Below are 72,089 nucleotides of genomic sequence, written 5' to 3' on the forward strand. Positions count from 1 at the left end.
TGTGTTTGTTTTATGCCATTTTAGTGAGTTGAACAGACTAGTGGAGCAATCTGGCAAACTCCAGAGCCAGCACGAGGTAAATAATGAGAATGTGTGTGCCTAGGAACAAGGAAAGGCTCAACTTTTCAGCAGTTTTGAGACATGGTATTTCACTGCATCTGATGAAATTATGTACCAAGGCTCTGACCCTAGGCATTAGTACAGGTATCAGAAAAGTCAATTGTGAGCTTTGTTGCTAATCTGAAAAATTAAGAAAAAAACACTAGAGGTTGAATTGAAGATTTTTCCTTTTAAATTAAAAATTTGGGGGTTTTTGTTTGAACTGATTTTTAATTTAACTAAGAAGTAAATAATTTGCTATGTTTTGGTATTATTTAATATTCTTCAACTTATTTTTAAAGTTTGAGGCCAAATATAACCCAAATTTTAAAAATTTTCAAAATGAAAATGGAAAGCTACTACTTAAAAGGAAAAAGAAAATAATAAAAAAGTACTGAAATTTCATTTTTTCCCTCTTCCTTTTCTTTTTCTGAAAATCTGAACACAGAATTGTAAATAGTTTGGCTCCTTAACACTTCCCATTTTCAGTTAATTAATTAATTGATGTAAAAATATGTGCCCACCTTGTGTCTTTATAGTTTACAATTGTACTATGCACCAGGCAGCTGTGTGTATTTCTGTGATACCTTTTATATATGTGGTTTTGTTTGTCTTAAAGCCATTTGTTTGTTTCCTCATTTGCAGAATAGAACACATCAGCTATGTGTTAAGAAAAAAAAAAGGAGCTTAAGCCATCCAGACCATTTTCCCAGTATCAGATTTCTGTAAAATAATTTCTTTGAAGCATGGTTCTTTGGCGGTGCAGGAACCCAAAATTTAGCAGAAGAATCGTGATTAGGTCAAAGAGACTTTTGCTGTCCCTAAGAAAATTCCTCTTGATTTGGCTGGGGCATAAACCTCTGAAAATCACCATTTACATATGCTCAGTTAGAGCACAGTCAGGGGCCTGATTGATAAGATCTTTTTGAGTGTTGTATCACCCATGAAGCTGCTCCAGTACCAAAAGCTTTGGTACCTGCCTGATTAAGAGAAAAAGCTGCCAATCTCCACTGGGCTTCCTATATAGTCTGTGCACAGCTAAATATTCAGGAAGGGAATACTGTCCCTCCAGCTGTGACCCAAATATCCTCTTGGTTAAGAAAATGGACTGTGCTAGTATTAGACTTTCAATTCAGGAATTAGGTAGATACAGCCTCCTGCTGCTCTATTTTACTGATAATTAATGTGAAAAAATGATGAAGTTATCCATGACAAAGCCAGGAAAAGAAGTAGGATTCTGGTATGGCAGGACTCCTCCAAATAATTCCACTGCCTTTCAGCATAAAAATGCTAAATCTCTGTCCTTATCTGTGTTGACTATAACTCCTGAATGTGACTCACTTACCTTTAGTGTTATGTATTTATGAAATAGAACAAATGAAGGCTGCATCACTATACTTAATTCCCATATTTGTTAGACCATCTGTCTTAGACAGATGTTTTGTTATTTAAATAATTTGTAAAATAGGACTTTATTTATCTGTAATCTTTGCGAAGGTGATGCGGTAACACATATCCACTTCTAATGATAATGCAAATTTCAGCTTGGCAGTGCTAATCATCTAGGGTATGTTCAATTCAGAGAGGAATATCAATTTTATATGCTTCTCTGTTAAGGGTAACGGAGTTGGGTGGCTCTGCATTTCATTTGCTTTTCCTTGAAAATAGAACAATGGTATTCAAACAAACAAACCAAAAAAGGACCAAAAACCACATTAGGGCTATAATTTCTATTACTTTCACTTCCTATAAACAACATTTTTTTTTCTCATCTAAATAGTTCTGTTTAAAATGACACGTAGTTCTTTAGATACATACCAGTTCTTCTGAAGTGTTTCTCAGTCAGAGACATTCCAAGCTGGTAAGCGCTGGCATTTAAGGCAAGCTTCTGCTTCTGGATAAGAGGCCTCCTTTGCAGGAATTCAAACACCTGGCTCACTTCTGTCTCCAGACTATGATTTGCCCTTCTGTCCCTTGCAAATTCATTTACAGTGTGATCCTCATAATACTAATGGATTAAAGCATTGATGATGACAGTGTTGTTGCAGATAGATACTGCGGGTCTAAGCAAGTTACTTTGCCATTGCCTGGGACTGGATTTAAAAGGGGATATCAAGAATCTGTCAGGAGGAAAAGCTCAGTCAGAAGGTGAAAAGACAGAGGCACTTTGAAAGACAGGAGGAGGTTCTGCTGCCAATGCTTAAGATGAATAGTATAATGTACTCTAATGACTGAATGTCAAAAAGCAAAGTTACCCTTGATTCATGCTCAATTTAAGATATTCCTGTTAAATAATTGTTTTAACCAAAGACATGTCAAGAACTGTGTTCTTTCTCTGACAGTGACTGCAAAAGAAAGCCTGCAAGAAGAAGGCCAAGAATAGGCATATGCTTGTTCTTCATTGTAGGCTATTTGGACGTTTACTCCAGGGATTTGTGGATTGGGTACTGTATCTGGAAGGCAGCAATATTCCCTAAATTTCCTATTCTGGTAATAGGACAGTACTTGATAGGGCATCTGGGACTTCAGCATTATTTCCAGGATGTGCCTTTTCAACATTTATTTTTTTATTTGAAAACTTATTTTGTAAGGAAATATTTCTGAACTGCTCTTGAGAATTCTAAATTTTAAAACTTCATCTGTTAGAGTTAGAAACTACATTTAGCTTAGGACACAGTCTTGTTTTTACTCTTACTTCCCCTACACATACACCAAAGCAACAATCAAGATGTCAATAGATTTTTTCAAATGTTTATTGAAATAATAAACAGATTCATACCTTTTATATGACTATGAACTAGTTACCAATTAGTATGGCAACACCACTGTGTTAGTGAAAACAATGAAATTCTGTTATCTTTTGCTCAAATCTCACATGTCTGTCTTAGAGATATTTAGAATTGGGGAGAAAAGAGGTAAATAGCTTGAAAAAAGATAAAAAGTTCTTGCTCTCTGTACAGGCATTCTTGTACCTGCTATATTAACAAAAAAGTCTACAAGGTTTACAATAAGCATATAGTAAATGACTGGTTCTTTTTTCTCTTTTCTTCATTTGAGACTGTTGCTTGAATAAAAGTCCACTTAAGGCAGAAAATGCCATTATCACACTGTGCAACAATACACCTTAGTACTATAATTGAGATTAGCTTTCAATCACTACAATTTGTGAATCAGCAATTTTAAAAGGCTTCACCAGTTGCTGATGTGAAAGCAATCTACCCCCTGCTCACAAAATAATGCTTTACTTTGGGAACATAGAAGACAGCACAGCGGTTCTTTAAAAGTTTTAACCATTGAGACAGAACGCACCAAGACAAATATATTTATGAATGAATTTACACCTGCGATGAATTTGATCCTTACTCTTGAGGCTTCGTAAGAAATGTCTTTCTTTGGACTTCAGAATACAAGATAATATATGTATCTAAATAGACTTCATACTTAGATAAAAGAACTTTTTTAATAACGTGGGACTTCTTGATAACATAGGGTCAGGAAATCAGGTGTAAATTACTATGTCTCCTATTGGTCTAGTCCAATTTAAAACAGTTAATAGTACGGCCTATATATTTCAGGACTGACTTCAAAGCAAGTGAAGCCGCGGCCAAATTTGAAGACATGGATTAAAAATGGGGCGGTAAAAGAGCCAGATGTATAACCGATTTATTATTTTCCTAAAATAAGTTTTTAGAGTTTAATTTCAGCCCTAGAACTTGTTCAGTCTTTTCAGTGACGAGTTAGATATTAGTTAAGTTTGCTCCTGAAAAGAGATGTTTGCCTCCCTGTGTCCTGCAAGAGGTCACACCTAACAGATATACTCAGAATAAACATAACATGTGTGTAAAAGATTAGTCTCACTAGGAGATGTAGTGCCCAAAAATGTGTCCAAACTCACATTTTTCCCTTCCAGGCAGTGGTCTAATTACCAGTTTATATATTGTTCTGTGTGTTCATGGGAGAGAGGAAGAGGACACTTTCTATTCTCACCCTACTAAGTTGCTTTGGTTAGCAGAAAAACAGGAAAGACTTACTAGATCAGAAAACATGGAATGAAAAGTTATAATGACCTTTTGTGGTGGTGAAGTGGTGAAGGATGAAGACCTGGACTAAAATTTATTCTGTTATTTCAGTGTCTTCCATATCTTGAATGTATTCTAAATATTTCTCAGTATAAAATGGGAAGGTGTCGTGGTTTAGCCCCAGCCAGCAACTATGCACCACGCAGCCGCTCGCCTATCTCTGATCCCCACACACTTTGAGGTGCTCCAAGCATGACCTCATGCACAACCAATAATGCTTCAAGGTGCACCTGCTGCAACATAGACTTATCCACAGCCACAGACGCTTCGAGATGTACCTTCTCCAGCGTGGACTTATCCTTGTGCCACAATCCCATCAGAGGTATACCTGCTGCAGCACAGACATAACCATGGCCACAGATGCTTCGAGATATACCTGCTCCTGGCATGGGCTTACGCACGGTCACAGACGCTTTAGGGTGTCCTGCTCACATGGACTCACCCACAGGTCACAGTCCCTTCGACTCGAGTTCACAGTGGAGTTCCAGCCTATTCAGTACAGCAGCACAGGAAAAAAAAAAATACCCCGGCCATCTGCCAGCCCAGGCCCAAGGCCATTGCTGTTATCAGAATCTTCCCAGGCACAGCAGAGTCAGACGATCAGCAGTACAGCAGCAGCAAAAGCAAAAAGCAGCCATTAATGAGCACTGGACTCTAATATATGCAGGGAAGGCAAACCCATGGCAAGCACAGGGGCCTGGCAATTAATGGCTAAACAGCAATAACAGCTATAAATTTTATCATCTAGCACGTTCCAATCAAACTTGTCATTATCTCAAACACTTCGTGCCCCACGTTGGGCGCCAAAAAGGACTGTCGTGGTTTAGCCCCAGCCAGCAACTATGCACCACGCAGCCGCTCGCTCACTCCCCCACGGTGGGATGGGGGAGAGAATCGGAAGAGTAAAAGTGAGGAAACTCATGGTTTGAGATAAAGACAGTTTAATAAGTAAAGCAAAAGCCGTGCACGCAAGCAAAGCAAAACAAGGAATTTGTTCACCACTCCCCATGGGCAGGCAGGTGTTCAGCCATCTCCAGGGAAGCAGGGCTCTGTCACGCGTAATGGTTTCTTGGGAAGACAGATGCCATAACTCCGAACGTCCCTCCACCCCTTCCTTCTTCTTCGTCCCAGCTTTATATACTGAGCATGACGTTATATGGTATGGAATATCTCTTTGGCCAGCCTGGGTCAGCTGTCCCGGCTGTGTCCCCTCCCAGCTTCCCGTGCACCCCCAGCCTGCTCGCTGCAGGCCAGCACGAGAAGCTGGACTGTCCTTGAGTACTTAGCAACAACTCAAAACATCAGCACCTTATCAACATTTTCTCATCCCAAATCCAAAACATAGCCTCACACTAGCTTCTATGAAGAAAATTAACTCTACCCTGGCTGAAACCAGGACAGAAGGGAATGCTACCACTTCCTTCTCCCATGTAATGCTGTAAGAAGGAGTAAATCCTTAATTTTTATAGAAATTTCTTATAAACCCATATTGCAGCAATGGAGTTATAGACCTAAAGTGGAGGCCGGCTTCTCTTTGCAGCCTGGAGTTAGATGCCTGAATATCAGATGAGGGTGGTGAGGAGAGGAGGTGGTAGCATGAAACCCCATTTTTATTTTCCCTTTTTTTTACTCTAGGACACACTGTTACCATTCAAGTTATTGCTAATCTCATTCTGAACCATCTAACGCTCTCCATCTGTTGTGTAAAAGGTTTTGATGCCTGATTGGGAGTGATGCATTCGTTCTCCTTTCAGGCCCAGGCAAACAGAATCTGACACTGGAGTGCTCAGGGTCTAACCTTTGGGTATGTGTACAGAGCACAGTGCAATGCGTCTCAGACATGCTGGCAGGGCTCCTGAAAGGTGAATGGCCATATTGCTAGTCCAGACTTGATTTGCTAAAGGTTTGGTAACGCTAGAAGCCCTGCAAGCCACTGATGGAGGCATCACGCCCTGCACTGGAAGGGAGTCTTCAAAACTAACATTGCACCATCTCCAAAAACTCGAGAGTATTTTTAGCTGCCCCCAGAAGCAAAGATTTCTGCTTCTATTTCAGTTTAGGAAAACAGAAGAAGGGGAAATTAAAAAAAAACCCCAAAAAACTCTTGAATCAATTAAAAACTTTTCCTAGTAACTGCTTAGATTCAAACAAAAACTTAAAAATACCAAATAGACAGGCTCACGTAAGTTTCACTTAAAGAAGCATCTGTGAAATAATTTGAATCAATAGCTTCGTAAACTATTTTTGAAAAACTAGAGAAATTCTTAACTACTGTTAGAGTACTTAAAGAGAATATAGACAACCAAGAAAGATCAGTCTGACACATAAAATAATGGAAAGGTAATTTATGAGGTCTGTAAACAAAATAAATAGTGGCTAGATTATAATTAGTGTTAGCCAGAATGGTTTGATATGTTTTCTACCAGCTTTAAAGGTCTGACTGATAAAAGCAAATGTGTTGATCTAATAGATTTGATTTTCTCCAGACATTCAACTTGATACTACATGACAGTAAGGTTCAGAAGTTTGTACATATATATGTAACGAACTGATTAGATGGATTAAAGACTTGACAGATCTTATGATGTAGCTATTGAGGAGGCTGTATAAGACCATATCTTGTAGGTTTCATAGAGCTCAGGGCTTTTTTGTTGTGTGATGTTTGTATCAGTGATCCAGATGATGCTGTACAACCCTGCTGGTGAAGCTTAGAGATAATAGAGATCTGTGGGATAAGATATAGTACAAACCCAGGGAAATCTAAATCACTTGGACAGAGGATCAAATCCAAGAAAAATCTCTTTAATCTAACCAAATGCAAGGTAATGCATCGGGGAAAGTTATTCTAAGAGGATGAGAGAGTCTGTCTTGGGAACTCCAGGAATTTGAATAATTGCCTCAATAAGAGGTCCCAACAAGTCTTAATAGTACACAGTTGAGCACTTGAATGGCATTGCTGTAGAAGACAATGACTCACAATTGCTTGATACCTAGAGAGTGAAAATGTGTATTTTTCTAAGATCTATTATCTGATTCATGTTTTGGAAGAAACTGTTTCCCATATGTTTATAGTTGTTGAGACTTACTCTCATAATTGGAGTGGGGGGATGATGTTCTTAAAATCATTCACCTGAACTGAGGATTTGCATGGAGCCCCGCCACAAATTTGAACTTTTAATGTATGTCTTTAACTCGACAAGACTCATCAAAGCACCAGTCAAAGTAATATCATTACAAAAAAACAAAAAAATCGTGTCACACTCACTCTGATCAAAATAAGGTGTGGACCACATCATTATCCAAGAGTAAGTGTTAACATTTTAAACAGATGGATAGTACCTTACACTGTAATGATTGTGTTTGAGGAGAGAACATCTGGGATGGTGCAAGGAGATGAAGTAACGGAGAATGAGAGTCACAATAATGACTTTGTTTTGTTTATTTTTTAACTTTTTCTAATAAACCTGGATTTTGTTTTTTTGGGGAGGATCTCAGACTCCAGTCTGATTCAGTCTCTTAGGATTATTATCACATGTTGTCTCTGTGTCTAAAAATATAGGAAGAAAAAAAATGACGCAAAGGCCATGTATTAAAAGCTTTGGCAATGTCAAAGATATTGCAAGGACTTTGTTATTACATGTACTCTTTCTTGTGCATAGTCTTATACAACTGCAATTTTTAAGTTTCAGAATTTGACAAGATTTGGGCTGATGTTCAATGAGATGGCAAAATTCATCACTCTGACACACACTGTCAAATCTTTGTTCCAGTGCATGACATTTGAGGATTTCCTGAATTTGAGGGGCTTTGGAAGGGTTCAGGGAGGAGAAGAATGAGGAAGGTTATTATTTTGTAAACTTCTGAGCACGTGACCAATCATACAGATTTCATCAGTTTTAAAGTTCTGAACTCTTCTACATTTAAGTGGGAAATGTGAGGTAGTTTTAAAATGAAGTTTGACAATAATTAGCTTCTCAGAATATGGAAATAAAGGACAGCCAGTGAAACTTGATCTTTTGCAGTTCTCCAGATGGTTACAGTTATATCAATGAGATTGTATTAAAGACAATCATAATAGACACAATAGAGGCATAGATTCTACAATATTTTACCAAGGAATTTATGACAGAAAGAATCTTTTGCATTATCAAGTCCAAGTCCCTGGATAATACAGGCAGCCATAATGTGCAAATTATTTCAGACACCTTACTTAAAAAACCACAATTAAATTCCCGTATTTGCAAGAAAGACCACACATCACTAAAGAAATACTCCTTCATTGTAAGATTTGTTTAGCAGTGATCCATGTTTTATCTGCATAGCTGCAAAATGTTTACACTGGGATTTTCAGTTCATAAATTCTTAGTTTCATGCAAGCTTAATGACAGCCAGTCTTGGCAAAGCTTGCATTTATTATCCATTTTGAAAAATTGGTCATGACAAATGCTAGTTTTTTCTGAGACACCAAGTTTCCCTTCCTTCATTGTCTATTCTCCTGATTGTAGAAATGGTAGGCTTTAATACAGATAAAAAGCTTTAATAATTCAATGTTGATTAATTAAGGGCTGTTTTTTGACACCCATACTCTTACTGAGACGTACCTTATGCCTGAGAGGTCCTATGATTTCAAGGTGTTACTCCCAGAATAAAGTGCTAATCAATAAGAAAAAGGGTGTCAGACCTAAATAATTAACTGTGCTAAGTAGGGAAAATAACTATATGATGCCCTTGGTACTTTACTGTCTTTAAACAAGAGTAAAGACACAAAAGAACATGCAAGGCATGCAAATCTTGAGTGCCTTGTAAAAAATACCCTTCTCTAACTTTACCGGTCATCATCTCCTGAAGTTCAGTGTACTTAACTTATCTAAGATGCTGGTTTCTTCTTATTTGTACCCTTCTTTCTGCTCATTCTTTTTGGTACAGCTCATGTTTTCTGCAGAATTTCTTTCATATGCTTAAACAGGCCCTCCTGTGCATGGAGGAGCTTTCAGCATTAGGACTTTACACCTTTGTTTGGTAAAGCAGAAACACCTGTAGTTGTACAGACTCAGCTGGTATCAACAAGCTCCATGGTTAGTTGGATATTAGCGATTAATGTGAGTGGTGTTTAAAAGAGTGTCATTACATAAAAGTATGTAATACTGTATTTGTGATCCTCCAATTTTTGTGCTCATATAATTACATATCTTTGGTTATTTTGTTAACTTCCTTCTTTCCCTGGCTTCACTCTTTGTTCTGGCTGGCTTTTTTCATCATAATGCTCTTCAAACATCCCTCTGTAATGAGTCTGTACATCTAACTACAATCAATCTTCTGTTAGTTGTTCACCAGACTGAGGATCCCTGATGCAACAGACCGACAAATAAATCCCCTTTTCCTCTGAATGTACAACACTTGAAGGAAACAAAACAGTGATGCTAATTCCTACTGATTTCAAAGACCTCTAATTCCCATTAATTTGTTTGGGACAAACGATTACTTCACCATGTATCTTAAAGGACTATTCTATCAGGTAGTATTGACTGGAGTAGTTGGGCACCTAACTAGATGGTTTACAGAAAGCACTCTTTAACATGATTATTGTTAAGAAGCAAATTTAGATTAGGATTTGTGTATGTGTGATCAGTGTCGTATGTATCCATTTTGGAAGCTTAACATGGTCTATGAGGTTTCCCAGACAGATCAACTTGCTAAGATATCCCTATCTACTGGGAGAAAAGATGTTGTCTTCTTATTTTCGGTATGGAGCAGGTTTTCTATAATTTACCCACTTTTAGCAATGATAATTTGTAGGTGCTGTACCTCTAAAGCACCCCTAGATGTAGGCTAGATCCTGTCCTATCTATCCGTCATACTGCTCATATTTAGGGAGGAGGGAGGAGAAACATTTCTGTGGGAAAATAAATATAGTCGGGAAAAAGGTCCCATTGAATTAAAGAAAATGAGGAAAGAAAAGCAGCTGTTCCAACACTGTTTACATTCTGAAAAGAAAAGCCTTGACAGACAGGGCAGTATAAGATGTATCCTTGATGTGGGCCATGAGCTGATCATATGATCCTATGATCTATTATGTAAATACCCTTGCAATGAAGAGAAGATGGAAAACATGGAAAAGTGCTAATGTAGGACTTCTTAAAAAATAGACCTGTGCTTGTTTAAACAATGTTTCAGCTTCTGCATTGTGCAGAAAACAGCAGTTAGATATCACAGGGACATCAATAAGTACTTAAGATTGATAGGGATAATATTAAAGTTGTAACTTATATCAAATTATTGAGGAGCTACTTTAATGAAGGATGAGAAATCTGAGAAAGACAGTGTCAACTACATTCATATATAATGCTATAAATTACTGCAGAAATTCTCATATGCTGTCCCTCAGCTCTATTACAATGCTCCTTAGAGCTGTTGTACTGTGTATTTAACTTTTTAATAGGTTTTTTGCTTGTGAGAAAAACATAATCACATGACGCCAAATCATGATCTTCCTTTCCATCTCACTCTCCTCTCTGCCGTAATTACATTCCCTTCCTAGCCCTAAGTGGCAGATGGTTTAGGTGGCAGCTAGCCTGGCACAGGTGGCAGCTTGGTCTTTTCATAGAGCGTTCATCAAAAAGGGAAGAAGTACCATCAATCTCTTCATATCAGATTCTTTAGATGACTTCCTTTTTAGCACAGTTGGTAAATCCATGCCCATTTGTATGGGCCTTTGCCAAAACAGCCTTACACTGTTATAAAGTTGGCAAATTCCCCCTTCCTTAAACATGCTTGACATTTTTTTACCACAAACTGGTGGTGAAAGAGAATGCAGTTCTGCTGAGATACCAAATATGCACATTGGGAAGTGATTGTACCCCTGTACTTGGCACTGGTGAGGCTGCACCTTGAATCCTGTGTTCAGTTTTGGGCCCCTCACCACAAAAAGGATGTTGAGGTGCTGGAGTGTGTCCAAAGAAGGGCAACAAACTGGTGAGGGGGCTGGAGCACAAGTCTTATGAGGAGCGGCTGAGGGAACTGGGGTTGTTCAGTCTGGAGAAGAGGAGGCTGAGGGGAGACCTTATCGCTCTCTACAACTACCTGAAAGGGGGTTGTGGTGAGGTGGGTGTTGGTCTCTTCTCCCAAGTAACCAGAGATAGGACGAGAGGAAATGGCTTCAAGTTGTGCCAGGGGAGGTTTAGATTGGATATTAGGAAAAATGTCTTCACTGAGAGAGTGGTCAGGCATTGGAACAGGCTGTCCAGGGAAGTGGTGGAGTTGCCATCTCTGGAAGTGTTCAAAAAATGTGTGGATGTGGTGCTTCAGGACATGGTTTAGGGAACATGGTGGCACTGGATTAATGGTTGGACTTGATGATCCTGAAGGTCCTTTCCAACCTTAGTGATTCTGTGATTCTGTGATACAAAAACATATAAGGAATTTGAATTAAAAACAGAGAAAGTAAATGTAATTCCCATACTGGAAGGAAATTAATTCATCTAGTATCAATTGTGTCCTGATACTGTTATAATAATTCTGATCCCCTCTTCTGTCCTATAATGCCATTAACAATTTTTGTAACTGTTACAAAAAACATTATTTGAGCAATCAGTGTCTATAACTTTATGAAAACATTTTGCCAGACCAAGAATGTTTGTAAGAATTTCTTTGATTTCACTCCAAAAAATTGGTCCATCCTAAGTTCAGAAGATAGTGCAGAATGATTTTTGGATAGAAAATCATACATTCAAAACACAGATTTTCTGCAGAGAATTCTAAACAGAATCTTTTGTTAAAAAATCTTTGATTTGATACAATGTTGGTAGGATTTCTTGCATTTCCTTGTAGAAATTTTAGTGCAGAACTCTATGGTATTCAGAAAACTATATTCCAGAGTATAAGGCAGACTATATTTTCCTCACTCACCCTTAAAATAAAGATGAGATTACTCTCAATGTGGTGCTCAGGTCTTTCTTCTACTCTTTTCAAAAGCAGAGCTATGTCAGATAAGCTAGATCTTACTATAGAGGTCTGTCTCATGTTGTGTGTGACAAATCACTTGTTGATCTCTCAAAAATCAAGATGTTTTGGAACTTGCAACTCCTGAGTAATCAGTAGACTCAAAGCAAGACTGCCTGGAAGAGGAAGCACATTGTTGTTGACATAGGTGCCCAATGATTGCTTTAGTAAAAATCTGCCCCAGGCTTTCCAAGAGGTAATTTAGGAAGGAGCTTTGAAAGAATAAGGTTGAAAACACTAAGAAAATTTAAGGGAAGAAAAGAGAAGATTGAGAATATGACCGTGCTATAAAATAGTGATTGGATCTTTGTGAACCTGAACGAAGGCTACAGAAGTTATCTGAGAAGACAGGCCTATCCTCTGGTGATTACCTTTCCCGGAGCTCCAGATCATAGCTCTACTGCTACAAGAACACAAGCTAGAAAAACAAACCATAGTTTAGACATAGTGTAGCATGAAGGAAAGCTAGGGAAAATGCTGAGTAATTCAGAAGGAAAAGAAAGACACCAGCTGTGCTGAAGTAAATTCCCACTCTCTGAGAAGGGAGAGCAAAAAATTTGTGCCTTTAACTGCCTTTCCAGATCAGCAACAATACAAGGAAAGAACAATGGGATAACTATAGAAACTGTGAGTTAAAATCTTCCTTTCACCAAATTGTGAAGCTGGGATATATAAACAAACAGAAAACATCTCAGAAAGGGATGGCTTCTTGTTTTGATTGGTGGGCTAAGCTAAGCATAAGAAAGGGTAATTAAAGCATATGAGGTACTGACAGCGGAAGGAAGACCACTGATCAGCGAGAAACTAATCAATTTATTTCATTTTGAATGGCCAACCCCCTCAGGATCTCTTAAGGTGCCTGATTATGATGCAAGAGCACAAGCTTATATTTTAAACTGTATTGCATCTGCTCTTACTGGGCACACAAGAATCAGGCTCCCTTTGAAGCCATTGCTGAAGTGCTGTGGTTTCATTCCTTTTAAGGTTCAAAACTTGTGTCATTATAGGTACATCATACTAATAATCAAATGGATTTTTTAAATTCCTTTCCTCCCTTGTGATCAAGGAGTCATACACACATGCCTATGTTAAGCTGGTAAAGAATAGTTTTCGATATTTATCATATCCGTATTTCACTGACTTAGACAAGTGCGTGTATTTTTCATGTCAGTTGGCTACCATAAGTCAGTGCTATAGTGACAATGAGATGTTAAAAAATCATTTGGCTTTCATATTCTGCAGTTTAAAGCTGCAGATGAATAGAGTAAATCATGTATATTTCCTTTAAAATACTCATAATAATCTGTTCTTAAAATATAAAACCAAACTCTTACTTTACCAGCAAGGTGCATGGACACATAATATTTTGCCTGCATCAGCAAAATTAGACATGGATTTTGTAACTCTTATCCTCTAAAACTATCCTTTCTCACTTTGCAGCATGCATTTATCTGTCTGTCTAAAATAGGGAAAAAAGGAGAAAAAAACGCATGTCATAATTTAAGTTCAGTAATCAGTTGACTTTGTATCCTTGTGTTACTGCATCTTTTGCCTCCTTTTTATAACAGTGTCAAGACTTTGCAACAAACTTAACTTTTCATTGCCCACTTTTGCCCAGTTACGGCTAAACTTTCATTTTCCTGCTATGAGTACTTTATTATTATTATTATTATTTCTTTACAAACAGCCTCTTCTGTTGTTTGGGCATACTACACTGATTTCCCATTATTTTCAGAAGTCTCTGTGGCCTATAAACTTGGAGGAACCTATTCCATGGCTTTGAAAAAGCATCTGTTATGTATAATTTGTTTACTGAATATGCCAGGTGGGGTAGCTACCAGATTCTAGAACATAATCCAGCAGAGTAGCATTTCTGTATTTGGGGATTTTGGTCCATTAGTATTGCTTCTCTTTCCAAGATGTGGTAGAAAATTGTTGAAAATTGAGGTGTGCATAGTGTATCAACTGCATGGTAACCATGATGCTAATTTGTCACAACAGAAATTACAAATAATTAAATAAGCTAAGCAGTTCTTAAATTAACAATTAAATAGCTAATGAGTGAGTGTAAATGAGTCAGGTGTTCAGTCTTTGTTTTTGGGCTTTCTTCACCTTTTGGTGGGTTGCATTTACTCACTGCATGAATCTGAGGCTTCTGGAAAAAGGGGAGTGGGACTGTAGGAAAGAAGAAGTTGGAAGAGGAGCAAAAGAGGGAGATCTTTGTCTTGTGAGTCATCTTCCCTAACAATGAAAAGCACTGGAGTCAAGAATGGTACAATACTACATTTTAGTGCTTATGTGAAATAAGTGACAATTGCTGGACAGGGTAATTGATAACATTGTTCCATGTGAACACTGTTAATAATTTAATGGTTGGATTTTCTGCAAAAAATTTATAATGACTACTCCATTCTACAGGGAGATCATTAAAATAGGCATTTTGCATTGATGAAGGCTAAAATAGAGTTCTAAAGAACTTGTCCTCTGGCAGACTAGAAATGGACAGGATCTAACCCCATCAAATTAACGACGATTGAAAGTCAAGGCTATTTATGACCAGGAGGTGTCAGACTAGTAGATAAAAGTCTCCATTTCCTAAGTGCTACTGAATTATTTCTAGTTAGTGTCACAAAGATATGAGATTTTAGCTTGGATCCCAGAGGAAAAAGGACCCTCAGCTGTTCTTGTGTCCTTTGACAACATATTACAAGGAGCAGAGCTGATGAAGTTCACTGTGCAGTTGCACATAATGTAACTCCTCTGTAGCTTAGAGGGGGTTTTACATTTTAAGTTTGTTGAGCTTCACTAACGCCAAAGTTCACTTTAAAATATGCTATAACTTGGCAGAAATCCCGTGAGCTGGAATTTAAAAGGGCCTTTAGTAACACATGACAAGGCAGTAATGAAAGATGGGTTGTTAAATCAGAGTCATCAGGGCTCCTAATTTTCTTAGAAGTTTAGTGTCCCCTGCATCCCCCCTCCAATTTTATGAGGTCTTCTTTCAGCTATTTCCAGTTCCTCAGAGATGTTCAAAGTCACTGTAGTGTGGTTTTTGTGTGAGTATATAAAACCGCTCATACCAGAGGCCTTATTCAGTTTGTTTGCCAGGACACTAGAATGTCAACAGTTCCCTTTCTGACAGGCAAGCCAATTTTCTCCATTTCTTGAAACTGTAATCTTTCCTTCTTGCCTTCCTTATTTATCCTCACACTCCTTCTGTTCCATAGTACTTCTGTCTTTCCCATGGTTTATCTTTATTTTTTAAAAAAGTCTTGTTATAGAGGATATGCAATCAGTGGTTTATAGTCTAATGTGAAGTATCTTATTCAGCCTTCCACCCTAGCCTTCAACCCCCACTCCTTCATCTGTCCTCACCCAATCTTCTCTTACTTGCAAGAAATGACAGTTTTGTTGAATCTTTGAGAACAAATAGTTCCTATTTATGTGGCTTGCATTTCAATTATTAAGATTGTTACATGGTTACTGTAGGTTATGACCAATGAATTGCAAACAAAAAAACCCAAGTACTCTATAAAATAAAATCACAAATCAGCCAGATTTTTCTAAGGGTGAAAATGCAATTCCACAAAACGCTGGTGTTGATGAATGTGAAGCTTTGGGAATACAATACATGCAGACAAACTTTATACATTTTATCGTGTTCGTGAAGCCTACTACTACTGTATATGCAGGAAAATGCATCCTCAAGTAAGGATGTTCAGTGCATATTTTATTTCTATTTTTTTTAAGTATTCCTGTTTTGTATTTTCTTTCATGTGGGTCGTCATGCTCCGCCTCAGTTACAGTATGAATGCTGATGACATGTATCAGTCACTTACAAGACTTAAAGGGAAAAAACTGTAAACCTTTATGAGTATTTTCAGGTATAACATCCAGCAGTTTTTCTATATGGTATATGAAAAGGTAACTAAGGTGAAGGGGTAACCATTGATTCTATTATACTGTTCTAGAAATATAACAAAAATTAAAGAGGGCTTTTTATTTTATTTTTTTTAAAAGAGGTTTGCATTGAATTTTTGAAATATGTAGTATTTGAAGATCAAATATATCTACTCATCTACTTTTAGATGCAGGATTAATTGAAAAATCTACAAAGCACATTCTGGTCATCATTAGGTATTTCCTTGACTTCTGCACTGTTAAGATGTTAAAAAGAAATTAATTCCTGCATTGTTGTCTTCCAAGACACATATTTTCAATAAATATCAATACAACAATCTGTATATTGTCTGTTAAGTGGATTTAGATTAATTCTTTCCTTTCATTGATTTGTGAAAAGCCTAGGCACTGTGAAAGTAGATACTGAATTTCTGGAAATAAGGAGCAGGGCTTCAGAGTCTGTATCAGTCCTTTGCCAGGTGGTTGAGCAGCTTGTTGCAGCAGTTAAAAGTCAGAGCCATATGGCTCTGATCCATTGCAACTGCTACAATGGAGAGAAAAGTTTGGAAAACAGAAAAAAAGATGAATGAATGAGTGAAGTAGTCGTCAGTTACTTTGACAAATGTGACAAGGGCTGCTCTGAAAAACGAAATAGTCTCAATCTGTAGAGTTTGATAAGCATCTACGTTGAAAAGAATAAACAAACAGTATCTTACAGCTCCAGAAAGACATTTAGGCAGATGGACCCTTATGCCTGTGTGACTTCTCATCAGAATTGATGGATATATAAGCATAGAGGTTCACATGGCCTGATACTCCAGTCTATCATAGGGAATAACCCAGCATGGAACATGTGGAGGCTATGGTCAGATTCTGACCTTGGCAGAGGTAATGATCAGTAGAACTCAACCAGCTAATCGACTTGTACATCCTGGCTGGATTCGAGGGAAGTCAAAATAATTATGCTGATTACACCACATAAATGTCTAGCACAAGTTCAACATTTGTGCTTGAATTTCATAGATGGATACAGTTTAACGTTAGTACCTTCCTTCTTCCCACTCCTCCCAAAGCTTTTACAGTTAATAATTTAACAGAAGAGTATCTCTGTGCCACCTTGCACCATTATAAAACTTTTCTGAAAGTCTTAGCAAATAGCTTAAGACTATTTTGCTTCTTGGATTTATATTATGAAGGATATAGTCTCCTTGACAAAGATGGAAAGTCAGGCTAAAACATTATATAAAGAAAACAACAAAAATTGTCAAAAATATTGCCTGACAAGACAGTAAATTTGCCCCTGTTTTGAGATGAATGTAACTAAACCCCCTAGATACCCAAGGAAGACTGGAAAACTTTTAAAATCAGTAAGACGTGTTATTAGAATAAAGAAGTAGGATGCCTATCCTTTAAATCTTAAACTGGCCAAATCAGAATAACATGGGTTCATACACAGCTCTCCTCCTACCTACTGTGTCTGCTTGTGGGTCCTGGCCCTGGTTTTAGTCCTTCAGTGCTACTGCTTTCTGCATTGTAGCAAACTGCCCAGCCTTCCTGAGTCTTCTAGAAGGTCAGTCCTTCCTGGGTCCTGGCTGCTGGTGTTGGGCTCCTCACTAGAGTCTGCTCATCAGGTGCCATCTTTCCCCTCTGGCTCTTGAGTCCTGCACACCATAACCTCCTAAAATTTCTCTCAGAGCAGACTCAGTTGCTCACCAAGGATCCTCTAAAGGGTTTAACCCCATCAGTAACTTCTTCAAAAGATGTAACAGATAAATAAGAACACAGAGAGAAGACAAAAATAGTCTATATCCACAGTAGTTGCCCTTGTACAGGGCAGAATTTATAACTTCCTTCTTTTTCCAGAGTTCAAATCTGCTAAACCTCTGATGTATTTCTTCTCAGAGAAGTTTATTTCTGATTTTAGACATTGAACACTGTGTAATTTGCTCCAAACCCTAGTTTCAAAAAACTGCTGTCTCGCCAAAACTTGCATGCTCAAATAAAGGTGAGTATAGATTTTCAGGTTAAATGCTGGTAAGATTTAAAAAAAACCAACAACAAACAAGCACAGATTACTCCATTATTTTGTAAGTCATGTTGAAGATCATATGTTTTTAAAATTATGAGTTACTGAATTTAATATCCCATTAGATATATTGGGTAGAAAACAAGAATAGAAAGTGTTATACCTGTGCTTTGTGCTGGGGTTACATTTTATGAGAACAGCTTTAAATTGGTACCTTCATATGTTTGGAATTGAGATGCAGTACTTACAAAGAGTTTTAGAAACTTTCAGGGAGGAAGTTAATTTTTTCAGCCTGTGTAACTAATGCCCCTCTTTGCCCACCTAGTGATATAAACAAAATGAAGCATGAGTCTCAGAAAGAGTTTCAATTTCTTAAAAACCCCCAATGTACACCTAAACTTTTCTCCCTCTAATTATATTAATCAGATTTTAGATCAATCACGTAATAACCAATATTATATTATTTATGTTAAATGTTAGTACTGATCTTCAGAACAAACACGTGATAAGTATCCACACAGTTCTAAGTCTGTTGCACCTGCCTGTTATTCCTGCATTACCAATCCACAAAGATAAGAGAAAGACAGAGGGAAAGAAGGTTTGAGAAAATTTACTTTTTAGGACAGTTGAGCACTTTTGTTAGAAATGTTCAATATGATTATATGCAACATTTAGCAATGATTGTGCTTGCAATTATCGTAACAGTTCCTTGTAGAAGCCCAGTGAAGATGTATCTACGTAGGTCTGATTCAGTTTTGCTTTGCCCAGCCTGTTTATTTTTTCTGCAATTTTACTACAAACCTCACTTTCAGATTAGGAAAGTATTAGCATATGCATTCTCTGATAGATGATCATTTAAATTGGTGACATGAAGGCTGAATCCAGATGTAACTAGCTTTACTTTACCATCGCCCTAGAGAACTTTGTGAACCAAAACTGTATTTTATTGTTACAGTGTTCATCCTACCCTCACTTTCTTATCTCTTTTTGACAAAAAACCCAAAAGGTGCAAAAACTTTAAAAAACACAAGAAGGTAGCATGTTTCTCAAAACCTAGGAGTGGGATTTGATTCATACGTGTATTATTTTTTCCTTTAGAGTCTGAATGTGTAAGTTATTTACACCAACCTAGAGTGCCATGAAAGAGCTTAGAGAGGAGTTTGGTGTCCCCCTCCTCCCCCAGTCTATCAGAGAAAGACTGAAACTGAATTAGTGTCTGAAGTCCAGATCATAACTGTTTTCTTTTTTCTTTTTTTTTTTTTTCTTTTCTTTCCTTTTCCCTCCTGCCACCTCTTCTGTTACAAAGATGGCACACTGAAGAAATGTGGTGGTTTGTGTTTGACATTCTCTTATGTGAGTGCAGAATGCTTTAAAATATTTGTATGAGAGAGTGTTCTGATTGTCTGTCTTTCCATGCTGACTTTCACTCATGCAGTGCAATATGCTTATATGTCTTCAAATTAATAAATGACAAGATTAAGATATCTCTCAAATAATGAAAAGAAGTGACACAAGAGAGAAAAGGTACCTATTTAAGATATCAAAAGGACATTTACTGAGTTTGCATCTGTAGCTGCAACTAAGGAGCTAGACAATTCATGCACAATACTTCCTGTTTACAAGTGTTTTTACTGCCAGCAGAGCAGTCATGGGCAACATAGCACGTTTGTTGGTATTCTGACTTCTTTCTCTGGAAATGATCAGACACTGGGCTATGGAATATCAGTCTTGAAATGACTTGCTAACCTTGAAGGTAAAAATCATACTACATGTTCTTCATTTTTATGACTTTGTCCACGGCTCATTTAACCCAACAGTACCCTTTGCAATGCCTTTGGGAAAATCTGGAATAAGATGGTCCTGGATACAGATATTGTTGCCTGGTGAACATGTTTTGGTCATTTTTGGCTGTTACAAGGTTTTTTTTCTGAATTGACATACCTGGAAAGATATTCCAGGACTATGTAGCGCTGACCTTTGAAGTTTGTGGTATTGCAAAAGCATTAAAAACAAAGAACTTATGGCTACATTTTTAGCAATTGACAATTTTTTAAAGTGAAAATATTTAACACTGTTGCCTAAAAAATTTACAGGAAGAGGGATTTTATATTTTATAGAAATACATTTTGCAAAGACCTAGCAACATCATCAGACATTCAAAGTTCCTAGCTAGCAACTGGACTGTATTTGATTTTATTATAGTCCCACAGTCATACCAAGTTGGTAATTTTACATCCAAGAAGTCCAGCAACTGTTGAAGAATTCTCTCTCTTCATAGAAAGAAAAAAAAAAATCAAGATGAAGCAGTGTATAAAAGGAAATGGTTAACATGTAGAAAAGATCATCATTCCCATATGTGCTATTTCTCTTCTGCTCTGATCCACAAGTGGCAGATTTTTAAAGTGTCAAGCCAGGATTTTGAATATGAGTAATGAAAAAAAAAAAAATCGAGAGTTACACAAACTGTGATTTTTACAGGCTCATCATCTGGCTAATATTACCTCATTAATGTTGTGTTCATGTAACAATTGTAGCTCTTAAATTTGTGTTTTATGCTTTGGTTCAAAGCTTGTGATGCACTAAGTAGGCTAAGATCCTAGTAATTTTAATTAGAGAGAATTTGAATCAAATCTCTTCTATCCAAGTGTAAAAATGCTGATTCAACAGGTTTCTAACTGTTTGTTTTGTATTTGCATAATGAGATTACAAGAAAAAACATGGGGTTTTTCTGTCTATCACAAAAATACCTCAATCAAATTTTTCAACAATGCATCATGTAGGTATTGGGCCAACATGAGAAAATTTTGATTTTTAGGTACAAAGGTGTTTGTTGGAAAGGAAATGTGACAATATGCTGATGATATAATCACTATATTGACCCTACTGAAAATCTCAGACATAGGAGTAGTTTTGTTCAAATGAAAACTTAATTAAAATACAAAGGCCTGTTCTTTTGAGAAAGGACAGCCACTGGAAAGTGTTTGGTGAAACAGGTTCTTTAGGGTCTAAAACTTGCAAAATATCTAAGCCTCTGATCTTGCTAATGCTTATCTAGGGAGTGATCACGGATCAAAAAATTTGCCTTGAATACTCCAGGTACTATCAGATGTCAAAAATAAACAAGGTGCCCAAAGAGATGAAATAATTGCTTTTTTAATATTTACTTCTTAAAATTTTACTTGCTATCAATTTTAGCCTGTTTGCATGTCCAGCATTAACATATGATAATGTTAAAAGTACACGTATATTTTCTATTAAGTGTACCAAAAACTTTTTTAGTTTCCTCTGTGTTCTTATAGGAGCTGAGCATCTGATTCTCCATACAAAGATTAAATGAGAAAGTATGCCTTGAAACAGATTTAATGTACTTTACCTTAGTAATATTTATCTTGATATTACAATTATTATGCAATGCTTAATCCTTTCACTGCAATGCAATCATTCAATAGTCAAAAAAAGGGGAAGTTGGATGTGTTATCCTGTTGCTGTTGTTAGAGAAATAACATTCTTTTCAACTGATATACAGATGAGGATTGATGGGATAAATGACCTATGCCTGATTTTTAATATTCAACATAGGATAAACTGATGTAATGTGAATGGCACCACAATGGCATTAGTATGTTATCCAAAATATAACTTGAGAGCAATTTCATCCTCTTAATCTTTTATTACAATTCTTTTATGGAATATAAGAGAAGGAATATTTGCTTCTTTCTAAGATTTATACAAGCCTTTTCTCTTTCTCCTGAGGTCAGCTGCCTGACTAAATAAATGTACTTTTATAAAGCAAGGTGGCAGCAAGAATCTTCTGACAGGAAAAAATGGTCTACTATGCTCATTTTTCATGAGTGCAGCAAAAAATGAGATGCTAGCCATGACCACATTTTGCCTCGGTTCCTTCTTTCTACATATTGTACCCATCTTCACCCAGTAATACATACTGTCTGAGTTTGTATTTCAATTATCAAATTTTGTAAAACTCATCAGTGTTTTGTACTGAAGCGTTTTAGCTCAGGTGCTGAAGAAAACCTCATGGTTAATACAACTTTCAATAAGTCTTTCATCCTGTGTAAGATTTAAATCATATATGCCTGGGGATGTGTTTGTAGAGGGTAGATTGGATCATCTTTTATGGCCATCTAGAGTTGTTCAGTGCATATTCTCTTTTTAAATAAAGTAATTTTTATCTCTGCTGGTCTTGCTGGAAACAGAAGTCTCTCATGGAGTCGTTTACTTTAGAAAGAATGTAGATTTTCTTTTAACTGTGGACACCAGCATATAGGAATTATTTTCCTTGATTTATTTGCCTTTTTTAAAAATAGTGTAGAAGCAAAAAACATCTAGGAAACATCCTGAGAATAAGACCTCTCTACCTGTGACTGCTAGAGGGGAACTAAGCAATCTTTAAAGTTTTTAAAATAAAAATCAATAGAAAAGCTGTCAGGCACTGGCAACTTATTTAAAGAAAAAATGCTATGTCTTTCAAAATTTATTTAGTCCTAACTTGCTTTATACAGGTGACTTTTTGCTTTAATCTATTTTAGGAAACTAAATCTCCTTTAGGAGTTTTTGGTTCTTGTTAATTAATGTCTTCAATGAAGGTACAAGTTTTTACACACATCCAGGATTTTCTGAAAACCCAATTTTCTAACGATATTTTAAAATTTTCAAATTTTTTCTGCATTTTTGAATTTTTCACATGAAGCTAATAGTGTATTTTCCACTTTGCCTGTTCTATAACTGATCTCTTTTAAACTGTTTCACTGTGTTTCACTCTTACATAAAACTAATGTATCTGGGATCCCATTTTGAGACCTGGAGGACTAATAGGCCTCAGACGATTCTGAAAAACTCTTTTTAAATTATAAGAACTTGTCTAGACTAGGATTACTGTTTTAAGAGTGTTTGTTGGCTAATTCTGATGAGTCCTTTCATATCTGATCATCCTTTCATATCCCCCCCCCTTAATTAGATAAGGGAGGGATGTTTGGTAATATTTTCCTGCATTTTTAGTAAGAGTTGTGGGTTTGATCCTCCTTCTATTTGTGTGCAACTGTTTGTATGAAAAGCAATATATGCCATTTCTGTTCATTCATATGTACCACCTATTTTGTACAAGTAAGTAAGCTGGCTGCAAGGGGATGTGTAATTAAATCCCTGGTGTGTCTGTGTTAGTGTGTATGTATAGAAAACAAGACCAATAGAATAGTTATTTTGAGGGAAATTTGGCACTTTGATCCTGTTTTAATAGAAAAGAAACCATGATTAGAGGAGGAAAAGTTTTTAGAATGTTTGGAAATAGTATGTAAGTAGAAATAATATTGCGTGAATAGAAATTATAATATTACATAAGTAGAAATAATAACATTACCAGAATCGTTTTGATGCAGCACAATATAGAATTAACTAAGAATCCTATCAGTAATACTGAAAGTGTGTATTTCAAGGATGCAAAAATAATGTTGATGTCACGATAGGAATATGCCGCATGTTCAAAATTCTGACTGGGGATTTGTATTCCTAAAGAATTGTTCAACTCCAGTTCAACTTGAGAAAGGAAGAAAGGAACACAGAAAGAAAGGAACACAGAAAGAAGAGAGAACTGATGAATTTCTGGACAGAAACCTGTGTGCCTTCACACATATGCACAAAATCAGATACCACTGTAAAAACATTTTATGCTACACTTTTTAAAATAAACCTAAAAGTGTAAAACTATCTTTTTATTTGGAATACATATATTTACCCTTACACCAGAAGAGATGAACACTAAAATATGTGACACTAGCAATCGAGACATGTCTGTGAGGAGGGAAGCTGGATGGGAGGGGAAGAAGCGAGGAGGGCTTACTGAAAAGTAAAATTACTCTTCTTTCTACGTGGCAGAGAAGACTGGGAACTGTGTTATGAGACAGTTTCTTGACTGGGAAGGGTTCGTGGGTAGGCAAGGAGCTGGCTCAAACTCCTTCATATCTATCACACTTTCACATATATTATGAAATGGTCTTAGGCCACTCTTATCCTTGGCAGATAGTGTTAGTAATCTAACAATGCTGACTTGACAGAACAGAGCTATATACTGTCCTGGTTATATTGCCCCAAAATGCACAGTCCACGGCAGTGAGCCTGCCAGTGCATGCCAGTCCTGCCAGCTTTGTGCCACTAGAGGAAATATCAAACTGGTAGTACAAAAGGTCTGGCATGAAGAAGGGAATTTCTCTCTAGGGGACTTAAGAGTCCATTCATTATTACCTGTAACTTTAACAAAACAAACTTTCTACAGAACTTGTAAAAATGACTGAATACACTGTTCTGTTTATCCTGCCTAAGGAGTACACCTACTGATGATGTGCAAAGGCGGAAAGCAGACTAACACCACAATAAAAAATTAATTTGAAAGTGAATTTGAAATTTGGAAGTAGAAAGACTTTCACTGCACATTCTTTTCTTTATTTATTTTATAGTCAAAGAGAAGTTGCCAGGGAACACACTCTGCCAGGACCCTACATGAATCCACTCTGACTCCTTTTGGGAGCAAACACAAAACCTCCTTCTAAAAGGCCTTGCTACTGCAAGCACTGTCACTCACTTCAACCTGCAAATTTCAATGCATCTTCCTCCCTTTTCTGCACCAAATAAATACACTAAATTAAAAAAAGATTTCAAACAAAAGCCTAGATTGTATATTTAAGTTGGGAGATGCCAGACTCTGAAATCCAGTATGTGTTTCAGCGGTTCCTTTTACATGAAAGGTGGTTGGGATAGTGATACTGGGAATTTTTCATTGACGTCTGTGTTCTTTTTGTGCCATTTTTTTCTACTGGCTAAATTTGTATATGCAGAAACTATTAGAATATAAATTCTGAAATTACTCACTGCAGTTACATGTAAAATTTTCAAAAGCCTGATATAGGAGTCAGATATCTGTTCTTTCTTCTGATATAATTGTAATTAATTTGTGTAAGTGCTGGATGGTAACACAATGAAGACATTGACACTGGGGATAATACTCCAGTGGCCAAATTACTTTCAGAGTTTTGTCTTGTATAAACTGTTTGAATCCTGGTCCTTGGAGGTAGAATGTTCTTACAAAGAAAAAGCAGACATTTTTGCATGTGTCTAGTAATACTAATTCTGCTGCAGCATCAGAATTGCTTTTCAGTGCTCTATAAAAAGAGTTCACAAAGGAAGAAGTAAAGTTAGGTCATCCAGGAAACGGGCTAATTCAGTATTGCTTTTTGTCAGTTTAACAGAGATCCTCCAAAAAGTATTTGAACTCCTCTCTGTTGAGCATCTGTCAGAAGAGAAAGGAAGTTACTGTAAAACAAATACTTCAAGCTGAGGTGAATCTTTCCTGCTTTTTGATACAGCTGTAATCCTGTGATTCTGCACAAACTGGTATTATGATACTAATAAAGCAAAACACACAAAATAGATCACATTTGATTTCTTGGAATTTGATAAAGAATGATGGCTTCAGATTAATGATTCTAATATAAGGAATATCTAGGCGTGTGGCAAGATTAACCCACAAAGCAGTGGCAAGTACTACCCCAGTGACACTGGCTTCCATGTCACAGAACGTACTCATCATTTTCTGTATGTAGCTGTAAGTGTCCACACGAGCCCGGACCTTTCAGTTTGTGTGATCACCCCGGTCGAGATGAAACCACAGCCGAGGTTGTACATCGGTTGGGAAGGCTCCAAGCTTTATCGGCGAAGAAAGGAGTGGGACAGAGAAAGGAAAAAGACAGCGAAGGCAGAGGTGAAGCAGGGGAGCGTCACCACCGTGGGTCCCACCGATGCCTTGCCTTGGCGGGGGGAATTCCGCCCAGCCCCCGCCATCACGGCCTTTTATACCTTCCGGTCCCGCCTTTTTGCTCGGGTTGCCCGGGGAAACGGCACGTCTCACACGTTCCTCAGTGCCCACGCGACGATCGCAAGGTGCCCTGGGCAGCACGCGCCGCTGTCCCCGCCCACCACGCGCGCCTGGCGGCGGGGAGCGGTCTGTGACACGGGGCGTGGGTGCGGGTGTGTGTTCCACGGGAGGCGTTTGAGGCAGGAGGTCCCCACAGGTCTGCCTTAGCCCCCCGCAGCACCCAAGGCCGAAGGCAGTGAGTAGAGCTCCATGCAGTGGTCACCGATGATCTTCAGTGTGGCTATTGAGTCAAATGAGTTCAGCAGGTATGGCGTCACTCCTGTTGTGCAGGTCATAGTACACGAGACTTGTGTACTCCAAGATTCAGTTTAACTGCTGCTCTGAGACATATTTAGTAATAATTTCTTCTTTGAGTGAGTGTACTGTCTTTTCGAGAAGAGCTTGGAGCTGGAACCTAACCCCAATTATTTTAATCAAGAAATCTCCCTGCCCTGTCGATGGCTGAACTGTTTAATAAGGAAGAGAAAGCTGAGAATTGGAAATAAGACTGCATATTGATGAGGTGAATCTGATGGGACCCAGAAGGATTTCATTATCTTAAAACATGTCTTTGCTGCAGTAATAGCTGCTTATAGAATAAAAATCAATGAAGTTTTGAGTGTTGCCAACATGGAGCTTTATGCTACTGCAGCTGATTCTCTAAGTACCCAGGGTTATCTGAGAGGTTCTGGCGCAGAACAGGAACAGCTATTGCTGTGTAGATATAACCTGAAATAGGAAGCTGTGACTGGCCACTTGTGTGACAAGAGTTAGGTGCACACCGTTTCATCTACCCTCTTTCTGCACTCTCTTCTCATCTTCTCACGGCAAGGTATCTATTGGAAAGAAACTCTGGGGTGCAAGCACAGATCATCCAGACCAAGGTGGCAAGATGGTAACACTCAGTCCACATCTCACCAAATCTGTAGTTTAGGAGCAGTTGATAGACTGGACGATACTGTGAACTTCAATCATGCCTGTGTTTTGATGGAACATTAATTAAGGGTATCTGTTGGTTAGGTTTGGCTTTTCCTGCTTGAATATTTCATGTACCTAAAAATGATACAAAGAAGCAAAAATCTTGATGAAAAACTGCAAGTATTGTAGCAATGACCAGAAACAGGTGTTCCTTTCCTGCTTTGTTTGTTTAAATATGCTATATCCTCTCACTGATGTCACAATCAATTTTAATTTGTTTATTTAAATACTCATTTATTTTTCATTTAACAGTCAAGCTTTCTTAGTACCTGCATAGGCTGAAATGCCTCTCTTTGTGCTGGTATGTAGCTGAAAACTAGAGCATTGCTGAATTTTTATACATAGTTGAAAATGAATACATAAAGCTGCCAGTTGTGCTCTGTCTTCGCCTGATGAAAGGTCATTCGTAATCTCTTTTTATAGTTAATGAAATGCACCATTGTGATTACACTGAAATCTGAATGTCTTCAGAAAGTTTGAAAACTAAACAATTGTATGCAAGATAACAGAGAAAAATAATTTCCTTTGGAGAATGACCTTTCAAAAGTGACTAGTCCACATCTTTTTAGTGATGCCAATATGTCAGCTTCACATTGTGTACAAACCTCCCTGTCTTTGCCATATGCAAATATCCTCACTAAAATGGTAAAATAACACTACACATTGTAATATTTATTTTTTCACAAATGTTCATCAGATAATAGCTTTTAAGGGTCTTTGAATACAGAACACTGTATGTGCTGTCAGCTTAGCCAGTTGATTTTGTTTACAAAATGTCAGCATTTCCTTTTTTCTGAAAAGGACAGATGATAGTGTCTTCTGAAGACGGGAACCTCAGGCCAACTCTCAACTTACACCATCAGCAGTGACCTCTATTGTCTTATTCACAGTAGCACCAATAACAAAAGGTAATTGTTACATGCATGGGAAATGAAAAAAGTACCAGAATGTCAAGATAAAGGAGAAAATCTGTTATTAGATCTATTATAATTTTCTAATAAAAGATTGTGCTATATTTATCAGCGCAATTTCTAAAGAAATTCTCAAATTCAATTATAATCAAATTATAAGTCAGAATAAAACTGGCGATATGCAACTGTAAGGCCTTTCCTTTAGTTGAATGATTTATGGTCACTAAATCTTACAGTTACCAAGCATAAAATATGAGAGAAAAATACCTAAGAAAGTATTCATAAATCCTCTCAAAGAGTAATCGGCACAGACTCTTCCTGCCCATTTTATAAATAATTTTTACAACATACTACATAAATGTTATTTTCAGAACACAGCCTGCTTCTCTGAAGTCTTCGCATATGCCAAAAATGTAGTAGGAAAAAATTGCATAGCTTCTTATTCAGAAAAGCATTTATGTGCCTATTGAGCAAAACAGTTAAAAACACATGCTGCTACTGAACCTTTTACATGGGATTTATGTCATTGGAAAATAGGACCAAATCGATGATAGAAGAATTACGTGGCTAGGTCCAATAAACTTATGCCGTATTGGCTATCTTTACATCTTTCTAGCTTTCATTTTCTATTTCACTCTAGAGAGACTGTTTTTTTGTCCATCATAGACTCATGGGTAGAAATCTCTGCTTTTTGGACTTGTGTGCCCGTAAAATGTCATCTAGATAGAGGTAATGCAGCCACAAAGGAAGAAAAATACATATTGAGCCATTGAAACATGAACGTTGACAAGCTCTATGTACTAAAATTATGTCATTAATTAAAACACTCATAGAATCACAGAATCACAGAATGGTAGGCGTTGGAAGGGACCTCTGAAGATCATCTGGTCCAACCCCCCTGCCAAGGCAGGATCACCTCGGGCAGGTTGCACAGGGACGCCTCCATTCGGGTTTTGAAGGTCTCCAGAGAAGGAAACTCCACAGCCTCTCTGGACAGCCTGTTCCAGTGCTCCGTCACCCTCCCAGTAAATAAGTTCTTCCTCATGTTGAGGTGAAACTTCCTGTGCTGCAGTTTATGCCCATTGACCCTCATCCTATCACTGGGCACTACTGAAAAGGGACTGGCTCCATCCTCCTGAGAGCCACCCTTCAGATATTTATAGACATTGCTAAGGTCCCCTCTCAACCTTCTCTTCCCCAGACTAAACAGCCCCAGGTTTCTCAGCCTTTCCTCATACGAGAGATGTTCCAGTCCCTTAATCATCCGCATAGCCCCCGTTGGACCCTCTCCAAAGTTCCCTGTCTCTCTTGAACTGGGCAGCCCAGAACTGGACACAATACTCCAGATGAGGCCTCACCAGCGCAGAGTAGAGGGGGAGGATAACCTCTCTCAACCTGCTGGTCACACTCTTCTTAATGCACCCCAGGATACCATTGGCCCTCTTGGCCACCAGGGCACATTGGTGTCCCATGGATAACTTACTGTCTACCAGGACTCCAAGGTTCCTTCTCCATGGAGCTGCTTTCCAGCAGGTCAACCCCTAACCTGTACTGGTGCATGGGGTTGTTCCTCCCCAGGTGCAGAACTCTATGCTTGTCCTTGTTAAATTTCATGAGGTTCCCCTCTGCCTAACTCTCCAGTCTGTCTCGATTCCATTGAATGCCAGCACAGCCTCCTGGTGTATCAGCCACTCCTCCCAGTTTTGTATCATCAGCAAACTCGCTGAGGGTAGATTCCAACCCTTCATCTGGGTCATTGATGAAGATGTTGAACAAAACCGGACCCAGTACTGATCCCTGGGGAACACCACTAGCTACAGGCCTCCAACTGGACTCTGCACCGCAGACCACAACCCTTTGAGCTCTGTTGCTTAGCTAGTGCTTGATCCATCTCACAGTCCGCTCATCCAACCCATACTTCCTGAGCTTCACTATGAGGATGTTAGGGGAGACAATGTCAAAAGCCTTACTGAAGTCAAGGTAAACCACATCCACTGCTCTCCCTTCATCTACCCAGCTAGTCACTCCATCATAGAAGGCTATCAGATTGGTCAAGCATGATCTCCCCTTGATGAATCCATGCTGACTACTCCTGATAACTTTCTTTTCTTCCATGTGCCTAGAGATGGCTTCCAGAAGGAGCTGTTTCATCACCTTCCCAGCGATAGAGGCAAGGCTCACCGGTCTATAATTTGCCAGGTCTTCCTTCTTGCCCTTTTTGAAGACTGGGGTGACATTGCCTTTCCTCCAGTCGCCAGGCACCTCTCCCTTTCTCCATGATTTTTCAAAAATGATGGAGAGGGGTATCAGCCAGCTCCCTCAGCACTTGTGGATGCATCCCATCAGGGCCCATGGATTTCTGAGTGTTCAGTTCAGCCACATGATCTCTAGCGCAAACCTTGTCGACCAGTGGAGAGTCTTCCTCCCTCCAGTCTTTTTCGCTTATGTCCAGGGCCTGGGATTCCTGAGGAGTAGTCTTAACAGTAAAGACCGAAGTGAAAAAGACATTCGGTAACTCTGCCTTCTCTTCCTCCTCTGTCATTCACATAAATGCACACATTGCATGGAAATAACACTGTCCTGTAAATAAAGTATATTCCTGTTGCAATATACCAGGCATTAGGTGATCATGCACAGCACTGACCTAGACTGAATGTGCCTTCTGGAACGATGTTGTTTTGTGGTTCCACAGACTTAAGATTTTTGCACAGAGAAACCGGTTTATATTAGCCAAATTTTAATCAATTGTTAGGTGCCATATGATCTGTAGGACAGTTTTTATTTTCAGTTATGACATGTAATCACTAGAACCTTTTTAACTGATGTGTTATGATAATCTAGATCAGTCTTCTTTTATCTCAGCAACTTCCCTTCAGTATTTGAAATCCTTTTTAAGATTTTGAAATAGAAGCCAAAATATTCTATATCACACTTTACATTCCTATTATGTTACTTTATAGTCATATCCTGATATGAGATTCCAGCTGCATGCTTCATTGTTTGAGAACATTATCTATTTATTTGGGTTCCTTTTGTATACCAACACTTTTTGCGAACTGTTCCTTCTAGCAGCAGCAGTTCTTATTTTCCTTGGTTAGTAACATGGAAGTATGAGTCACATTTTAGGAACTCCTGCATTGTTTTAATGCATTTGATTATATGTATCTACCCACTCATGTAATTTCAATAACTTTCAAGCTCCTTATCGAAGCCCGAAAGAGTTGCCATAATATTTGACTTCCTGTGGTTCTAGTCTCAACATCTAGAGGGACGAAGGCACACCCTAAAATATTATATTATAATTGGTCCCTTTGCAGAATTAATAAGTCAAGTCTTATCAATTGGTGACTCTGTTTGTGTAACAAGTGTTGCAGATACTATATAGAAAAAAACCTTCAGTACAAGAGAAACTCTAAAGCCAAGTAAGAAGAATGGCTTATGATTTGAGATTTTTCCTCATGACTCTTGAGGAAGATCCCATTCATAGAAATGTATTTGACTACAGGGAATTGATCAGGTGAGACATCAGCTGCTGTACAAAAAGCAAACAACTATTAGGGCTGATAAAAGGCGAAAGAGTAGTTTTGGAAGCCTATGCTACCCAGCTACTTTGCATGGTAAGTACTCAAATGAAAGTAGCAGTTGTGAATATCTTGGAAAACCTCTCACTGCTGCAGATTCAGGATGACTGCTTCCAAGCTAAGAGTGCAGCAGTGGTTCCAGCATTTCTTGATAAAATGCATTCTGAGGAAGGCCACTGTAATGGGATGTAATACACAGACATCTTGAGGTATTTGAGATGGTCCAGGTTTAAGTTAAATAGCAGGCATGTGAAGGAGGGTGGGCAGCTTTATTCCCCTTGCCACCTGCAATGCAGCACTAGAAGAGCTGAGGTGCTCCTCAGCTGGGCAGAGAGAGTGGGGGGACTGTTGGTGCTGCCCTGCAGGGGGAACAGCAGGGGGAACAGTTCAAGGGAAGTTTCCTTCCCTCCTTTTCCACCACTTAGGATGGATGGGAAGAAGCAGTTTATCCACACCAAATACAGACATGATTATTCCCTTCTAGCTTACTTCTGGGATAACACATTTGAGAGCCAGCTAAGACCATCTAATTTGTTCTCTGTTGCTGAACAGCAACAGTTGTCAGATGCAGAAACTGACCTTTCTTAGGCATCCCCTGAGAAAAACCCCATAAAGGTAATAACTAAATAAGTCGAGTGAGGTTTGGAATGACTGTATAAATTAGGTGAGCAGAATCTTCCATGATGATTGAAGAAATGGTAGCAATGCAACTTGCCTCTTTTACTTCTGCCCTTGAGGTTTCATCTGAAGATGATGTATTTCTGAAAGTTGTCGCTGCTGAAGGTTTTCCAGTTCTGAGCAGACATTGTGTTATGGCATTCAGCAGCCAGGCTGGAACTGGATTATAGCATTTCTAAGGGTTAAATAGTTGCGGATAGCTTTTGGAGAAGAGTGGTGAACAGAAGAGAAACATTACGCCAAAAACCAAACCAACCACATATCCACATTTTCTGTTTTGTTTTCTGTCCTTTGTAGTGCCAAGGACATTAAGCAGGACAGACACTTAAGAGTTCTTTTCCTGCTGTTTTGTTCTGGAATTTGTGATCTTTCTTTGGAGCATCCTAGTAATTATCACAGCATCTATTTTTTCATATGTCAGATCAGTAAATGAATGAACTATCACTTTCAGTAGACTGAATTTAGTGAAAGAAAGAAGCAGGTCTTCTAAATGGTGGTACATAAATTGAAGTTAAAAAAAGGGTAATGAATGCTTTGTTTAGAAGAACATACTGATTTTATATCTTTTAAGTTACTGATTTCCTGTTGGATTATGGAAGAAAGATAAGTATGACAGTGTCAAATAAAATGTCACTTCTGAACAGATATCACCATTTGATTTAGATTTGCAATATCTTTATTTCAAATGTTTTTGTTGGTTTTCTTTTTTTTTCACATCTGAGATTCTTATGTAACACTTGAGTATGGAATCCATCTTGGAATCAACAATAATAAATGACATAATGATTCCCTCCTGATGAGATAGCATGAACATTATAATATATGTATAGAGGACAAGTTAGACAACATTCAAAAACGTGAATGCATCTTAAGTGACACAGAAACGGGTAGAACTTGAATCTCTCAACTCCCAGGCTAATACATTAGAAAATTACTATCTGAATATTTAATACTCAGTTATCAAAATTTAGAACAACTTGTGGGCTAAACATCTGGAACAATTTATGTTTCAAACTTTGATTACTGACATAGCAAAGCAACTGCACATAAGCAATAAATTCTTATCTTGTTTTTAAAGGACAAAAAAAAGCAAGGTGATTTTCATTCCATAATATACACTATATCATTAAACAGGACTGATCATTCAATTAAGAAGGATACATATTTTTCCAGTGCATTAGAGAGTTAATTTGATCACATAAATAGATAAGTGACATACTTACTGGAGCTAATAATGCATTTTCCAAAACATTTATGGAGTTAAATTATTCCATACATTGTACTGTGCTTCACTGATATTGTTTCATTTTAATATTAATATGGACCAACTATGCCAGAGATGCTAAAAATGTTGAACTTCAAACACATTTCTTGATCATTCTGATTTATATAAGTGCTTTTTGGTTTAGGGCATGTTCAGTGAAAGATAAAAGGGAAAACTTCTTGATATATCTTAAGGTGATAGGTGAACAAACTGAAGACCTATATAGAAATAGGTCACAAACTATCACTTGCATATAATAGATATTTTAATTTAGGTTGCTGTAAAATGCTATTTGCAGTAACTTTGCAGAACAGTAGTTCAGTGTGAAATAGCTTTAGAGCAGGAAAACTAAAATGATACATTTTCTGGCAGTTTTCTTTGGAAGAAGTGTTTATCACTTTAAATCAAAATGAGTTCATTCCTGCAAATCATATAGTGGATGTAAAACCATTCCTCAAACATGTGATCATCCCACACATAGTTTAGTTTGTCATTCCTCTCTTTCTTTTTGCAAGTGTTAAAAAAAATGCAAAAGCCTCCACTTGCCAAGATGCATGTGTACTTAGCTATTTACAGCTTTAAATGAGAAAATAAGCCTCCTTAGAATTCTGAAAATGTTGAATTTGTTTTTCCCAGCTGGAGAGTGGGGTTTGCTTCATTTTTTATAAATATGTCTATGTCAGAATGTTCTTCAGCTTTATGCCAGGAAACTGTGCTGCATGTTATGGAGTTCAATGGAAGGAAAGAGGACTGCCTCTGCCTTTGGCAAGGGCTACATCCACCTGATGATTGAAATAGATGTGGTGATTTTCAAGACTATTCCTGTGGAGTGAAAAGGTTGATTAAGCAGTGAATCCTGAGATTTGTCTATGCCTTTTTTTTTTTTTCCTGTGTGTATCCCCAACAGTTGCACGTGAAAGGTGACCTTCCCTTTGAAATATATCTGCACTATACTCCTGGGGTTGCTATTTAGATTCATATGAGTTCCTCATGCATAGAGAAAATGGGAATTTGTTCTATAATTCGAGTATTTGGGCTGTTGCTTTTCTTTTTAGGATGTGGTATGTGTGTGTCCCCTCCAGCAAAAATGACTCAGAAAACCAGAACATACTAAACAAGCTGACTATCTTTCAAAGTGTCCACCTTTATTCCTATTGCTTTCCTTTAAGTATGCAAACATCTTAATAGGGAATCATGATGAAAGCCAAAAAAAGCATAGTTACAGTTACTTTTCCCATCATCAGTTACTGGCCTTCTTTATCCCACTCTGTGCCCACACATATTCAAATTACTTTACTTTGGATTTTTTAAAAGGTTATTTTGCATCAGTCACATGGTCTGTGAGATAGGCTTTACTCTTGAGATATGCATGATCTGACATAATCCAAAGAGGTATACACTTATCCCTTACCTTTGCTGATATGAGATAAATAAATTAATATAGGAAGCTGTGATTTAATCTCTTCAGTTAAAGCCATTTTTGTATAATCTATCTTTGCTTGTTGCAGCTTTTCTATGAGAAAACAACTATAAGAGCATTTTAAAATTCTGAAGATAAACTCCTGTGAAATACATCATGTATCTTTTAAGAGCTTTTAAATAATGACATATGAACTTAGTGGGCTCACCTTTCCTATACCAATAGAACTTTAATAACACCGTGACTTTGCTAATAAGAAACACAGTATTTCAATAACATATTATAAAATTATTCTCCTTTTCACTTACAAAAAATCTAGACAATCTTAAAAAAATAAAGTTGGCAAGTTAACAATTAAACCAATTTAAACAATTAAAACCTATCTAGACACAATTACATACACAGATAGTAACTCCTTTCATATTTTTTTTTTCTTCTACTAGCACATTTTTTCCTTTAATTTCTCCTGTGATTCTGTCTCCACTGGATCTCCATATATAACTGTAAGAATGGAGACAACAGAAATTGTACATTGTGATGTTGCAAGAATGCATTTCGACCTACTCTTTGTGCACCCAAGACAAAGTCCATTGCCTACAAAATGGAGGAGGCTGTTGCCATTGGAGAGGTGCAAATGGAACAGGCAGCACACTTTCTTCCATGCTCATAACAATTAATTTTTCATACTTCTGAGATCATAGACAAGCCATGCTTTATCAGCAGTGCCATATTACTTCTAACCAACAACAGTCTTCAGGTGTTCCTGAAATTTTGACAGCCAAACCTGACATCGGATGGTCTTTCTCTGCACTATGATCAGCTAGTAAAGTGATGTATCTTACATGTATTTAGTCATCAGAGTGAGAATTAATCTCTTTAAGTATCTCTCAAGCTTCTTAAATCCTAAGCACTAAAGTTGTCAAATTGATTATCACCTGATGTCTTTCCAGGTGGAATTATGTGAGACCCTGAGTCAGTCTCACTACTGACTGCTGCTAAATGTGGAGGTTTCCTCTTTTGTGGCTGCAGGAGCAGCTCCTTCTCCCTCTCTTACAACATATGGATCTGCCCCTTTTTTAGGCTCTACTGAACTTTGTCACTGAAAAGATTGATTGTACAAACCCAGCAGAAAACCATCTGAAATTGTTTCATGGAGAGACCTGATGTATGTTACAGCTAATGCAAGGTAAACAGAGACAGCATGCAGTAGGCAGCAGTGACAAGGTGTTAGATTGGCTCAAGCTGTCTTGTGTAATTTTGTTTTTGAAAGTGAAATGACACAGCTTTTGTAGCTTGGGTATGAAAAGTAGTGTTAGTTCTGGTTGGTGAGGTTTTATTGTTTGTTTGAGTTTTGGATATTTTAACTGCATATTAGTTCTAGCACTTCTCATCCATTCAGAAAGCATACTTTGGGTTTGAAACCATTCAAGGATCCTGGAATTTGGCTGGAAAGAGCTAAAATGTTCATGAGTTTTTTCAATGTAATTTTACAACTGCTGTTATCACTTAACCTAAGTTGTCCAAAGCTTTGAGAAAGATATGTCTAGTTCTGTCTCCATTACACTGTAAAATGAGTTACCAAAGATCAAAGGGTTGCTAGATATTTTGTAAATTTTTTAATAGAAAATTAAATAGACTAACCTTTTTGAACAGAGAACACTGATCTATTAGGGAAGACAAAACTTGAGTAATAATGGATTATGTACAGATTTCCTCTGCTCAATGTACCCTTGCTTTCAGGAAATTGTTGATTTTCAATCTCCAGCAAGCTATTCCTGGTTCTCTGATTCCTAAGAAGCTCTTCATGTCCCATTCAAGGCCTTGTTGGTACAAGCATCCTGATGTGATCCTGCTCTACCATTTGGTCTCTGAAATCTTCTCCCCCTGAGCATGTCCAGGTCGTCCTGTTGCCAATTTAGAAATACATAGGAATAGATGAGGAGTAGCTGTGAACAAAATTAAACTCCCAAACACAATATTCATCCCACGCACATTGAAATAGTTTGAGATGTACACATAATTGTCATTTGTTACTGATGGTTGTCACTATGTGTACTTAAAAGATGTAAGTATAAAAAATAATTTGTCTATTTTTATGTTCTTGTTGAACTGAAAACATAACAAATTTATTTTGGGGCCAAAAATAAATTACCTTCAAAAAGAAAGGGAAAAAAAATCTTCCATAAGTAAAAATTTCCTTCTTTTCTTCTTCCTTCTTTTCTTCTTTTACCCTAAAATAACTATATTATATTTTAAATAGCTTTGGATCTTACTGTGAATGATTCTTTATGCCCTTTTTGATGAAACAAATTAAAATGTCACTAGAAAAATCATGCCATGTTTTAGTAATGAATATGGCAAACACTTTCATTAAAAGGAGCATACAGATCTAGATTTAGACTAAATATTGACCTAGTTAAACTTGTAATATAAGCCCATGTACATTGATAAAGCAGTTAAGTACAGACGCACACATGGGTATTACAGCAAGCACCTGTTTACCTCAGAATTAAAAGTTGCTGTACAACAATTAAAAAACAAATAAAGAAAACATGTCTAACTCAAGTAAAACGATAACAAAACAATGGCAATTAGAAAAAAAACTATAGCAAAATACAATTCCAAATATAAAGTATTGACAGAAAATGTGAATGCATACTTTTTTAAAAAATAACAAAAGGAGATTTATTTTTTTGAATGATCCTACAAACATTTATTATATCAACAGGGAAAAAAACCCACAATAAAACCAGGGAAAAGAAACAGTCTACCTTCCTCCTCATTTTATCTGTGATGACAACAGTTGCTTGGCCTTTTAGAAAAAAAAGGTCTCTACAAGAGTTATTGCTAAGGAGTTAGGGCTTAGTTATCTTAATTTTATCTGAGATCATTAACTTTAATCAAGTTAGTTTCAGGAAAGAGTGTATAATTTCTCTGCTTCCTGCTGGTCTGCTGAACCTTTATCATCTTTTTTTAATGTTAAAAATCAGCTGGAATGCCTTTCCGTGGCCATACTACTTGATGCTAGGAAGGATTTTTAGAAATAGGATAATGTTACTCACATACAAGCTTATAACTATTTTTTGTAGGGAACAGACTGTCAATCGTGCCAGCATGCCTCACACTACACACAAAGATTCAGCATGGAACAACAACTCATTCTACAATGAAACACAAGACATGATTACCCTGAATTGATCTTATTAGCTCAAAAAGCAATACAGTACTTTCCTCAACTGATTTGACATAAAATTTACACTAACTGATTTCTAATAATATAAATATATGTTGCTGTCATTTTATTTTATCTTGTTCCAGGCACAAAGTTGTTTTAACATACTGAGCTTTGCAACCAAATACCTACATAAAAGGTTAATTGGAAGAAAAAAAAATCCTATGCTCTTTTCAGAACGCCACCTTACTGTAGCTTATAGAGCATGTTTTTTAAATAGTATATTAGCACTGAAGGACCTTCTGTATGGAATTACCTTAAACTAGCACATCAAATCTGCCCACAATTTTTTCCTATGTATCAAACTGAAAACCTGTTTAAAGCTAAGTGTTTCAGTTTTAAAATAAGAGCTTGTGGATTCTATTTTTTTTTATTTGATCTGCTATAATTGATGGAAACAAATGTTGCAGTGTAATGGTTACTGGTGTTGCTTGTCATATAAATCTTATTAACTATTAAAGTTACAGATCAAATACTTCTTTCAGCTAAATTGCTGTAAGACCAGCATAGCTCATTAGTTTCTCAGGAGTTATGGGCAATGTCTTTCAGCAAATGCACACCTTCCTTCTTTGAATAAGTTCTTAAATCTGATAGTCAAATTCAACCCTACTGCAAGCTGAATGTCCTCTTGTTTACATCACAATGAATTCAACCATGTCAGCCTATTTTTGAATACTATCCTTGTGAACTCTTTCATAATATACTGGCTTCAATAACTACATTTGTTGGCATTTCTCTTAAATCCTACAGGCTAGATATGCCTTACTCCACTGTGATTCCGGAGGAAATGTATTGAAGTCAATGGAGATACATGAATTTAAATGGTTGTGCAAGAAGAAATGCATCCTGTGAGTGAGAGTAGACAAGGATGAATCTACTGTCCTCATTTAAATTGCAGCTTAAGCCTGTGCCATTCCTTGAAGTTTCCGGAGCTGGAAGAATGGTGCACTAACTCACTATCATACTGTCAAATACATCTGTGTGGCTTTTATTAGGTCTGCAATTTAGGTTCAGTATAAAAAGGACCAGTATCCTGATTTATCAGTTTTATGACAGTGGTGTTCTCTCTGTGCTAAGAAAGTAGAAAAGTGCTTTCCTGGGAGTCCAGCTTGCTGAATGAGCCAAATATGTATCTAGTGGGTTTTCAGGGACAATTCTTTTAGGGCATTAGATCTTGCCTCATCCTAAGGAATAAATCTGAAATCTTTGCAAGATTCTTATTTTCAATTTGCACAATGCCATTTAGGTGCAGTTTCAGACTAATTACATGGTGGAAGATGAGTATAATGCCATAATCCATAATTGCCTTAGGCTTGATAAAGCACAGAAGGAAGGGAAGATTATATTTGGGATATGTAATCCCAAATACATAATAGTATTTGTACATAATCAAGAGGTCAACTCAGTGACTCCATGAGGGTATCTTTCTTCAAGGCCAGCCCTGCTTGAGGAGGGAATTAGTGTGGGAATAGTAGAGAATGAAGAGGGCAGGGGAAATGTATAGCATGCTGGACAGTGGAATACATGACGACTTTGCCTGGACAGAAAGCTAGGCAGCCATACTGCAGTAACTATCTTTTGATTTGGAGACTCCAACAATGATCAGAGTTTGATCTTCTGTGCCAGGATGCATAGTTGTGGGCTGCTGTGCAAAGACTGGGGCCCAGGGATGTCAGGGCAATGGGGATTCCTTCTTCCCCAACCAGACCTGTCCTGCAGCCCCCAGCAAGGTGAGCTGAGCTGGACCAGAGATGGTGGTGGGGTTGGCCGCAGCCCGGCCTTCCCCAGGCGCCACTGCAGGCCCTCAGCCCAACCAGGAAAGCAGCCTCTGGGCTTGGACAGCATCAGGTCAGTAAATAGATCAGAGTCAGATACAGTCCAGCACTTGGTTGGCAAGATCACAGTAATAAGGCAGATCTAAGCAAGCTAGTCTGTGAGTCAGGAGCAGAGTTTGAATCAATGGGGAAATGGTGGGCCATGGCAAGTCTACAACACAGGTGCAGTTTATCACAACCAGAGCCAATTTTGAGAGCCTTGGCTTAAAAGCAGCCCCCCAGGGAAGTGGTGTGGACCTTGTTGAGGTTCAGCAGCTTTCCTTTGATAGAGCTGTGCTATTTCCCAATTAATCCTGAGCCCACGTAGCCAAATCAGGAAAAGAGAGGATGCAGTAAAGGCCTTTACATTGTGTATCTAGATATTATATCTGCATACATACAGGTAGAAAAGATAACAGGTAAATGGCTAGAGTGGATTGCCCTACTGTTTTGAGCAACTGGAGCTAAAGTTTCAGAGTCACTTGTGGTTAAAGATTTGGAAGAATGTGTTTAGAAAGAGTAAAAGTCTGCATTTTACTCATAATTTTCAAGGTGTGGAGACTTGTTTCTCTTTTTTTCTTCCTGTTGATCCATGTCCTGCATCATACTTGGAATGAGATTAGTATTCCTACTGGTAGTGCCTTCAGAGCTGGCTGTCAATTTCAAGTCTGAGCTTTTCAAAATGACTAGTAGCTCTAACAGTAGATTTCCTTCTTGCGTATGAGACTGATTTCACAGCATTAATCTATGAATATCTGTCTGGGGAGACCTTACTTTCTTTGGTACTAGCTGAGGGGTACAGCATTTCAGAGTGTTTGATGAGCTCCAGCTGACACTATCACCTTGGAATCTGAATTTCTTCTAAATGTGAAATTGAGAATATGGGTTGTTAATTTGCAGTACTTCAGCTGGGCCTGGCGGTGGTGACTTTTGCCTAAATTACTCTCCCTTACTAGTTTAATATTATCCTATGAAAGCCAGCCAGAGTTTTGTTCCACATTCTGATTCCTACTTGGGTTGTTCGCTGTCTTAAATATTTACCAGTCAAATACCTTAAACTTTATTCTTCCCTCTTACATTTAATGGAAAAAAACCCCAAACAACCCACCCAACAAATGCCCTCCAGTTGTTGACTTGACACTGCAGAAACATTTTGGCATTAGATCCCAGTAGAGCCTTCAGGATATATATTATGAGATCTAACATGGCATTTTACCTCAATTGTTTTATGTCTATTTTTGTTACCATGTTCAGCCTCCTCTGTCCCAAAGCATCTACCATCCTACATGGCAAAAAAGCTCAGCTTTTTGCTGAAAACCTCCTTTTAAATGCTACATACACAGACTTTAACATAATATGATAATAATCATTTGCATAGCAAGATTATACCAGTAGAAGTGGAACTGTGCTGTCCTTGTCTGTTCGAGGCACTAACAAAGCAGGTTGGGAGCTCATACAAAACCTGGGTGCTGTACTTTGTAAAGCACCATTTTTACATGTCAGCATCTACTCTTACTTGTAGCAGCCTGGACAAGTGTGATCCACAGCTCCTCTATTCCTGATCCTCTGAATGAGCATAATAGGTGTGTAAAGTCTATCTATGCACTTGCACAGGTATCCATAACACAGAACATTCTTATTTGTAAACACAGCTTACTGGCTTTTGCTATTTAATGAAAACTTCAGATTCTCCTTTAGAAAAAAAGAAGGTGAATAGTCAAGTCTCTGGGACTGTTACTGTTTGACAAATGATACAGACAGATGGGTAACTTATTAAGAGTTCTTTATGAGTTATCAAATGCTAAAGCCCAGATTTTCATCTGTGGTCAAGTACAAAGATGGTGGGTACCTGAAGATCCCACCTGTACATTGATATCAAGGTAAGATAAGAACTAGCAGGTGAGCATGTCTCCCTGTTCTGCAGAGTAAGAACTGCTCCCTATTGTCACATGGGCCAAAAACCCCAAAACAGCCAAAGAAATGTAGCAAGAAAAAAATCCATGTTAACCATTGGTATAGTCAAACTGCTTGTGGTATTTCTAGCTTTGTGTGCTTGCCTGTCATGATGATCAAATGAGCCGTCATAGTGCAGTAAGTTTGAGTGAGAACATTTATAGTAAAATAAATGTCCTTGGTTAGTAACATTTAGGTTCTGTTAACTACTGTTGAAGATTTGTGCTTTAATCCAGCAGCAAAGCTCACAGCCTATCCTCACAGCTTAGTTTCTTCTTGATTCCTTGGTTAAGTTGCAATCCTATGTGTGGCATTGCAGTCATGAAATCCAGCATAATGTTTTTGCTATAGGATGAAGTAGTTAAAAGGAAAGGAACTGTGAGAGGGCCAAACATGGTTGATTATAGAAAACTTTGATAAATAGGAAGATATTTCTTCATTTCTTTGAATTGCTGAAATCTTCGGTATGCAATGTACAGACCCTAGGACTGCTACAGCAAAAAAAGGCTTTAGTCTGCTATGGTCTTTATTTTCCTCTTCCCCTTCTTTTTGCCAGTATCAATAAGATTTCTTTTTGTTTGGGAAGAGAACATATTTGAGAGTAACAACTTCATAATTACATCAGTCAGTCTGGAAAAAATATTAATGATAGTATTTTGGCTGGAGGACTGAACTGGGACTTGGGAACTTTGGATCAGTGGATAATAACTTTTCAGCCTTATCTATTAATATGTGAGGTTATTTTGGAGTGGATGCTGTCTCTCCATATGTGTGTTTACAGCACATAGTACAATGGGTCTCCTTTGCCAGAAATTGGCAGTAAGTGCTACTATGATATAACACTACTGTATAGTACATATGACACTGCTAATGAGAAGCAGGGCTTAACATTTCTGTGTGCTCAGATCTGTGTAGTTCATGAGAATAGTAATGCTGTTCCATGTCTAAATGTTCCTTTTATTTACTGCTTTCTTTATAGGTACTTGTAAGATGTTTATCATCAGATTGTCTCTTTAGTATTTAAATATGTCATACTTTATAGATGTCAACACAATATCAGAGAAGGAGAAGAATTAATTTTAAAGGCCCAGTTCTGCATTTTTTAGCACAAAGATTGTACATGTTAAATTAATTACATGGAAGTGCTTTAAAATTGCATTCACTTTAAATCAAAGCAGTCTGGCCCACACTGGTTCTGCACTGAGTTACCCATTAAAAAATTATGTCAGCTGACAGCAGTAGAATGACCACTAGCAGATCTTGTAGGTATTCAGTGCTCAAAAAAAAAAAAAAAAAAAAAGCAACCCAAGTTTAATTTATAGTTTAAACTTCCAAGGAATGATTCTTATTATCTGATGATTTAAATGCAGTATGGAACTGAGAAGATGAATTTTTTCCATAAAGAATGTCCTCTCTTCTCCTTTGGCAATTTGGATTATCACTAGCTGTAATAAATAAAGTGATTTCCACATGGCGTGTGCTTATGTACTGTGTTTTGATGTAGTGTAAGCATTATCTTTTATGATACTGAGTTTTGACTTCAACTGCATATTATCATAATTTGAGACAGGCACATGTAACTCTGTTGTAACAAAATGAGAATCCAAAGTCTCCTACTAAGCAAATTTTGTTTCTAACATTTAAATATTTGTCCTTCAAAATGCTGCTCTCAAGACTGTATGTATTTAGGGATCTATACAGTGGCAGAAGCAATATTTTTTTTTTTTTTTTTTAATAAATGGCCCTTCAGGCACTTTGGACAGTTATAGTGGAATTAGTAGTTTGGTCACATTTAAAGTGTTCCTTTTGAGCTTCAATAACACAACCTTGTTATTTCATTATGAAATAGTATCTAAGCTTCATGTTAGGCTACAGTGCAAAAAACATAATAATCTCATGGGGCTGACCTTTGTTAATGTACCGTGACCCCTGCTATTTTCAAATTGTCTCTGAAGTACTCCCTTAATGCAGCCATAGTAACCATAGTTCCAAAGAACTTCCTTTTGTAATGAAAACAAAATTCTGTGATACCTATAGATATTTTTCTGTGAAAATTTCTACAATGTAAGTGTGTAGGTACTTGTCTGTATATATTTTGTTGGATGATCTTAGATATCCATCAGGGTTTAATATTATATGTATGAAACTGGTCATTCTTGTCAAGATCTAACGTGGCCTGCACTGTTCTTCACATACTAATAACAAATTTCATTTGACTGTATTATGTAACTGATCAAAATAATAAATTTTTCCTCTTTCTGTGCCTAAGGTGATTGTAAACAAAAGTAGGCTTTCATCACTTTAGCCAATGCACGTGTGCTGTGAACAAAACTAGATGTTTTCAAGTTTCGCTTTTTACACCTGAAACATGCATGACAAACTCTTGGGTCTAGAGCACTGTGTGTCAAATTTTCTCTCAAATACTTCCCTTGGTTTCCTGTGTATCATGTAGTTTCCAATGTTATGGAAGCATTCAGAACACAAGGTTCCTGTCTGGGTGTCTGCTTGCTCCATGTTGCTTGCACTGAATGTTGAATTTTGTTCTAGTAAGTCAGGGGAGGAAGCTGACCAAAGACAGTTTTCCTTTTCATCTAGAGTGTGAAAATGGTTTGGCTCCTAGAATAATCTTTTTTGTTGTTTCTAGAGACCCAGACAATACAGGATCTTGCTTTTTTGATAATAGAATCATAGAATGGTTTGGATTGGAAGGGATCTTTGAAGATCATCTAGTCGAACCTCCCTGCTGTGGTGAGGGACATCTTTCACTAGATCAGGTTTCTTAAAGCTCTGTCCAACCTGACCTTGAACACATCCAATGATGGGGCATCCACAGATTCTCTGGGTAACCTCTTCGGTGGCTCACCACCCTCATAGTAATAAATGTGTTCCCTATATTGAATCTAAACCTACCAACTTTCAATTTAAAACTGTTGCCCCTTGATCCCATGATACAATTTAGAGCGGAAAAACTAAGAGGAGGAGCAGGATAATAAACTAAACCTCTCTTGTACTGGAGATCACTTGAGCGACTGGATTTGCAGGCTGAAATGGAACTTGCAAAAGCATTAAAAGACACTTCTAATGTCACTTCATTATTGTTCATAAGAAGCTCAGATTAAAGGAAATTGTCCACTGATTTCTTATCAAGTGATGTAGGAAGGAAACAACTACCTAAGTTATACAATATTGTAAAGAAATACCCATGAAAGTTCCAGCAGAAATAGCCTGTAGCAGTTGAGGCTGCCACAATATAATTCAGTTTACCATCCTGGGTGATAAACTGTAAAAACAACCTAGCAATATGATGCTGGATGTTCAAGAAGAAAAATGAGTAAATATAACCTGTTAAGTTTAGATATATCTAACCTCCAGCAGACCCTTAATAAATAGGCTTCAAAGTGAAAATTGTAAAACTAGAAATCCTTAGATTTGGGAAGGTTAAGCTTATCGTATCTGTCAGAGAAGGTATGCAGAGTTGATCAAAACTGGAGAAAGAACAAAAATATATATATAATGTGGTTAAATGGCAAGTTTCAAAAGATAACTTCTTTCAGTAATATTGTATAAATAGTATCTAGCAAAATGTTGGACAAAACCTGTATTTCTGTTATGAGAAAACTTGAGTAGGAAATACTGAGGCATATAAAATAAACTTTGGCATACTGGATGAAGAAAAATTCAAGAAAGCTGAGACTGAGTAGAAGATAGTAGATGAAACTACTGTTAAGAAGGGTAAAAGTGTTGCAATCTGTATACTCAAGCAAATAAGATTAGGAAGAGATGCTTTTTAGGTGGTAAGATGAGGTAGCAGCATGAGAAATGGGACATTACATATATAACAAAAGGGGGCAATAGCTTGACAGAATTGCTAAGTAAGATAAAATTAATGAGGCAACCATCTTGCAAACACCAAATAAATGAGTAAAATCAGACAAGGGGAAAAGAGTGCTGGGGAGAATAAGTGTGGTACACAGGAACGACTTCGAAGCGGGAAAAGGCAATATAAGGGTAGGAAATCATGTAGTAAAAAGGGAATTGAGGAGTGCCTGCCAAGCAGTCCACTCACTACAGTGCAACAGGACAAAGATCTTGCTGTTTTGACTATGCATATATCTGTCTGACTGACTCCTGCAGCCAGGAGGACTTACGGTGCTTTTCCAGTATTGGCCATCGAATACCTAGAGAAAATGGACTGAACATCCTGTCCCCTAACACATCTATCTCATCCTGAAAAATGTTTACTTCGAGTAAACATTTTCATTCAATCTTTTGAACAAGAAATGTTTTAATTTTCAACTGGCTCAGGATCTTCTGATACAAGGTCTTTTCATTTGGTTCCTCATGACAGTAAGAGTCTTCCGATAAATCTTTACATTAGTCATGCTTCATCTAAAGAAAGTTAGATTGCCTTCCTTGTCTAAGAAGTTGATTGATTGAATGGTATGGTGGTTATTGAACTTCTGAGGGTAGTTACTAAATGGCTGGGTCTACAGGTGAATATTAAGATATCACACCTGACTCTAATGGAACATTTAATGTTCACTTGAAATTTTGTCACTTGTCTAAAAGTATCTTTTACAGAATAAATCCCAGTTCCTACTGAAGTTCATTAATCAGCTACAGTTTTATCACTCTTCTCTTGGATGATGGTAACATCTGCCATTTTGAGACATATATTTATAATACCTGGCAGAAGAGATAACATGTGGCAGGTGCAGATGTTGCTTCAGACTGACTAAACTAATGTCCATGTTGTTATTTTATATCTGTAACCTAGTCACAGATTCATGATTTTACAGTAGCCATTTGTGATTGGAACATCAAGGACTAGGCATGCTCTAGTGCTGATCACTCTTCAAATGCCAACAATAACTTCTACTTCAGATCTGAAACTCCCTCTAGTCAAATACATCCCTTATATTACAACTAGGGAAACAGATGCAAACTTCATCCTGACTCCTCTGCTATTAGGAATTACCTGCAAGGAAAGGCAACAGTTGGTTTGTGAATATGGCTTTTGCTGTCAGTAGTACCAGGCTGTAGGCTTTGTACTGGTCTGGCAGTGCTGGATCTCAGGCCTCGTGCAGACTTGCTATGGCCTCCACTCGTTTTATAATAGTTTAACAACTGTTAGGGGCTGGACTGTTGCCCAGCCTGTGTGAACCTGGGTTTCTGAGTGTCACCATGGGGAAGGGCCTGACAACCGCAGTCAGATCCTTCATGATAAACATCTGCCTGTGAACACAGGAGGTGTGCAGGACAGCATTCATCTGTGACTGGGAGCAGTGAAGAGGGAGCAGCCTGGAATGAGAAAGCACAGAGAACTAGACTTGAGCATATGAAAGGCTGACAAGGAAGAATCAGCCACTGTACACATGTTTTTCTTCCTGTCAAAATGCTCTGGTAGCTGCTGCCTTGCCCTAACAAGCCCTGGTCTTTTTGAGAGACTGAAACTATCAAAGCTGTTGACCTTAGGAGCTAGGAACGCATGAGAAGGGCAAACCTAACACCACGGAAAAGGGATGGATACTGGGAAGTTTTCATACAGCAGTTTTACCTGTCATAGCAATGAGACTCCTCTGTATCTAATCAGACTGTTAAGACTAGTAAACTGTTAAAGCATTAACTGGACTACAAGTGAATTTGTAACTCCATGTACACTGTGTTCCCTTTTGCTCAGAAGCCAATTTTGAGAGAACGAGGAGAGGTCTAGATGATGATATGGACATTATCATCCATACTTTATCTCACTCTACTGTATGGATATAATAGTTGAAGTTATCTTGTTTATTGCTGATCAGGTATATTTTAATCCATATCAATATGGATAAGTAGAACAAGAATTTAACTTGGGGATGGTCAAGAATTCCCATTGAGTAATGCCTATGATTTTGGTTCATCTTAAGGAAAAAAAAAAGGTTGGGGAGAGGATGGGACTTGTATGCTTCTTCTCACAAGCACAAAAATACTATGTGATGTTGAGATTTTAAGTATATAGAGCTGGATTTTTGTGTGTATGTATACACATGTACTTGCACACATACATGAACGAATAACCAGCAGCTTCTGAAGAAGAAGGCATAAAGGTAGCTGTCTTTAAAACATAACAAATGTAGCTTCTATTTGTGCTTCAGATATAGATACACTCTTTAAAAATCTATTGATATGATAATGTGTTTGTCTTTAAAAATAATTTATTTGATTTTTCTAACTGTTTCAGACTTAATTCTTTATATGAGACTATTTGGGGAAGATTGTCAAAGAGTGAGAAGTAAATTAATGGTAATGATTAAAAATTAGGAATGAAAAGCAGAAGCCAGACAATGTGAGTGTAAATCAAATCTTTCGTTTGTCCAAAGGCTAACAGTTGTTATAATATTTTCCATGTCAAATTTTCTACAGATAATTATATTGCATGTAAGAAGGGAAGAAAGGCCTTCAGAGAAGCAAAATTTACAGTTGACACTAAATTATTGAGGCTAGTCAAGTATAATGAAGCCTGAAAACATTCTGAAGTAAATAATAAGGTTAGATGAGTAGGCAGTGGGACGGATAATGTGTTTCATTCCTAACAGATGTAAGGAAATGCTAATGGAACGAGTGATTGGAGTTGTTCATACCTGTGGCATTAAAAGGTAATTGTAACCACTAAGGAAATAAATCTTAGTGGCATTTAAGTTTAAACAACTGAATGGAAACAAAAATACACAAACAAATTCTTTTCTTATCAAGTGTCTATAGTCTGAAACGTGTGGTATCGGCCACAGCGAGAGATACGGCAGTAAACAGAAGGCTGCGCTAGGGTGCAGCAGGGCCAGGGGCAGCGCAGCAAGGTCTGGGGCCCTGCCCTCTATCCCTAACCAGCCCTGTCCCACAACCACCACTGAGCTAGGCCAGGGACAGTGACCCATGTTGGCCCCAGCCTGGCCAGCAGCAGGTGCTGCCACAGGCCCTGGGTCCAGTAGGGAAGGCAGCCCCTGGGACAGGCCAGCGTTGGGGTTAGGCCTGCCTCATCAGGGCCCCGGCCTGGGTAGGGGCAACGTCTGGGCCTGGAAGGCAGTTCCCAGGGCAGGGGGATGAGTGCTGGCTTCTCGCAGCCCTTTCCACAAGACTCTGTCCCTGCCCCTCGACAATGCCGTTTCCCCACTCTACCTGCTGGACACTGAGCCAAAGTTGACCCAGCTCTGCCCCTGCTGCCAAACACCAGCCAAGAGCAGCAGGGAGGGCCTGGCCCAGAGGTCTGGCCTGATACAGGGATTTCCAGATGCCTTTACAGGCAATGAGGAGTTTGATTAACAAAAAGAGGAAAAAATCTTTCTCGTTTTTTATTAGTCACCTTAGCTTGATTAAGGTACTTCTCTCTGCTGTAGAAACCCTGTCCTTCATCCTACTTTTGGTTATAAGCAGCTTTGGCGCTAAAATGAAATAATTTGAGTAGGACTTGAATATTTTCAAATGCTGTGTAGAAGTTCTGCTGAAATGTCAAGAGGAGTTTTTGTCCAGAGAAGCTCAGAAGCACGCATCAGCTTCGTACTGAAATCCCAATTCCTCAATTGCCTAATTAAAATAAAACTTTTGCCATCGATTTATAAGGACCAAAAATTCATTTTTAACAGGAGAAAAATTGAAAATTGACAGTCTGTGCTTTAAATGAAAGATTTTTCTACAACCTAATTATGTAAATTTCTAGTATTTTCCTATTGCAATGATAACTTCTCTTAACTTACAAAATCTTGGGACAGAGCTTCAACTATTTTGAATTAGCATATAAAAATTGAAACGATTGCATCAATGCTGATTTACTGGGAATCTAGCTAGAATTTGGCTCCTTAATCATTGAATTCATAGCTGTTTTTCAAGCTAAATAAACTTAGTTAAAATTCACAGTTTCAGTTTTTAAGAGTTAATGAAATTGTCCTGCAATGGGTTTACCCTACAGCTTTGATAGAAAACAAATTTTTTTTTTTGACAAAAAAATTCTTGTATCTTTGCATGGGAAACATGCAAATTCATGACATCAAAACTATAATGAAATTCAATGAGTAAATACAACTTTGAGTGCTTCACTTCATGTTGGAATTTGTGGTCCAACATAGACAAAGTTGATAGAAAATCAGATTAACAGTCTGGTAGTGACGTGCATTTACTTGGGATGCATAAAATAGATTTCAACTTCTGGACAGATAATTCTTGCCAATGACTTGAAATGGTGTCCTCCTCATGCATATGTGCAGGTTGCTCTTTTACTTAGTCCTTGCTGCTAGAGCTATTTTTCTTTCATGTAAATACAACCATATCTGTTTGCTCATGGACTAGAATATACTCCATTTTTAAATAGCCAGTGTTTCAGTTGTGTTGGTGCATGTTCAATATTCAACCTGGAAAAACAGAAAAATGAGAAGATCATTTTGCATGTTTTACAGATGGAAAAAATAAGGTACATCAAATGCTATTGGATAATGCATGTTTATTATCTTGGGCCAGAGAACTAATTCCGTATTCAACAGAGTTAGTATTTATTTATCTGAACAAAACTTTACTAATAGGAATAAGATTTGGACAAGTTAATCTTTTAGGGAAAAGCACTGTAACCTCAAAGATATTTTAGATTGAAGAACGACAGACAGTTTATAGAGCTATTTTTTAGCTCCTCAAACTCATGCTAGCTACTAAGTACTTTAAATCAGTGGGATTTTTTTTTTTTTAAGAACTATTAATCTCTCCAAACTATGCTTTAGAATTTATTTCAGGGGGAGTAAATGCTTGTTTTGTTGACTTCAACTTTCTGTTACAAGCATTTTGAGTATAGATTTTTGATCAAACCAAGATACAAAATGTACAAATACAAAAGTAACGAAGAACTTAAAAATTCAAAAAGGTAGTGGTTTTTTTTTTATTGTTCTACGCTGTTTCCACAAGTATTTCATAGCAAGCATAGGAACAGAGCAGAGTGACTACTTTCCCAAGAGATATTTTTTTTTCCAGACAGATTTGAATATTTCATCTTACATCTAGTGACAGAAATTAAAATTACTGTAGCTGCATTGCAGATTATAGTATTTATCAAAGTAAATACTATATAATTTCAGAATATAATTTTAAAAATACATAGTGTTATGGAAAAAACTTTTAATTGTAAAACTGTAAAAATTTTGTTAGCCTGGAACTAAATTTTTATAACATGCAACAAGTTTTGTCATATTTTATTAAGATATGTATGACAATATATATTTTTATATTCACATAACATACATATAAATGTATTACATAGTAGAATTGTACATATCTTTACTCTAAACATTTCATATGCCACTCTTCACCTGGAAACCTGCAGTATCATTTAATCATTGGATTTTATTGGTCCAGTTGTATTTTAGAGCTTGACTAAAGTGGAAAATAGGACTAGTCTAATGGATACTCCTATTTCTAAACCAATCACACCAATATATGTAATCTTTATTTTGTCAGATCAAGATAGACCTTAAACTTTTCTCCAACAGCTTGTGAAATTTTCTGGGAATGTAGAACAGATACCAAATCTTCAATTTATACAGCTCAATGAATTTCAGACAATTAGTGGGAATGTCTTTGTCTTTACAGATCTAATCACCTTACATTACTTTTATAGTTGATAAAGAGAAATATGTACTTTTAGTGTCTGATCTCTTTTAAATACCTAATTTTAGATGTGATGAGCTGTGCCTTAGACACCACTGGCTAAAAGTGATCAGGTTCCAATGACTATAAAGGAAAGCTAGAAAGACTAACTCAAATTCAGATGCCTATGTTAAATCAAATGATTCCACCTTTAGTGACAAAGTTTGTATCTCACTTGGCTGCCTTACTTTGCAGAAACATATATTCCCTGTTAGTTGAATTTTCTATTGATAGTAATAGAAATACAGTAATGTAAATAAGGACCAAAATGGCTCTTATGATTTATATTGCAGAAAAATACCCTGAAATAATGTGTTAATTCAAACTCCTTCTGTCTCAGGTGAGCTGTCAGCTATTTTCTAATCTCAGTTTTCTAAGGTTACCCTATAAATTACAAAAAATAGGAAAATTACAACTTTTAATAACAGCAATCTACAGCAGATTTCCTAAAAATATGGTCAAACTACTGAAGGTGAACTTCATCTATCCTAAACCTACAGAAGTTGCAACTCTAAATCGCATATGTGTTTTTAATCTGACTTGCTAAAGCAATGAATTTTGTGTGAGCTGGTCACATCACGAGTGTGATGCTAGTGTGAATCCCTGAGATGAGGATGTCCATGCCATAGATGCATGCATTTAGATGAAATCCACAGCAAGTTTCATTAGTTCAATGAATTGTGAAACAATTTATGGTGTTCAAAGCTACTTACTTATTGTAATCAAACTCCAAGTTTGTTTTATTGCACTTTCTGGCAATAAAATTTGAGACCTCAGAATTCATTGCATAATAGAGTGAAAAAGGTGGCAGGAAGGCTGGGGAAAAAAGTCCAACTCTTGCAACTCCTCTGGCACCAAATCTGGAGATAACTGAAAATAAAGAACTAATATATAGCCATTTGTTCTTTGGCTTGAGATCCCAAACTTTGCTTGGCGTTTTATCCAGCTTTGTTGGATCAAAATTTGCATTCAGAGACCATGTGGATAGTCATCTCAATATATATACTCTCTAGTCAAACATATGGAACAAATGTCAAGGTCATCCTCTGTTAAGACTAAACTCTGAACCTCCTCCTGTTCATACCACTGAACCCACGTTAGCCGAAGTCATTCCCTTGATTCTGTTTGCACCGTTTGTATGTTTTCCACCAGTGTCCAAGAGTTTGTAATTTGGTCTAAAGTGTTGAGTAATAGATCTGTCCATGTAAAATAACTTAGTATATGCCCCATCTATCATCATTTGGTTTCACTATAATTTATCAATTTTTCCTTAATAGGAATTTTTTTCCCTAATAGTTTCTTCCTGTCCACAAAAAACATTCAATAGTGAGTGTAAATGCAGGTTAAACGTATGTGTTTCTATTTCTCCTGTGTTTTTTTTGTAATCACGTAAATACAATTAGTATAGCCCACTTAGCATTTTAACAGTTTGTCATCCAGCCTGAATATAATTATTAAGCCAAAGATAAACATTTAAAGTTGTTTTCTTTAAGCTAAATTTTGTTTGCTGTATTTCTGGCTGACAACTGAAACCCGATAAATGAGAGTAAATGCAATCCTAATGACTTTGAGAAATTTGTAATGATTACTTTATTCAGTTTTGTTGTCAAAGTTTTCCAGTCACAAGTCAGAACATATTTTAATTAGGGTTAAAGTGTGTTGCTATAATAGTGTTATAGTGGCTGAGGAAAGCAATTTGCAAATAACAATAAATGCCAAAGATAGAAATCAAGTGTTCTGGCTATCAACAAAACAAAACACTAACATAGCGAAGAGTTCATTTAGCACCATTCCAGATGGCTAGAATTTTCCACAAGAGCACATCTTTTGCAATCAGTATTGCAAACATATGTATTTGTTCTCTAATAAAGTTATGTCTCAAATTATTCATGTGTAATTTGCAGATCTAAACCTTGATCTTACATATTTCTAGTGACAAAAATAATATTTCTTCTTGTATGTAGCTAGACAGAAATTAAAATGTGAAATAAAAGGAATTGCAGTATATCGTGATTTATCACCAAATTGATAATGAATTGTTGAACAGAACTTGATTCTATAGTGTTTTGTGCAATCGTTCTGGAAAGTGGCTAATTTGTTAATATGCTAATTTTCTATCTGTATTGGATACTTGGCATGAAAGTGAAACCCAATTTTTTGTAGAATAGGGATTCTTTTTCAATGCTTCTATAATAAAATGAAAAAGTTATTGAAGTGATCACAGCACTTTATGAAGCATGATGTAACTCAATTATGGTAGCAAGTCAATTTGAACATCTTTTTGTGTGGGAAAGCACAGGTATATTAAAATTTTTAGGTACTGGATTTCAGAGACATTTAAGGTTTTTTTTAAATTATAGTTTCAATGAATATTAAAACAAAACATCTAAAAGTTAGAGAAATCCACACAAGGCACATCAGTATTCTGTGAAAACTATAATTTTTCTCTTTATTTCTAATGAATGTTTTCCATTTTAATGTATCTTTTTAATAAATAAATTGCATAAAGTTTGATGTTTAGTTTAAACTGTATTGAACCGTTCATTAAATTCTTTGTTTTGACAGTTTCCCCTCAGCAGTTGTGATCATTATTCCATGACGTGTGACACTGTGTATGTGACACTGTGTATGTTGTCCGTAATTTAATCATTTGCATTTTTTTGTCCTTGTAGCAGTAACCTTTTCAGTATTCATTGGCAAAAATGGCCCCCGGGAACTTTCTGATTAACATGCAAGAACAAAGTGTCAAGGAAAGCATGTGCTAAGAGCATTGCATTCTGTGATTTGCAGTTCAAAAATTTGTACCAACTTGAACATATCTGTTCACATAGGGAACTGCCATAACTCTGTAGGGAAGAGATGGAAGCTTATTGCCAAATGAAAAAGTATGCTAAAGCTTCAATAGGAAAATTTAAAAAAAGATGAAAGAAGGAATATCTTCAGAATAAATTAATCAAAATAAATTAACTTTTAATAGTACCACTTGCTTTGTACCAGCTGGGCATATAAGGTGGAACAGGGTGGCAGAAAGAGTGTCTTTATATCCTCAGATGGGTGAATTTAATGGAGATAACTGTGGTTTTAGATCTGTTCTACTTTTAGACATTTTGCTCTTTGTGCCAATTTCCTTCATTCTGATCAGCCAAATTCAGACATCTGTCCCTCAACACCTCTAGCCAGGGAATTGCTCTGAACTGTGTTGTTTATATTGAGTTCAGCCACGTTTTGATTTTTGTCCTCCGTTTTCATCGTGTCATTCTCCCTGCTTCTTTCTCCTTTGATACTAAAGACAGTTTAAGGCAACCTCTGTCAGTGAGATCCAATTACATAAAACCAGAAAAATTCAATAGTTTTCTAGTCTAGACAATGAAGCTAGAGTTCTTCTGTCTTTGTATCCTTATGACATTACCCTTTGCCATGAGGATTCTTACTGATCTATAACAATGAAATTATGGACAGTGCAAGGGAGTCAGAAAACTGTCTGTTTCCTGAGCGTTGATGGTAGGAGTGAAGTTTTGATCCTCCCAAAGTAATTTGGCCATCCAAATGTTAACCCAGATTTTAGGGTCGAAGAAATGTTTTTAATAACTTTTTGTGTGAATGGGATAATGAAGGGACACACATTGAAAATATTATGGAAAAAAAGCCATGGATATCATGAGGAGGTGAAGAAAAATAGCTGAGAGCGTTTATGCCCTGACAAACTAGGAACATGTTGCAGTCACTTACTCTAGTATTGAAGAAGTTTCTAGTAGTGGAGAAGTTAGAGCATTTAATTATTTTTTGAACATTTTTTGTTTTCCTCCCTAGGGAATATAAGTACTTTTGTGATACAGCATTATTCCCCCTGAGCTGATACAAAACACCTGTGTATATCAACAAACAACTAACTTTTGGTGACACTTTTGGTAGGAATGAGCCAGTTGCAAATGCTGAATCAAAATAGCCAACAGAGACTGCAACTTGTTAAAACGATTTCCAAAGACACTAGAGAGGACTTATAAATGGCTTCTGATGTCACTTTGATTTAATCATCTTGAGGTCTCAATTTCATTATGAAAAGTGCCAAGTGCCATTGGCCTTTAGTGTTAAAACCATCCTAACCTTCAAAACCAAAAGCTTGGTCATGGTATGTAGTTTCTTTGATCCAGATATTCTTAAAGAAAATGAAAATACAATTTTCAAATTAAATACAACTATGTCCTGGTTTCAGCCAGGATAGAGCTGGTTTTCTTCACAGAAGCTGGTGTGAGACTGTGTTTTGGATTTGGGATGAGAAACTGTTGATAACATGCTGATGTTTTGGGTTGTTGCTGAGCAGTCAAGGACAGTCCAGCTTCTCATGCTGCCCTGCTAGCAAGGAGGCTGGGGGTGCACGGGGAGCTGGGAGGGGACACGGCCAGGACAGCTGACCCAGACTGGCCAAAGAGATATTCCCTACCATACGACGTCATGCCCAGTACATAAACTGGAGTTGGCCGGGGGGTGGAAATCGCTGCTCGGGGATGGGCTGTCGGTCGCTGGGTGGCGAGCAATCGCTGTATTGGGCATCGCTTGTTCTTGTACATTCCTTTGTTGGTATTATTATTGTTGTTATCATTGTTGTTTCTTTCTCTCTTTCTGTCCTGTTAAACTGTTTTTATCTCAACCCACGAGGTTTTTTTCCCAATTCTCTCCCCCGTCCCACTGTGGGAGGGGGAGTGAGCGAGCGGCTGCGTGGTGCTTAATTGCCGGCTGGGGTTAAACCACGACAAACTAGTATTTAATTTATTTTCAGCAAATTTTTTCTGTGTAGACATGTTCATTTACTCCCAGAATACATTTTAATGCAATTTATTTTTCATAAGTGAATTTACAAATCAGTGACATCTAAAAGGCATGGTCGATCTGTATCAAGATGTTAGTAGATGTGAGCTACTTACCCATCGAATGTTCTAGGTGACACACCCATGTCTTTCAACGAAGTAGAAACCAAAGGTTGATTTTTAACCCCCCATCCACTATTTCCTGCTTCCACTTCTAAGCTGTATAAGAGATGGGCCTGCAGTCCAGCAGCTTCTTACTGTGATTCTGCACTGGTCTTATTCTGCTGAGAATGAGTGTGTCCTAGTGTCGTGGTTTAGCCCCAGCCAGCAACTACGCACCACGCAGCCGCTCGCTCACGGTGGCACGGGGGAGAGAATTGGAAGAGTAAAAGTGAGGAAACTCATGGTTTGAGATAAAGACAGTTTAATAAATAAAGCAAAAGCCGCGCACGCAAGCAAAGCAAAACAAGGAATTTGTTCACCACTCCCCATGGGCAGGCAGGTGTTCAGCCATCTCCAGGGAAGCAGGGCTCCGTCACGCGTAATAGTTTCTTGGGAAGACAGACGCCATAACTCCGAACGTCCCTCCACCCCTTCCTTCTTCTTTGTTCCAGCTTTATATACCGAGCATGACGTTATATGGTATGGAATATCTCTTTGGCCAGCCTGGGTCAGCTCTCCCAGCTGTGTCCCCTCCCAGCTTCCCATGCACCCCCAGCCTGCTCACTGCAGGCCAGCATGAGAAGCTGGACTGTCCTTGAGTACTTAGCAACAACTCAAAACATCAGCACCTTATCAACATTTTCTCATCCCAAATCCAAAACATAGCCTCACGCTAGCTTCTATGAAGAAAATTAACTCTACCCTGGCTGAAACCAGGACACCTAGGAACGCCTTATTTTGTACTGTGAATTGGTGTGACAGGTACAGTTCAGCTTTCCAGTCTGTACCTTCCTATTTTATTATTAAGAAAAAAAAAAAGGAAAGGTAGATCAAATTTCTGAAGGAATGTGTTTATGAAAATGGCAGTAGAAGTCTACAGTAATACCTAATATTCTATTTTTAGTATCTTGCTCCTCTTTTATTATTTGTTTCTAACGATTGGGACAGACAGATTCTGGAACAAACTTCTAATGGAAAGTTTTGTTTTGGAGGGGAACATTATTATTTTGAATATGAAACTTAATTTGTATATGGATTACATGATGGTGAACATGAACTTAGAGGTCCTATGTTTTGGGAGTAATAAGGCAAATGATTCCACATAAGAAAATACATGAAAGGAAAGCCTGTTTTATAGAATTTATATATGTCCACCTATCATTTTCATATATATGTATACAAGGGTGGGATATCTTTTTATTCAATCAATACTATAATCTAGAAATATGTTCACTGTATCAGGTCTCTAAGGCACAACATTCTTATAGAATCATGCATCTTTTTACAACTAGTTTTACTCTGGATATTAAGGTTTATTACTTTCTTCCACATTTGAAAATGTTCAGTGAATGTTTGTCAAATGCCAAATCATTAAACTAAAGTTAAAGTTCATTGACATCAGCCTTTGCGAAAAAAAATCAATCTTCCTCCAACCCAAGAAGAAACTGTCATGTACTTCACATTATAATTGTGTTCTAAAATTTGACTTATACTTTGAATTCAAAAGAAACATTTAATAAGAGGGTGTAAATAGTTCACCTGCAAGCAAGATTTTATGGTGAAGGTGAAAATAAGAGTATGTTGCTGGTTTGTAATCCACGGACTATGGAGTAGTATGATAACTCTTATATGTTAGTTTGCTTAAAATATTTTAGTATAGTCTAGATGAAAAGTTACTTTTGGATTAAATACTTGAGTTTAAAAGGCAAGTTAAACATACAATAGGATTTTTGACCTTTTAAACACAGTTTTTCAGATGAACCTTTCAGATGGATGTATATCTTAGTGACAAGATACTTCAACATCATTTAAGTTTTTGGAATGGCAGCTGTGATTTGGGTTGAATGATGCAACTTAGCATCATGGAGACATTTCAATTTCCCCCTTTTTTTTCATCTCCCTAAAATGGGAAGATCTACAGTGCATGTCTTGACCTGATGGATTGACACCAGAAATACTGAGCTTCAGCTAGTGAGGAAACTCTGTTGTGTGATTATTCAAATTCATATCCTCATTGAACAAAAATATCAACATATTTCCTTCTTCCTTTTTGATTAATATTGTCATTCCAAAATAAAATTACTGTGCATTTAGTGTTATCTCCCTTAGACTGTCGTTCCAGTGTAAATTAGTATCTCCTCTGATGTCAGTGTTCTTACATGGGTTGATTACTTTAGAAAAAATATTTAAGATGAGTACATTAGGTGCCATATGATATTTGCTATTTTCCTGGAACTATTTTGAATGTTAGCTCCTTTTCTTGTTTGTAATCTACAAATAAGAAAATATCTAAAACTTTTCAAGTTTTAGTCAAAAAAAATCTGTGTTTTAGTGCTTTGTGTGGACTTCTGCATTGCTGTAAGGTATATATATTTTTTTTCACAAATGAAATCAGGAAGAAAGAAAAGCTCTTAAAAATAATCTTCATACTCTAGTTTACCTGGAATAATATCCTGCTTCAAGTAGGGATTGCTGACAAAGTGCTAAGTAACATGAGAAAAGGTAGCTGAATGCAGTCTCTTTTTAATTAACATTACTCGTCAAAAAGACTTTCTGTAGGAGTGGAAATTGTTTGAAATTAACAGTTTCAACTTCATTTTTGAGATAGTTAAGTGAGATTTGTTAGTGAGGTATTGCAATGAGGAACAGGAAGGGCTGGGGTTTTTTTTTAGTACTTTTCAAGTCATAGAGGTAGAAGTCAGAGATATGAATATGTCCTTCTAGAGCATTCTGAAGCTTTTTGACTTATCTTATGACAGGCCCCTGAGAAAGGTATATAGTTTAGGAATCAGGGAGTTCTTTCATTAAGATGTCACAAAATCACGTCTTTCCTTAAACCTGGAATCTTATATTGCTCCAGATTTGTGTCCACTTGAGTTGCATTGGACTTAGAGTCCTTTGAGGGGAGAATGTATTTACAGAATCTGTGTGGGCCTTGCAGGTCTGCATTGTAGTGTAAACGACCGACATCCTACACAAAATTCTGTTCTTGCAAATTAAGAAGATATATCACTCCTGTTCCTTCAGACAGAGGCTGAGATATTTTAGTGAAGAAGAAAGGGAGAAGGCAGAGAAAACCATTGCTCTTGTCTACATATTGATGGCCAGCAGTGTTATTTTATTCTAAGCAATTTAAGCAATGTGTCTACTGTATTAGTATATATAAAGCATGTATTAAAGCACTACACTCTCCCCGTACTTCCTGGAGAGCAGGATTTATAGTCACTTATACTGGACTGCATGTTTGGCACAATTAAGCCTGCAAATTTTGTGTAAATAGATTATCCCAAGGTATTCAAAACCTTCTAGACCTGGCTAGAAGCAGGTACATAAGAGTGGAATAAACTCTTACAAATGTGTTGGTTAAACTGAATTTAAAAATCATAGGCCCTCCGTGTCATATTTTCCTCACTTCAGTGACTTTTTTTTTCCTTAACATGTTTTTTACTTTCCCTGATTTTGGATCCTAAATGACTTTTCAAAAATTATTGGATTATCTATTTGGTTTAATTCTGAAAAAACTTAGCTGATGTCTACAGTAAGTGTTCTTTCTGAATGTCTCTCGTAAAAGTTTTTCTATGAAAACTCTGGACACTTTAACCTTTGTAATGCTCCTTTGCAATGTTCCTTTGCTTCTCTCCTAAGTATTTTTAAGTAGATATCTAACTGATAGTTTTGTTGCTGATTTCAGAGCTTTATTTTCATTTAAAAGTCCTAGAAAGTAGGCTGCCATATTGTTCACTATCCCATCACCTATTTACATGCCCAGCCAGGCAAGTAACATATTTTATGCCACTTCTGCAATGACTGACCCCTCTTTGGATGAGTAGATTCACAGAAATGGTCTGTTTGATGAGCCTGAATATATAACGGGCAAAATCAGAGTATGTTTTCAGAACCCATGGAATACAGAACAGTCCCTTGGATCCCACCCATAAAGATCATGTAAGATCAGATGTGTTCCATATTTTACAGAAATACAGATTCTGACCCACCTACTGTTGAAGTAAACCTCTTGAAACCATTGGGATACTGTGCCAAAAATAGAAGTGTTTGTAGCAGCTGTTGAATGAGTTGGAGTGCCTGTTGGGAAAAGCATGCAACAGTTAGAGAGACAAAAATCAGAACAGCTGAGATAAGCAACTAGAACAGTCTAAGAGTCCTGGGGTGTATGAAGAGGCAAAATTGCTGGATACATTACAAAGGACAGATTATGAGGCATCAGTGAATAGAAATCTATCCTGTTAGAATTATTAGGACCAATTGCAGAGTAAAGTGCTGTTTAACATGCAACAGCTGCTACTGCTTCCCCTATCGCATGGCATGGCACATTCTGGGACCATCAAATTTCCTCTCAGTCATGTATTCTTGTCAATATCTCCATTCTGCTGAATTGCTTTGGGATTTATCTTTTCTTTTCATAACCTTTCTGATTTCTCTGGTTATGTCTTTTGCTTTAGCTCCTTTTCTTCCATTGTTTGCAGGAATCAACTTTACAGTCATTATTTACCTTATCAGTTACACTGGGTGATTTAGGGTGTATAATTAGCATTAAGTAGTGAGTTAGGTCTTAAAAAAAGCCTAAGCTTATTTATTTTATAATACATTTTAATCAATCAGTTACAATTTAGAGGCCTTATGTGTAGAAAAATTTGTATGGTGGATTCAGCATTAGAAAACCAGATGGCAAAGAAGAAATTGGAAATACAACAGATGGACAATGAATGATATGCAAATTAAATAAGGTTTGAAGGATCTTAGGGTCTAATTGTAATTTTAAAGAGGGGGATACCCATTAAATTCATTTTATACTTTTCATACCATATTATCTCGTTTTGTTTACTTTTTTTTATTTATTTCAACTTTGCTCTTTCAAAGAAGATTTTCTTGGCTTGTAGTTTGGAATCTTTTAAAACATTATTTTTAACTGAAACAACATCACAAAATATAGATTTTTTTTATGATGCAGTTTCATGAAGGACAGGGTAGAAGTTCAGATTCTTCTTGTGCATAAGGACTTACTGTTGTTCTGGTTAAGTAACAATATCAGGCATTATTCTGTTCTGACATTTATCAATGAATACAAGGCATTAGGACTCTGTATGTGTAATTTCTACAGAATAAAAATAACAACTACCCAACTTTTCCCACATAGGTTACACTTACAGTACACTGACCTTAATAATGCATTATAGCAGATGATAGATTTGTCATGGAGCTTTGTTTACATTACATTTGAAGCAAATTAACTGAAAAAATCAGTTTAAGAAAGGGCAAAGTTGATTTCTTTACATCATTTAGTTGACTTTTCTTTTTCTAACAACAAGGTCCATATCACAGCAAAGATATTAGCTTCTATTTCTGGAGAGAGAAATGGATTAGTCACCAAATGAAAATGGACAGCTTTGAATTCTTAAAAAAACAAACAAACCAAAACCTAACAACAGCTCCCCCACTTGAATCTAAACTTTGAGACTGTTCTCCAAGAAAAAAATGAAAAGTTAAGAAAAACTTTGTCGTGTACTTTCATTATGAAGTAGATAAGAAAGCTGATTGAGTCAAGTAGGAACATAGACTCATTTTTTGTTCCATGGCGGGGCAGCCTTTACTTTCTGGGATTGCTATACAACAAGACAAGTCAAATATATATCAACAATTGATGGAAGCACTAGAAAATTTCTTCCCAGGTGGTCTGAACTAACCCACCAAAAGAACCTCAAATCAAAAGCAACCTCCAAGGACATCAGCTGTTATGTTATGGTCACAATTTCTAGCATTCTCCCAAGGCAGCAGGTTGTATCTGTAGATACAACAGTGAGACATCAGTGAACAGAAATCTATCCTGTTAGAATTATTAGGACCAATTGCAGAGTAAAGTGCTGTTTAACATGCAACAGCTGCTACTGCTTCCCCTATTGCATGGCATGGCACATTCTGGGACCATCAAATCTGTGTATCTATATAAACTATATCTATATAAGGTTGTATCTACAGATAGATACAAACCTTAGTCAGTAGTTTTGGTCCACTGCAGCAAATAGACATAAGGAAAAAGCCAAGAGTTCCAATGATTCCTGTAATGGAGTTTTCTAAATTCTTCATGAAGAGCAGTTTTTTAACTTTCAAATGTAACTAGGTCACATAACCATAAAAGTGGCAAGATTTGAAAAATCTTAACTTACTAAAAATATGGTAAGATTAAATCACCAAAGCTTTGGATCTAAAAGTTGTTTATAGACATGAAGGCATTAGTATCTGTGAACCTTACAACAGTAGGAATAGCTGTTACTTCATCATGGGCATCAAATCTGAGTAGCTAGATTTGATTGTTTTCATATTTAGTGAATTATTTGGTTCAGTGTTTAGAGTATGGATTGATTTTATTGTCTTGCTGGATTTCAGACTGCCTTTTCTAGATTAGTGTAGGCAGCTGGAATAATTCATTTGACGTATTGGCAATTTAATTTCATATAGAAAGATCTTTTTTCTCTCAATATTCCAGAGGAATAAGTACATTATGTATTTTGTCTTTATCCATACTTTCTATATTTTTTTTTTTAGAGTTCTAGTTCATGAGATCAGTACCTAAAAAGGCAAAATAAATATTTCTAGAAGAGTCAGAATCAGAAAAGAAATTAGAGTTCAGAGTCATGCAAAAGTAAAACATGGGCTTAATGGAATATGTTCAAGAAGACAGATCTTCTTACTAACACCAGTTTTTTCTACCTTGACCTCAAGAATTTTATTATAAGTAGTCTTGCTTGCATTTGTGATGCTTGCACATAAAGATAGGTGGGAAAAATTAAACTCTAATAAAGGAGTGATACTCTAGGATTGGTTAAAGTGTAAAATAGGGAAAGGTATTGATAAATCCATTAAATACTGCATGTGTATTGTCAAGCACAAAGATAAATGTCAAGCACTGATATAAATGGTTAAAGTAAAGACAAAAGTGCCTTGCTCCTCTTTATGGTCCTCTCCAGATGTGGGGTGGTGCGGTTCCGCTCACACCATGTTTCAATCTTCTCTTTTCTTTCGGGTGAAAGGAAGACTGACAAAGCAGAAGCATCTGCAGCAAGAACAGTAAGAGGTTTTTGGTTTTCACTAATTTCCATCCAGGAGGAAAAGCAGATGCAGAACTCGGCGAGAAAAGACTTTGTGGTGGGGGTTGCTGCTTGTCCTGGCTAGCAAGTAGCTGGTATGGGGACTGTAGGATGAAGGTTCAGAGTGTCAGGATGCACACTGACTTTTCCCCACCTCTTTCACCAACACCTGTGAAATGCTATCCCATCAGAACCTCATCTCAAGATGAAGAGCCTTGCAATTTCACTTTACAGAACTTGCCTGGGAGCATATGAAATATTGCTGCAACCAATTTATGAGTCTTGTAATTTTTTTTAAAAGTATGCCAATATTCTACACAAAATGACATCTGTACCGCCTTTGTCTTTTGAGAAAGTACTTCAAATAATGAGGACAGTTGCAGATGTGGGGTTTTTGGAAACTTTTCTGAAGAATTTGTAATTGTCAACCTGTTAATTTTTTAAAGTATCATCAACCTTCAGCCTGTTTACAATTTGTCATTTACCATAACCCATCCCACTAATATTTTTATATATATCAGTTGCTAAATTACTATGTAGCTATTGCAATCTCAGAGTTTAAATAATTATTTGCAAAATCAGATGGATTGTTTACATGGGTACATAAAAAGAAAAGGAAATATTAAAGAATCTTAATTGTTGTAAGGCCAAAAAATCAACTTTACATTTCAAAAACTTTTATCACAGTAATCAATGTAGTATAGACAGGTCTAATTTTGCTGAAAAGGTGATACCAGAATCACAACCCAAAGGGAAACCAGAAGTAGTATGTTTATATATATTTGTAACTGAATGGTCTGGACATGTTCTGGTACTTAATTTTGAACTATTCCTTTATATACTCCACTCTGGGATAGACATTCTTACCTGAATCCAAGTCTTGAGAAAAGTCAATTCCTTCCTATTTGTCTTATTTTATTAAAACATAATCAAAATACAGTTTTGCATAATGTAAGATGAAATTACAGAACTCTCTGCCCCAGAATGTTATGTAAGTCAAAGTGCACTTCAAAAATGCTGAAATTAAGTAATGGTATAAAATACTTTTTAAAAATCCAAGCAAGTGGTGAAGATGCTCTTTTAGCTCAAAAAAATCCCTGTGCCTCAGGTCGTTGTGGTGAAAGGGTGCCAATCTAGGATCTTGTTTTTATTCTGTATTCACATAATCTTTATTAGTCAAATCATCATTATCGGTGATTTCCAGAGACAGTACCCTAGGCTAAATGGACCTTTAATCTGACCAAGTTCAGCCAAGGTTGTCCTTTCTTGGTAGCTCTGTCTAGATGTCCCAACTTAATATGGAAAAGATCCACTTATCACCACATTAGGACAAGATACTTCACACTTCCTAGATATTTTATTAGAGGAGGTGTATCTCCTTATTTCAACTCTACAGATGCTAAATGACATTTTCTATTTTCAGTTTTAAAATAGTGGCTAGACTGGCTCTGAGTGGTAAAATGAATTCCTACTGCTTTTCATCTCCTGAGTTGTCCAACTGAAAGCTTATATTTGAAACACATCCCCAGTATGCTTTGTGTCGCTATTAGCAAAGCTAAGACCACGAATGACTGTATAATGATGGTAACGTACTTCTGTGTACTTTCCCAGATTATTATAACGGTGAATTTTGAATCTGTGTATTTCACTCCTAAATATTATGCCATTGACTTCTAAGTAAATTTTCATAATTTAGACAGCCAAAAATCAAGACCTTATCAAATAGGTGGAAATCCTACTGTAAGACTCTGGAACATTGATATTTTGGTGACCATAGTACCTTGGGAGAATGAGATTGTGTGTGTAAAGCCCGCTGGTAAGGGTTAGCCTTAGTTAGTAAGGACTAGTCAGGCTAGTAAGCCTAGTTACTTGTTTAAAAAAATCTTGAAATACTTGTTTTAACTTCATTTTAAATAATAGCTGAACTGCAATGGTTCATATGATCTGAGATTTGAGAATACTTCATATATAATGAAAGCCAGTGAAAAACATTTAAAAAAATAGTAGTTTGGAGAACTCCCTAGATGCATCTACTATTCTTATTTACTCAAGTTGGGGGAGAAAATACATAGGCTTTAACAATCACTTTTTTTAGGTACAGTGGGTACATAACATTTCCTGTGATATATCTGTGGTAGATCCTCCCACAATGTGTGTGTACATATGTGTATATATATAGTGCATATATATTGCTGTTCATTAACTAGCCCAGTAACAAACACAGAGAAGAGGTATTTTTGTGGCATTTTAAGAAAATGAATGGAGTCTTTTTTGGAATACTATCATTTATGATTTCTAGGAAATTATATGCATGAGTCATGGCATACCAGGAATTATGATCTGCTAACCAAGTGGAAAAGTTTGATTATTTGACGTCATTATCAAGTACTATTAAAATGTTAAAGGAGATGTTAGAAAAGGAGAATGAAGGACGTGTGAGGCAGGTGACAGGGTTGTGATTGCTTCTTTACTAGAATGGTGCTCTGGAAAACCAGTAAGCACTGTCTTTGACAGCTGCAGTCCTCGTTCAAAATTCAGTGAAAGTGCATGCTTGTTTTTTCCACCTGAGGAGCAGAATGCCACTGAGAAAGTAGTACTTGTTCCTGACCCATGCAGAGGGGATGCCTGGCAGCTTATGTCTGTGCACCATTTGTAGATGTTTGTCTGGTCTTGATGGTCACAAATGTGTATAGCTGTGGTTTATCAGTCTCACTTTATGTTCTTGGCCAGCAAAAACCTGAGCTGTGATGTAGGGTTTTTTTGTCATACAGACCTGTTCTCTGCATATGCAGTCAGGTGAGCTGGTGGTGGGAGACTGCCAGCTACAGAAGGTGTTGCTCCCCTGTGTAGCCTGTGCCCTGCTTGTTTTAGCCTGTTCTCTGTCATCCTTTGTTTGCCCCCAGACACAATCGGTATCACCTGCTCCCTTTCCTCCTTGTTCTCTGTTCTCAGCCAGACATAGGGAAAACTGAGCATTTGCCACAACTTCTTTCTTGTGATGGTCCCAGAGGTCCTGCTCTGGTCGTGTGTGCCAAGCTGCACTAGACCTCAAGCTGGCAATCACCATTAACAAGCTAGTCTTCAGGGAGATTTGATGTTTGAGCTGACATGGTTGGCAATGTGATCCTACCCTGCAGCATCAGCCAGTCCGGCCACTGCCTGTGAAGCAGAGGTTTGATCCTGCCGAAGTTAAGGCTCCTGGAGCCTCTGCTTTCCCCACTAAAACAGACTCCAGTGTCCAGGTCTCTTCTGGATTCAGGGATCCCCTCTGTGATGGGACGATATTTTTTGCTCCTTGTTTTAGTGAACCAAATGGCCTGAAATAACCACTGCTAGTTACAATGGGATGGTGGTTTCGTAGCACAGTACAAAGAATGCAAGGTATGTCGCCCAGGGAGTGGTATGTGTGTCTGTGATCGAACTGAATTGTAGTGCTGCTTTTGAAGGACTGTCCGAAGTATAGACTTCGTTTCCTGTAATGGTCGTATACACATTGTCTGCATGGAACAAAATACGAGGTAACCTCGATGTTGGTAAGGTTTCTCTTCAGAAGGAATTAAAGGCTCTCTTCAAAGGACAGCCCAGGAGCAAGCTAGCATACATGCAGTGTGGAATAGGAGAGAAGTAGGACCAAAGACGAAAATGAGACATTAGCCAAATTGACAGAGTAGACATGGCTATAATTTAGAGAATTTAAAAAATGAATTAATATTTTGTATCTTCTAGCAACAGCACTCATTGTTGCAATCTTGTGCCTTCTCACACAGTGTATCTCACATAACAATAATAGAGATAATTATTATAATTATAATAAAATTAATAATACTTGCCCTTTTTTCAGTGGATTTTAAAGTGCTTTTCAACATTGACTAATTAAGTCTAACAATATGCTGCGAGGTGGGTAGCAGGTGTTTGTTCATCTCTCTGGATCATGTCACACACCATAGTATACAGCTGCTTCTACTTAAGTCTCATTGACTTCTAAATTATCATCATGGTTTTCATTAGATAATTTTCCTGCATTCTCTGCATAGTGTGTTGAAAAGTGGAAGCCCTTTCTTATGTGGCTTCTGTTTTGAGGACGCTGGAAATGTACATGGAGGAGGATTCGTGGCTAGACCCATCACAGCTACATCCAGCATAACAGGAATGGGAGGCTGTGCTGCCATATTAACCCAGACACGCTTATCACATAAAAAGGCACAGAGTATTTTGGAAGGGAGGCATGAAGAGCCCCTATATTATCCAAGAAAGTCACCTCTTAGATGACTCATCTGAATAATGCTTAGTCATATGATCATGCATTTCCAGACTGGCTCCCTAGTAAAAACATTTTAATCCAGGTTCTGATGTTGCTCATACATACACATGGAAAAAACATCATATGGAATCACAGAAAAAAATGTTTTTAATCTCTTTCCTTTCTCTCCTTCTTTTCACCTGCCTCCTTAAACATATATGTGCACACATGATGTATTTATTTTATTTTCAGACGTTAACTGATAGATTATTCACAGTGAGACAAACTAATCTGGGATGCAACCTGTTCCTCCTAATAATCATGACATAGTCTGGACTCTTTGCAGCAAAATAAAGAGTTTTGAGAAGAATATGAAATGACAGATGCTTGATTAAATTTTTAAAGGGTAAAGTGGAGGATGTAGGGTAAATTTTCTGAACAGTGTACAGAAGACTCAACACAAATCCCATTATTAGTTTACAGGATATGTGGGTGTTAAGTAATAACAGGATTCGTACACAGACATTTCTAATATACTGCTGTACAAATTTACACCCATGCATTCAACGAGTTTAGGCACTGAAAACTGGAATCAGTCTTTCAATTCTTGTACACTATCAAAATTAATATTATTCTTCATTTTCTTAAGTAGCACAGCATGATTTTTAAGAATAGCACCACATAAAGGGCCTGGTTCTGACTCTGGCCCTCAGGAAATTAACAATGACAGATAAATACATCATGAACTTTGAATATGGACAATGTATTCGACCCATATTATGCCAGATCAGCCAGGTATCTTTGCCCAGGAGAGCACTGAAGCATCTATCAAGTCAAAAAAGCACAGAAATCAGATAGTATGCAAATGAACGCTGTCCTGAACAGGGTGAATTTGAGCATGCATGTCAGATTGCTTCTGAATTGAGTGCTTATACAATCATATGAGAGATTTTTCTGCCGCATAACTACTGCAAGTTGTAGGAAGAGCAAAGCACAAATCCTCCCTTGCAGCCGATCAAAAGAACAAAGGTGCTACTAGAACTTGTGTGTAATTTTGAATCACCATGTTTCCAGAGGTTATAGAACATCAGACAGATATTTGGCATCTAAAATGGAGAAAACGTATTGTAGGATAACTAACATAAAGATGTAAGGGAATACCAATTAATTAAGAAGTGAAAAACAAGTGTCTCTGGATAGTATTAACAAAATTGTAAGGATTAGGGATTAATAAATGTGATGTAGATGAACTCCACGGGTTGTATACCTTTCCCCAAAACTCTGAAAAGGCTCCGAGTACCAGTGAATCTAGATCTTGATAATTATTTAAAAATACACTTTGCAAGTACCTTTACTGGATTACACATTATAAATTATTTAGCCTACTTAAAGCAATATTAATTTTAAGATAAGATATATTTCTAAAACTGTATATATCTTCTTGCTATATGTACTATACTATTAAAGCACAGTGCCTAATAGAATGACATAGTAAAGTTGAAATTCAGCCTGTTTTAGTAATCTCTAATACATAGTGGAAGAAAAAGTGACAAGTGTTTTTCTGCTCATTGCAAAATAAGCTACTGTATCTATTGTTTCATAACTGTATTACTGTCTACTTGTAAGATGTCCACAGTAAATAGCTTCTGAAAACTGACTCCTTTCCTTCAGTGTTGCCCTAGTGGGTGTTCTGAAGGTCCACTCCCAGGAACTATGAGCACAGAGAACTAGTATTTTAATTTGAAAAATGTAGTATAAGCAGAGTTGTAAATTGTGTCCTGGGCATTAGCAGAGTTTCTGACTTTAACCTTAATTAGTCTTGCTGAAATTCACTTTGACTTTTGGCAGAACAGAAAGGTTAAGAGAGAAGGGCCATGATGATGTATTTCTCTAAGTCCTTGAACTAGAAGGGTTCAATTATAACTCAAGGTATATGATTCAACTAAAAAACCCCTGTTTATCTGCTTATTCACATTCAGATAAAAATTTTGTAGCATAGGACATTTCTGATAGCAACAGTAAAAAATACGTGATCAGGGATTCATAGAATCTTTGGGTTGGAAGGGTCTTTTTTAGGTCATCTAGTCCAACCCCATGCAATGAACAGGGACATCTTCAACTAGATCAGGTTGCCCAGAGACCTGCCCAGCCTGACCTTGAATGTTTACAGGCATCCCTGTAAACATCCACCTCTCTTAGCAACCTGTGCCAGTCTTTCACCACTCTCATTATGAAACAATTCTTCCTTATACCTACTTAAATCTGCCCTCTTTTAGTTTAAAACCATCACCCCTTGTCCTATCACAACAGGCCCTGCTAAAAAGTCTGTCCCCATCTTTTTTATAAGTCCCCTTTAATTACTGAAAGACTGAAATAAGGTCTTCCCGGAACCTTTCTTCATAGGAGAGGTGTTCCATCTCTCTGATGATTTTTGTGGCCCTGCTCTGGACCCACTCCAACAGGTCCATGTCTTTCCTGTGCTGAGGGCTCCAGAGCTGGACACAGTACCGCAGGTTGGGGTCTCACCAGAGCAGAGTAGAGGGGCAGAATCACCTCCCTCAACATCCTAGACACATTCTTTTGATGTGGCTGAGGATAGGGTTGGCCTTCTGGGCTGCAAGCGCACATTGCCAGCTCATGTCCAGCTTTTTGTCCATTCTTCATCTTCTTTAGGTTGTTGGTTGCAGAGCACTGAGCGGCTTCTTTCCAGACATACTGTATTTTTGAGTCAATATGACATGTCTAAGATTTTCCCTTGTATATAACACCCTTCCTTGTACAATAAATGGCCTAGGCACTGATACATGAAAGCATCCCCATTCTGACCAACTCTTAAAACATTTGCTTAATGTTCTGCATAGGAGTGGATTCAAGCATACGCTTATGAGCTTTCGGAATTCAGGCTCGGTACCTAGCCTAATACCTGAAAGAATAAAACTCCATGTATCATTAACCCTCCTATCCTGCTCCCATAAAAAAGATGATCTAACTGATCAACTTAAATTGTGGTGACTGGCAAAAGATATAGGATTAGAAATTAAGCCAATGGCAAGTTTAATACTAGAAACTCAATGTAAATCATACAGGGTTTTAGCAGACTTATGGTACATGCTGTCAGAGGAGATCGTAAGAGTCATATTTTCAATAGAATTTACAAAGAAGTATACTTTTTCAGTTAGCTGTTATAACCCCATTATTAAAAGAAGTAATATGAGCAATCTCTGAGTCTTTAAAAAGTGTTAGAATGCAGAAAGAGAAATATTGATTTAGAAGGCAGAAGTTTTCATGAGAACATCAGTTATTTTACTCTGTGAAAAATATATATCCTGCCTGAAAAAAATCACATAGAGCTGGATTAGACCTGTTTGAGCAAGTTACTAAAGAATATAATTTCAGGTGTAATACAGAGCTAGGGAGATAGTAGTTCTAGTTTTAATCTTTTTCTCACATTAGTTTGTACACCCATCTTGCCCAAATCAAATGAAGATAAATTTGAACTAGGAAATGTAACTCAACAGTTGCACTTTTTGTTTTAAGCTGAACAATACAGGACATAATATAAAAAAAATCCAAAATGTGACACAATTTTACCAGAATTCATAGTGAGATATTGTCTTTTACTAACTATATTGAAAGCAATTAAGTAAATTACTTTATAGACTAATTAAAACATCTGTGAAGTGTTTTTTTTCTCTTGCTTTTCTTCTTGAAGTAATTTCAGATGGAACTTAATATTTTTCTTCTTTATTTTATTTCCTAATTTCCTATTAGAAATAATATACACAATGTATACAGTGTACTACCTTACATGACATTTTAAACATTTATTTACTTTATTCCTTATTATCTTTTTTTTTGTTCTGATATCTATGTATTTATGAAATCATACTTCTCTCTGTCTTGGCCTAATGTAAAAGCCCTCTCCATCACAGTCATGTTTTCTGCCTTTCCTCAAATCTTTTTCCTTGTTCCAGTGTATCTTGCTGTTTTTATTAATTGCCACTGATGATAACTATGGCTATCATATGTGAGGGCATTAACTATTTTGCAGTGTTCACAACTGAAGAAGGGTTATCAAAGCAGATACGAAAAGTACGTACCCAGTGTTACTTAAGCAAAGAATAAATGTAAGGGCAGTAGGTGTTAAACTGCTTATAAGGAACATAAGCATGTAATGTAACCATGTAAAAGTGCATGTATCTAATTGTTTCCTGTCCTTCAGTGAAAAAACAGGAAGCTCAGAGTATCTTAAACCAATGCTTTCACCA

This window comes from Phaethon aethereus (genome assembly GCF_964289735.1).
Source record: "Phaethon aethereus genome assembly, chromosome: 1".
Taxonomy (NCBI): Eukaryota; Metazoa; Chordata; class Aves; order Phaethontiformes; family Phaethontidae; genus Phaethon; species Phaethon aethereus.